Here is a 72089-nt window from a genome sequence, read left to right as displayed (position 1 = left end):
AAACCTTTACCCCCTCCTGGAATGCCCAATCTAGCTCTTCCTCTTGCAGGACCTCATTTGATCTAATTCTTAGCAGGTGGCCTTGCCTTCTGTTTCTCAGAGGTATGAACATTCTCTGTCACTTGAACACGTCATCTTCAAACCCCTGTCTCAGAGATGTCCTGCCCTCCTTTCAGATTGGCCCTACTTCTGTTTGCACCCTTCATTTCTACACTTTTCCTCAAGGTCTGACCAGTATTAATCATTCCTTCTCTGGGTCCATTCTCTCAGCCTAAAAACATGCTCAGTCTTGTCATGGAAATACTAGTGCTATCAAATCCTCGGACCTTCCTGACAAAGGTTACCAGGGGCTCCTGATCGCGGTATCCAATGGTGGAACTAATTTTTAGTCCTTACCTTGCTTGGTTTCTCTGCACAGTTCACCACCCCTTTCCTCTCAAACTTCTTTTTTGGCCGTGCCGCGCAGCTTGCGGAATCCTTAGGGACCAAAAGCAGATCAGTGGTGGCCTGGGGGTGGAGGGAGGGAAGGACTGCAAAGGAGCACGAGGAAATTTGGGGGGTGGGGTGGGAATATTGTGCGGTTTAACTGTGATGGTGGTTTTTCATGAGTGTAAGTATCTGTCAAAACTCATCCCCGTTGTCTGATGGATGCAGTTTACTGTGTGTAAGTTACACCTCGATAAGGTTGACGCCCCCCCCAAATCAGATGGGGGAGCGGGGCCAACAGGCCTAGACACATTGGTCTGTCACTAGTAGACAAAACTGAGTCATGACCCTGCCTGCCCACCAGACTGTCACTCTGAGCTTGAACCCAAGGCCAGCCCGAGCCCTCCCTCCCAAGCCAAGCTCCCTGGGAAAGAGCAAGAGGGGTGTCCCAGTAATAGGAGTGGGTGGGCAAGGGAGAAAGGGGGAGCGTGCGGGGTGCTGGACTCCAGTCAGTGGCCATCCAGGGGCTTTTTCTTGTGCTCTTACGTAACCTTCCTCAGCGGCCTTTGGGTCAGGCATACCAGACCCATTGTCACCGGAGGGTTAGGTGCAGCATGCGGGAACTTAGTTCCCTGAGCAGGGATCAAACCTGTGCCCCCTGCAGTGGAAGCACTGAGTCCTAACCACTGGGCGGCCAGGGAACTCTCTCCTCTCAAACTTTTGCTGGTTTCAGAATCATTTTACGGTTTTTTTTTTTTTCCTTGACTTCTCCCTTCCTCAAATGTTAACATTCCCCTGAAGTCTGTCCTTAGGTCTTTGTCATGCTGTCTGCTTTCCCTCCATGGTGCAATTCGTGGGTGTGTCAATTGCTGTCTAATCTGAAGACCCTCAAGCAGATCTAGCCCAGATCCCTTTCCTCAGCAACAGGCTTATCTATATAGAATTACCCACTAGACATCTTGGCCTGGATGTCCCACAGACAACTCAAACTTACATATCCAAAGTAGGACCTGTCACCTAAGGAAAAGCGCAACCTAAACGACAGACCGATTTCTTAGCCTGCTTCATTTTCCTGTTTCGAGCCTTCAATCTGCAATCCTTGTACTCCTTTTCCTTGCTGTTCACATTCACTTAATCACTAACTTGTACTGATTCCCTCTCCTAAGTATCACTCATCTTGGCTTCATATCGATCCTTATCATCTGGTCAGGATGATGACAAATAGGTAACTGGCTTCCTTTCTCTTCATCTCCTCTACCCTTATTCTGTTATCCACACAGCCACCAAAGACATGCTTCTAATCTCAAATTTGAATAAATCATTGCCCTACTCCTGATCCTTCAATGGCTCCCCATTGTCTAGAAATTAAAGCTCAAACTTGTAGCCTGGCATAGTAAAACACTTTCTGCCGCCCAGCTTCATCCCTCCATTCCCTTCCTTACACCCTACGCTTCAGCCTCATTCCTGCTTTACGTTTTCTTACCTTTGCATTTGATGTTTTGTTCCTGCCTGAAATCCCTCCCTTCCTCTCTCATTAGGCAATTCCTACATACACTCTAATTCTCCACTTAAGTTTCTGTAAGAGATTTTAGAACTTGCTCCCTGAAAACACTTGGCCATGTCTAGAGAAATTCTTCATTGTCACAAGTTGGGCATGATATCAATCAGGGCTGTTACTAAGTGTTCTATAGTATAAAAGACAGCTCCCCACAACAAATAATTCCCTGGCCTAAAATGTCAGTAGTGCTGAGGCTGAGAAACTCTTTTAGGTCAGTTTTCATTGTGCTACTATTCCTTGATATTTCTAAGTTTTTCCTGCCTGCTGTACTGGCTGTTCTTGAAACTCTTATCAGTCATTTACACTTTAGAGTGAATGAGGCTTGGTTGGTTTCTTCAATAGATTGATTGGTAAAGGAAAGTAGCTTAAGAAAGAGACAGTATGCAAAGGAAGCACTACAGTTCTTGCTCGTCTCGCAAGCTTATCCTCTTCCCTTCTCTAGATTTTCAGATTCTCCCTTTTCTTCTTTATAGTCACAAACACTTCTCAGAACATCTCCAGGCAACCTTTATTTGCCTTAGTTTACTAGGACTTCTAACAGTGAAGCTCAAGAGGAGAAGTGCTACTTACTAGCCTCTTGGCTTCAGTCTCAATTTCCACTCTTCCATGCTCTCCTGTGTATCGTGGGAGGCTACAAGGCTACAAGAAAACCGCATTTCTAGAATCCCCCTGCCCAATGGCTTCTAGTTACCTTCTACAAATTGGAGGCACTGGTAGGAGATTAGGAGGCATGAGGAAGGAAACGATATTTTATGTGCTTCTGCGGTGCAGCAGAGATGGCAGTGGTGGTAGACAAGTCTAGACTCTAGGCATCCTGCCTAGGCAGTGGGTATTCCAGCAACAAAGCACCTGTAGACTCTGGTTCCAGTAGCAACCATGACTACTGTGGACAAGTTTATATATATATTTTATTTTTATTTTTTTTGGCTGTGTTGGGTCTTCGTTTCTGTGCGAGGGCTTTCTCTAGTTGCGGCGAGTGGGGGCCACTCTTCATTGCGGTGTGCGGGCCTCTCACTATCGCGGCCTCTCTTGTTGGGGAGCACGGGCTCCAGACGCGCAGGCTCAGTAGCTGTGGAGCACGGGCCTAGTTGCTCCGCGGCATGTGGGATCTTCCCAGACCAGGACTCGAACCCGTGTCCCCTGCATTAGCAGGCAGATTCTCAACCACTGCGCCACCAGGGAAGCCCTGTGGACAAGTTTAGACTCAACTTTCTGCAAAGAAACCCAGGCTGTTCTCCCAACAACACCAACATGGAATGTTCTGGCAATGGGGTACGGATCGTGGACGTTGAGTAACATTTTCCATTTGTTCCTCCAGTCCTAGGATGGGAACAGCTTCTTGCAATTACTGGCCTGTGGCTAAGTTCACCTGGTCACTTTTCTCTCTGCCGGCTCTTTCCAGATATCTGTTTCCTGTATTAGCTTTCCTGTCTGCAATACCTACAGTGGCTTCTGTTTTCCTGATGAGACATGGAATGGTACAGCACTACTATGGCACAATCCCATTCCCAGGAATTTTTCATTTTTCTGGGTTCTTGAGGTTTAGATTAATCACTTTAAAATTTTACTTCCTGGAGATTAGGGTGTGAATCCTGGTAAATGGGGTGTTTGAACTCCAACATAAAGGGAAAGATGGTCTCTTGCAGAGGTAAGATGTTAAAAACTTTTCTGATTGAGAAGGGCTTCAAAGCAAGATTCCCCTACCTCACTTCCATAATCTTTTTTTTTAACATCTTTATTGGAGTATAATTGCTTTACAATGGTGTGTTAGGTTCTGCTGTATAACAAAGTGCATCAGCTATACGTATACATATATCCCCATATCCCCTCCCTCTTGCGTCTCCCTCCCACCCTCCCTATCCCACCCCTCTAGGTGGTCACAATGCACCAAGCTGATCTCCCCGTGCCCATAAATCTTTATAGCCTTCTGACATTGAATGAACTGATAGGTTTGATCTCATTTTCTCTTCTCTGAAGTTAAAAGCAAGTCCTGATTTGATTTTATTTTTCTGAGGAAATACATTCCTTGGATACAACAACTCTGAATACCAACCACAGGGGTACCTGCTTTGACAATCTTGCCTGCTGTATTAGCATGAAATAATTATGCAGGAGCCCGAACAGCCTCATTTGCTTCATCCCATAATCATGTACCAAGCAGGCATCTTTTCTGAGAAAATACTGAAAACTTCTGATGCCTTCCTTCCTACCATAACTAGAAAACAATTCAAACTACCCTTGCTGTCCATAGTGAGGTCCTTGGCCCTGCTGTCCCCCACCCCACACCAAACACTCACATGCTTACCAGGCAGGCTGCTTTTCTGTTGTTCAAATACTAAAAGCTTGTACCTGACTTTGGGTTTTTATATTTGCTTCCCAGAAATCCTCTGCCTCTAGATCTTCTCGTGGTTAGCTCTTTACCGTTCAATTCTCAGAGTTAATACCACTTCTTCAAAGATGATTTCATTAATGTTTCTGTACAGAGTTGTTCCCCACTCCAAGTTATTCGCCACTCCAAGTTATTCGCCACTCCAAGTTATTCTCCACTCCATAATTCTCTTTAATGTTTCATAGTTCATATTGCTCTATCAGCATCGGAAATTACGTAATCTTTTTACTTGTTGAGTATCTGCCTTCTACCACTAGGATGTAAACTCTCCGAAGACAGGGAGTTTACCTGTTTCCCTTTACGGCTTTATCTCCAGAGTTTAAGGTGTTCTGTAGCAGACAGTAAGTGCCTCACAGACAGCTGCTGAATGACTTGATTACTGTCCTCACTGTGCTTTCTGTTCGGTTCAGCAAGTGTTGATGGCGTCTGCACTCTGTGGATGGTACTGTGGTGAGGAGCAGAGGACACGGTGCCTCTCAGCTAGTGTTCAGTGTGGTGAGAATGGGGTCTGTCAATAACCACGACCCCCTCCCCAACAAAAACCAGTTGCTACTCAGCACTCACAATATGCCGGGTACTTGGCTAAGTGTCTCCAGACTTCATCTCATTCAGTCCTCTCAACATTTCCTGACGTAGGTATGAATCACCCCATTTTACAGGTGAGAGAACTGAAATCTAGAGGGGTCGCAATTACCCTAAGTCATGCAGGGAGTACACGTCGAAGCCCCAGACTGAACTTAAGTCGGCCTGAGTCTAAAGCTGTACTTGTTACCACTTTACAACACATGTGTTTTCCAATACCTTACTTTGCTTTTCAGGATACTTGTTATATAACAGGTAGGATTTGATTCGTTAAATCACCTTCTCAATTTGAAAGAAGTGGATGAGGGAAAGAGAACTTTCCTGTTGTGAGGCAAGGATATGTGTTAGCTAAAGAATAAGGATTCCTGCAAATGCTGGGTTCTTGTCCTTGATTTTACTGCTGACTCAGATGTTAACTGCTAATTAACCTCTGTCACCTCACGTAGTTACCTTTTTTTGTGGTGAGAACACATGAGATCTACTCTTTTCGCACATTTCAAGTATATAACACACTGTTAACTATAGTCACCATGCTGTACGTTAGATCCCCGGAAAAAGATGAATTACAGGGAGTTACAGACTTAGATGTAAACAAGGATGGAAAAGAGGTTTTATTTGTCCCCTGCCCCCTGCTTTCTATTTAAATGTAGACTTTGAAAAAAGTGAGAGAGTCCAGCGTTTACTTTCGTACATAAACTTAAAGGGCGTGCATGAATGAATGAAGCAGGCTACATAGCTGCTTGTGTTACTGCAGGTAGGAGCACAAATGAAAACCAAAGAAGTTATTAACAGGACCAGATGCACAGCATATCTCTTTTCATGGCAGCCCAAAGAACCTCGTGCACAAAAACGCGTTTATCTTTGGAATGACCCTTTGAGAGTGGTATCTGGTTAACATATTACCCTCTGATTTATTAGGGCCCACACATAGCTTTTTGTTTCTATTCACAGGAGATCCTAGATAGGTCTGAACAAGCCCATGATGAACGCCAGACCTCATGTACACAAAGATTCTAATAGGAGAGAAGTAAACAAACAACAAAGCAAGCATACTTGTTATTGAAGTAAAACCCGGTTTTTATCTTTTGAATAAAAAAATCACTACCCTAGTTGTCATATGAATGAAGACCTAATTCAGTTACATTGTTTTCGGAGTCCCTGCCCGTGGCATCCCCACCAGACCAAGGTATCTGCCAGGACCCTGCTGTGCAGACCACGTGGTGCCTCATTGTCCAGCTGAGGGACAAAGGTTTTGTTATGAGGTCCTGCGTATCCACACACAGGGTTTTCCTTGCTCATTCATCCTGTGCCATTTCAGGGCTATGGAATCCTCTGGTTTCCAAGTTAAAGCTCACCCTTTAATCCTTGAAACCTTGGAAGTGTCAGCCACCCTGAAAATCATGTGCTATGTTTAGAGAACGTTTCCGAGGTGACTTGGGAGACCACTGACGTCCCAGCTCTAAAAGGGCTTGTGGCTCTGCCCGCAGCAGTCTGACGTGGTGGGATAAGTGCCGACTGTTTTAGGTGCATTAGGTATGGAGGGCTGGCAGTGTTCAGGACAGAAGACTTCCTCCCTGCTCCCACACGCTGTGGGCTGAGAAGTTAGCCAAGCCTTCCTCAGGGCTGCACTCGTTTCTGTTCCTAATGGTGACGGTGGCACGGCTGACAGAGATGAAAAAGGAGTGGCTCCCCATTTGTTTCATGAAACACTCCTGTATTTTCCTCCTCTGTTCTCATCAGAGGCCCGATGGAGTGTGACGTAAAGCTCCGAAGACAGGCAAATGGGGGGGCAAACCCGCACCTCCCAAAGCAAAGGGGCTGAACTGCAGGCGAGGGCACATGTTCTCACCATCTCACCAGGATGGGATTGGGGTGGGTGGCATAGCCAGAGACCCAGTCCCTGACACAATACAGAGTAGAACCTGAAACAGCATGCCGCTTGAAAGGTTAAGGAGTTCTCCTAAATGTCTCTAGATGGAGAGAGACTCTGGAACTGAAAGTGCAGTTGTCCTTGAAAGTCTTTCTATAATCCGGGTAGTTGCTCTTTGCTGATCAATGACAGTAGAGCTGATGCCACTTCTTATGATGAAGCAGATTGTCTCCCTCGGGCACAAGTGTCCAATCATTTCGACTCCTCATTGGAGTGAGCCGTACAGGTTGCTGGTGACAACCAGTGTCTTGTTTTTTCCCAGAGAAGGGGAGGTCAGGAACTCCTTGTCTGAGTTTTCAGGCTTGGCCCACTTAGATGGTTCCAGAAGCCAGGATTTAACATAAGTCAGTAAGGCAGATGGTGGAAGGCCTGGTTTAAGGGCATGGCTGTTATTCAGCCCCAGTGATGGTGGCTTTTTGGGAATGTGAACCCAGCGTTGCCAGATCTTTTGAATTTTTCCAGCAGCAGCTGGAGTTCCAGGTTTTCATGATGGCGGACAACCCAGATTATATATGTACACATACTTTAAGCGCTTTTTTTTTTTCCTTTAAGCGCTTTTGAGGGCACATTGCTGACCAGTCCTAGAGTAGCCCCCTTTCCCTGTTTATTGCTCATGTGAAGGAATCTTGTGAGCTTTTGGATGATTGGAAGTAAGCTGAGGTTGCAGACATGCAGAATGCCCCAAAGGTTCTGTCTGTTCTTCATGTTTATTGTGATGGAATCCAAATGATAGAAGCTTGAGGTTAAAAAGTAGGGCATGACATCTGGTCTAGCTAATCCCTCCAAGGTACCATGTGGGAACTTGGGATCTGAGTGAGATTCAGCAGGACTGCTGCTTATATGGCCTTTCCGTTGTGTAACACAGTATACGGTGCTCCTTGGAGTTATGTGGTGGGAACCACCAACTGCACAACCGTCCATGTTGGTTTAGTATCATAGAGGTTCCTTCTGCCAGTGTTGGGTGTTCTATGATGGACGTACTTCCTCTTTCCCATAGCCTATGGCCCCTAACCTCGGGGCTAGGTCCTTTTAATACTTTCCTTTCTCCTGAAGTTCCCACCTCCCTTCTCTTCCCAAGCTGTGGCTTTCCCCAGATTCCTCCATACTTTGACCTACAAAGCTGGGTAGAAATCAGAGCTGTGCCCCTCCTCCTACCTATTTTCACTTTTGGGTTGGGGTGAGACTTAGAATTCCAAGAATGGTAGAGGAAAGAAAGGAAGTCAAGGTGGCCTTGACACCTGGTGGTGGCTTAAAATGTTTTTTGCCCTCTTTTAGTTTCTATGGAGATCTGAAAAAAAATTAGGTATCTCTACTGTAGTATTTAATACTTGGCCACTAAGTCAACTTATGAGACACATCTCCCACATCTGCATAACTTGTAGGTCTTATTTTGCTAAGAGAGCATGTGTATACTTTGTGATTTCAACTTGTATTACAAATTTGCCTGGGCACTACATATCAGTCAGGGTCCTGGAGAAATCAAATGTCATACCCTAATTGGATAATTTGTAGTGAGTTTGATAAAGGGATTATTTATGTGTGGAGCAGAATCACAGGCAGTTGTGCCATCTGCTGGGGCTAGAAACAGTGGGTTGTTTGTGGGGCTCTGTTAGCACTACCCTCAGTGGAGATACCAACTTGTGGAACCAGGTTGTATGGAAGTGGCTAATGACAGGAGACTGCCAGCCTGTGGTGGTCCTGCAGAAGGAAAGCCAGGGGGATAAGTGTTCCAGCCTCGTTCTCCTGTCTACTGTCTGTTCGCTCTGTTGGTCAAACCCAACTGGAACTTGTCAATATAGATCATACAGGTGACAGCGTGGAAAGGCTGGAGAGGGGGTCTGGAGAGGCGTATGGAAGCTATCGAGCACAGCATTTTAAAATATCAAGGACTTCCAGATAGGGTAATAAGATGCCAGTGTGATGTGGATTCAGGTGAGTGTAATTCTTAGTTTTAGTTTGAACAGACTAGTATGGAAATGCTATCTCAACAGAAGCATTTGAATAAACACTATTAAAGGAATGAAATACATGACAGAGGGTTAACCTCATGGTTGTTTATAAAATTCAACAAATATTTATTGAATCCTTACCATGTCCCTAGTGTTGTGGTCATCTTATTTATGAACCATATTGGTCTCACTGTAATAAACGACAGGATTAAATGATATTTATGTGAGGTTCAGCTGGCACTATCTTTCCTTTGTAAACTTGTTTGGACAAGAGATTTTCCATCTGCCCTTCAGGTATTATGTAGAGTGATTCTTCAGTATGAACCAACTTCTATACTGTTGCTATTCTATAGGAGAATGGTTTCTAGGAGCATATAAAGTAATTTTTTAACAGTTCAATTATTAATTCAAGTTTTAATTCATGGAACAGACATTAAAATTGCACTTAGAGTTACCTCCTTGTAAAATGGGGATTAAATGAGATAATGCATATATCTGACCCTTTGTAAGCTCTTAATGGAGGTGAACTGATTTGGAATAAAAGAGAAACTGCCAACCTCCCTACCCTGCAAATTCAATGTTTTCATGTTTCCTTATTCTCTTTTAAACCTTATTCTTGTGCCTGTGTAATTTGTGCACATTAGGCTTTTATTAGCAAGCAAAAGAAGCCCAAACTTCAGGTGGCATTAGGAGTGAGGTCATCAGGACATTGTTTGCATTTCTTTGTCTCAAGAGGTCTGCCCTTCTTCAGAAGCCTCCATCCTCAGGCTGGCTTTCTTCAGGGGATATAAAAGGCCCCTCCTGTTTCAGGCTTCTCACCTACATACCGGATATCCTGGTCACCTTCGGCTGCTAGAACCAAATACCACAACCATGGGAATTTATCTGTCATCACTCTAGAGACTGCAAGTCCAAGATCAAGGTGCCAGCAGAGTCAATATCTGGTGAGGGCTCTCTCCTTGCGTGCAGACTGCTGCCTCCTCTTTGCCCTTACATGGCCTTTTCTTGCTGCCTGTGGGTGGAGAGAGAGAGGAAGCAAGCTCTTTGGTGTCTGTCCTTGTAATGGCACTAATCCCATTAAGGGCACCCCACCCTCATGACCTCCTATAAACCTAATAACCAACTGAAGGCCATATCTTCCAATGTAATCCCATTGGAGGTTAGGGCTTCATGTGAATTTGGGGGTGAGGGATGCAGTTCAGTCCATAGCACTGGACTTGCCAGACAGGTCTTCTCCCCCAGCTGTCAAACAAAAGTTCTGTCTTCACTTTGAGTGGACTAGACGAAACCAGCCAGTGCAGATAGGGAATGCCACAAACTGATTAGCTGGGTTTTTGCCCACAACTGATAGAATCATTGTATCAAAGGGTGGGAGGATGAGATGATTTGGACTGGCTTGTATTGGGGGTGGGGGAAGTTATGCCGAAGCAGCATGGCTGCCACCCAAGGCGGGAAGAGAGGCGTCAGCAAGATACCCTACGTTTCACTCATCTCTTCCCCTATTGTTGGAGAGTCAGCTTGTTTTCAGTGATTCCTGTTCTATAACATAACTAAATTGAATTTCAAAATTTTGCATGAAAGAGCATTAATGTTGGGTTCTCAGAAGTTTTGTCTGACATGCTCAGCAGTGGTTGCTGCTTAATGGACAAAAGCTAGTACTACTGAAACCAAGTTTTCCAAAAAGTCAGTATTACTACAACTGTGAAGCCCTTGCCTTCCATCTAGTCTCACCATAATGAAATTCAGTCACGGCATGATTTTTGAGCTGCCTTTCTCAGGTCACATTGTTCTACAGAATGTGTTAGTGGATAAACAACACATTGAAACTCAGCCTCTGCTAGTGATCAGTGTCATGCTAGATACTCTGGAAAATAAAAATGTGCGAAGGTTAATGTCTAGGTTGGGGAAGAGGACTAATCACATGGAAATGTTGACCAAAACAAGCCCATCCTGAGTGTGTGATAAAAGAAGATTGGAACAATAGAAATTTAGAAAAGATCCCAGTGGATTGAACTTTCATGGGCGCTTCATGGTGGAAGTGGCACTTGAACTGGGCTCTGAAGAATGGATATGCAGGTTCTGGTAGGAAGAAGGATCTGGGAAGGGCATTTACCAAAGGGTGAGACTAAGTGCTGGCGTGCTGTGCTGGGATCCCTGAGAAGTCAAACTGGAGTGGCAATCGTGTGCGGGGGAGAGGTGGGACAGCGGGGTGATGGGTATTTGTTCTTTCCTGTATCTCCTCCAACTGGCTTTCCTCCCATTCTAAAACATCTTTTGGGGGTACTTTAAATTGCTTAAAAAAGGCAATATGTGAAACGTGAAGGTTGGAATCATTTTAGAGTCCTTGCGCTCAGTGGACACCATCTTAGGAGGTCTCATTAGGTGACAACCTTCTTTCAGTTTTTGTTTATTCCTTGGATATTTTTTATGAGTTTATAGGCACATCTCAATAAAGAATGTAAATGACACCTCCTCTCATTGTGTGTGGGGGGGGTGTCTCTGTCCTCTGCTGATATTTAGTCCAGAGTCTAACTGAAAAAACATGAAGACTACAGGGCAGAAATGATGGAAATTGAAGCCAGGAACTAAATGCAGGAGTGGAGGGCAGGTGGATTCTGACAAGTTAAGAAAATAAAACAGTTCCATAGATTCTAAAGTAAACCTATAGTTACGGGTTAAATTAAAATTGATATTTTTCATTGTCAGTATTTAGGTGGAGTTAAACTTTGGGGATATTAAGACGTGATACATTTATATTGATTCTTCCAATAGGCTTTCCTTAAAGCATAATAAAATGTTATATGCACAAATGTGTATATGTGTAAGTAGATGTTTTCCAACATTGTTAGAAAATGAATTTTAATTTACTGAAGAATCATCTTTTATGCTTATTGCTTGAAATTTTGAATTTAGATTTTTTTTACTAACTTCTGGAGATGTCTATTTATAATCACAGCTTGAAAATTTTCTTAAAAGTGGCAATATATGTGTCTGCATCTAAGGCAAGCCACAATGACTCTGGTTCAATGTTATTGCTTTGGGTTCTTTGATTTACTGTCCAATGGAATGCCAAGTCTGGTTATATTCTAAACAAATGAATGGTCAATAGAATTTATTCTCCTAAAATTTTTGTTGGGTTTATATGAAGACTGGCATCTGAGTAGCCATTGGAAGTAAAGTATTTTGTGAGGAAAAATGGCTCAGTGTTCTACCTGATAGGAAAACAGGCAATTGTTCTCAGCATTTAATATAGGTGAAACTTTGCTATACTCATCTTGATTGTGACATGTTCCATTTACACAAATGTAATTCAGTTAACTGTTTGTTAGCTTATTTATATATTTGTAGTTTTTAAACCTCTAATAATTCTGATGTAGTTAAATTGCCAAACATTATTTTGGGAGTTGATGCCTTAGGTCTTTCTCTAAGGTGCCTACTTTTCTCCTAATCCTCAAATTTTTCTCAATCCTAGCCCTTAAGGCTCTCTTGCTCCCTGCTTCTCTCCTTCTTCTGACTCAGCTCATTATTATGAGCTCACCTTTGGCTTCTTTAGCAATGTGGTGGTTATGAATGTACGTTTAGGAGTCTAATCCAGTTGCATCACTTAGTTGCTGTGTGATCTTGGATAAGTTACTTAACCTTTCTGTTTCTCCATCAGTGAAGTGGAATCATAATAGAATCAATCTTACTTTTGAACAGTAAGTGAGATAATGCCTGTGAAGTGCCCAGCACTGTGGCTGACCCCATAGTAAGCATGTGTATTAGCCAAGGTAGGCTAGTTGTGTTATTGTAACAATCAACACAGGATTTAAGTGTCTTTGAAACATACACATTTATTTTTCATTCACCTAATGTTGGCTGTGGGTCTGGGAGACTCTTCCAAGGGTTGGCTAAATGGTAAAGGCTGCTTCGACCTCATGGCCCCCCCATCTCAACACATACTTCTGTGATCGATGATGTACGTGGAGGCGAGTGGAGGGTCTCACTGTCAAGTGCTTTGGCCCAGAAATGACACATATCACTGCCCCTTAGAACCAGTTGGCCAGAACTAGTCACGGGACCCAAAGGTAAAAGAAGCAAGGATGTAATCTTCCCATGTGTCCAGAAGGGGATGAGCCCCACACTCGACGTCACCATAGATGAAGAAAATGTCACAGTACACAGTGCAGACGTATACCAGGCAAATGTCCTCCGGGAAGTCGGCAGATGTTGGAGCCACAGAAGTTTGAAGTTTTACATTAGGCCTTAGGGAGACCTTATGTTTTTCATTTGTCTTCAGAATTCAGGGTTCCGTATGACCTGGGTAGTCTCAAATAATGGCCTAAATTTAGAATAAGACTGATATTTCATAGAAAATACATGAAGGATAAAATGAGATGATTTGTAGTGGTTCTGAGAGATTTGGTGCTGGTAATGAGGGTGCGGGTGTGACAATTATTTATCCAAATCCCATGTGGCATGGTTCACTAAGGACATGGATCTGGTATTTTGATCTTTCTATTAACGTTATTTTCCCAAGGGAGGGCTTGGCACTGCTATTGATGGAGAGGTTGGAAAGACAGCCCAGTGCATCTTTGGGCCTGTGAACTGGGAGAAGTCCCTGCGCCCCGATGGTTGGATCAATCCTCTGTGACACCAGCACTGACAGTTAACAAAGTACAAACTAACCCATGGACGTAGAGTCAGGTTTCCCATTCCAACAGCACTGGCCCCAGCAGTCAGCAGTTAGCCATGCGCCACTAATGGGGGCTGGCCGGAGAACCCCATTCACTGTGTGTCACTAATAATCCTGTTCATCAGGGCTGGGTCCACTAGACTGCTTTTGGGGTGACACGAAAGGAACTGGCATTTCTTGGAAATGTTGAACCTTTTTGGTGCCGAGTGGAGAAGTCCCTTTGTCAGCGTTGATTTTGTTTGGAACAAAGGTGTCAAGAGTGTGATTATTCCTTATCAGCTCAGGGAAAGGAATCACTGAACATGGAGAACTGGAACAGAATTGCCATAGAAACCGAGATTTCTTGATTTTTAACATCAACTCCTATAATAACTTGCTCTGAGAACTTGGGCATGTCACGTAATTTTGTTGGACCTATTTCTTTTATTAAAAAAAGAATAAATGCTACACTACCTACTTTGGAAGTTTAATGGGAAAAGCAGATGAGAAAAATGCAGCCCCTTGAAAAGCATGAAGGTAGTGGAATGGATATTTTTCTTGTTACAAAGAAACATATTTTATTATAAAATTTTGGAAAATATGAATATGGGTAAGTAAAACTTCAACACGAAAATCTTAAAACCAAACAGAATGCCACCACATAGAGACAATGGCTGTTAATGAATGGGTGTATGTCTTTCCAAGAGTTTTATAACCTACTCTTTCTATATAAAGTATATTTTCAACATCTTTTTGTTTTGTTACGTGTTTTAAATGGATGTGTGGTATTCCACCGAATGAAGATAAATGGTAAAACCAGTGTCCAGTTTACAGATATTTTAGGTTATCTTCAGTTTGCCTGGCTCTAGTGGCTATTCAGAACTTCCCCTTGTCTGCTGCCTGTCAGCTGTGTGGTCAGGGTAGGATTTCCCTTCTCCCTCCCCGCCCCAGATCAGCCCTGCTTGGTGTAAACTAACCCAAGGTGGCCCCATGCCCTCTTGCCACAGGGACTGGCTCGGGAGCAAGCACGGAACCGCAGTTAATTCCGCTGGAATGAAGCTCAGTACTGTGTTCTATGTGTTCTGTGTCTAGGAAAAGGGGAAAAAATTCCTCTCCTCTAACACCTGCAGCCCTTAAAAAAGAAAGGCACGTGGAGGCCAAGTTAAGAACAAAGTCTGCACATGGAGGAAGGCAGAGCTGGGAGAACTGGCAGAGAAGCCCAGGTAGAACCATGGTGGAAACTCGAACTACGACTGAACCTACCAGTGGGTGAACCGGCAGACTCCCTGTTTTACTGAGCCCAGTTTGAGTTGAGGTTCGTCTTTCCTGAAACCAAAAGCATCCTAATTGACACATTCATTTAAAACAGCACTGCAACAAACATACCCAGTTAAATCTTTGTGCCCATTCATGACTTTTTCCTTTGCCTATATTTTAGTAGAATTGTGCAATTAGGGTGTGTGTGTTTGGCCAGATTCCCTTGAATTCCTTTTTACAGTTTTTATGTTCCCACTGGCTTTGATGTGCTTTCACTGCCACAGTAGGTACCTGGGACTCTTTTTGGGAAAACTGCGCTTGGGCTACTGGAGTTTGTCCGAACACCTGGAGAAACGGAAGTGCCTGAAGGTTGACTGTGGTGCCTGGAAATCACTCTGGTGTAGCCCTTAGCCAGTGACGGGTAGATGAGGGGGTAGGAAAGCCCAGCTCCTTGGCCCCAGCTCTGAGGCACCACTTGCACTTCAGAGTGGTGAAACTACCCTCTGCAGGACCTGCTGGGCGTGTGTCTTTGCGTGGCTTCATCTCGTCTCTGTTCTGCTTCCCCCCTCCGTTTGCCAGTCTCCCTGGAAACATGTGCACGAATCCTCATCTCAGGGTCTGCTTCTGGGGAGTGCAATCAAAGCCAGCTTGTGAACGATCTTCAGGTTTCTGATGGCACAAACATTTAATGGAAATGATTAAGGGCTAGCACGACTGCTAGTCAGATGGGACGTTACAATGGTCTGGCCGGTGACATTGGATCTCAGGTACCTTGGGAGGTAGATGAAAAAGGGAAGAGGCTTCACAGCTTCTGACAGTGGTTTGCCGAACACCCTTGAGTGCAATTTTGAAACTGGCTTTGGATCGCTGAATGAATGTGTCAGCTCTTCCTTTGGGAAACTGAATATTATCCTGTCTAACAGAGCTCAATATTACGGTCTTTTTTTTTTTTTTTTTTTGCTGAAGTCTAAATCCCCTTCATTTAATGCCATCCCATTTTCCTTAGTTATAGTCTATTGCACCATCCTAAAAACTCTTTATACTTGGTCCTAACGATTCTTGTTTGATAAAAGACAGGCTGCTCTTACATTGGAAAATGCATGAGTCACCCTGCAGGAGAGAGTGATGGGGAGGAGGGTAATGGCATATAAAGCCCTGCGAGGGGCTCTTCCGGAAGGCGTCTCCAGCCCCCGTGTGCTTGGGTTGGTAACATTAGTGCTGTCTTTGAGTCCTCTCTACCCTTCACAAATAACTTCTCTTTGTCCTTCCAAAGTCCCTCTTGTCCTGCCCTTGCATTTCCATTGTGATCACGTGCTTTGGTCCAAGTTCACACCGTTTATTGGGAACTGAATTGTATCCCCCCCACCCCCGCCAATTCCTGTGTTAAAGCCCTCACCTCTAATGTGACTGTAGGAAATAGAGTCTTTAAGGAGGTAATTAAGGTTAAATAAGGTCATAATCGTGAGGCCCTAATCAGATTGGACTAGTGTCCTTATTAGAAGATAGAGACATCAGCGGCCTCTCTCTGTCCATGCACACACACAGGTAAGACCATGTGAGGACTCAGTGAGAAGGCAGCTGTCTGCAAGCCAGGAAGAGAGGCCTCAGAAGAAAGCAACTCTGCTGGCACCTTGATTTTAGACTGCAGAATTCCAGAACTGCGAGAAATGAAATTTCTGTTGTTTAAGCCTCCAGTCTCTAGTATTCTATTATGGCAGCCCAAACAGACTAATGCACCATTTTATGTTGGCTTTTTTCCCCAGGAGAACAGTACCTATAACAGTAGACTAGCATCCTGGTCCCCAGGTCATTTTGGTTCAGTTAAATTCTTAAAGTAGCACTTACATCTTACCTCACACTGAAATAAATCCTTTTGTAGCACGTGAGTGGCACAGAGTGGAGCTTAAAAGATTTAGTGGGCCATCATGCTCTCTCTAACCCACCTCTCGAACCTGCCTTATAGCATCTTCTTTGCTTTAAAGGCAACATATTACCATGAATAGAAGGGAGAACATAACACAAATAATATACAATGCTAACATTATGTACATACACATATATGCAAGTTGTCTTGAAATATATTCCCAGATATTAATTGGATTAAAGTGTGGGGCAATAAAGCATTTTTTCTCATAGAGAACATTATTCTTTAAGGCACATACAGACACACATATCTGCCCTGCTGACCTCTCACAGTTTCAGTTGATTCTACTCATGCCCCCAGTTCATTTCCCCATATATTTATTCTCGGGTTAGTGATTTTTGAACAGGTGTTCCTCTCTTTAGAAATACCTGTGCCATGACCGCAGAGTACTCAGATTTCTTTTTTTTTTTTTTTTTCTGGTAAATATTATATATTCAATATGAAACAGGAGGAAAGGGGGCAGGGCACAACCTTTAAAAGAATTACATAGCCCGAGGACACAACATAAACTGATTAGAACAAAATAGGTCCAAGATGGCGGACGAGTCTACTTCCACTAGACCTTGAGCCTCAGTATACACTCATTGTAACACATCAGCAAGCTAAGCGACACACCCACAGGTGCCACGACAGTTCCAAGGATGACCATAAAGGTCAAAAAGTGGGCGGTGGCTCAATTCCTAGAAATCCCCACCCCTTCCCCAAAATAGCTGGAATACTCCTCCCACTCATCAGCGTATGAAATTACTCACCCCTATAAAACTAACAACCCCATACCCTGGTGCTGCCCTCGCCTTCTTTTTTTTTTTTTTTATTTTTATTTTTTATTTTTTTTTATAGGTATACCTGGATTTAATTCTCACTTCTACCGCTTGGTAGCTGGATAGCCTTAGGCAAGTTTCATACCTCCCTGAAATTCACTTAATTCAGTCTGTAAAATGGCATAATAACTTATTATAGCATCCTTTTAGGAATTTTAAATCAGTTCTTGAAATAAAAGTACACAATATATAGACAAGTATGGATTCCTCAATAGATGTTTGACCTTTCATTTCTCCAGTATCCCACCCGCATCAAATAAAGAAAAATACTTTTTAAAATTTACGAATATTTCATTGTTGTAAAGTTAAAGCCATAAAAATAATCAAATGGCCTACTATCATACCGTTAGAAGAAAAAAAAAAAAAGGTGTTCATGAGAGTTCCATATTAGAATACAAGTTTTCCTTAGGCACCTGTTTATGTATGCTATTCTGCTCTTTACAATAAATAATTAAATTTAAAAGACTTAATTCCTCACTTTTAAGACCTTATTAGTTTACAAATTACATATTGACCTATGCTAAATTTTATACCGACCCATGCTAATGAATTCAGTACAGAAAACAAAAAACACTGCACTCAAGCAAACTACATATATATATATATATATATATATATATATAACTTATATGAGAATTGCTATTCCAGCTTTCTTTTGGTTTCCATTTGCATGAAATACCTTTTTCCATCCCCTTACTTTCAGTCTGTATGTGTCTCTAGGTCTGAAGTGGGTCTCTTGTAGACAGCAAATATATGGGTCTTGTTTTTGTATCCATTCAGCCAATCTGTGTCTTTTGGTGGGAGCATTTAGTCCATTTACATTTAAGGTAATTATCGATATGTGTGTTCCCATTCCCATTTTCTTAATTGTTTGGGGTTTGTTATTGTAGGTCTTTTCCTTCTTTTGTGTTTCTTGCCTAGAGAAGTTCCTTTAGCAGTTGTTGTAGAGCTGGTTTGGTGGTGCTGAACTCTCTCAGCTTTTGCTTGTCTGTAAAGGTTTTAATTTCTCCATCAAATCTGAATGAGATCCTTGCTGGGTAGAGTAATCTTGGTTGCAGGTTTTTCTCCTTCAACACTTTCAATATGTCCTGCCACTCCCTTCTGGCTTGCAGAGTTTCTGCTGAAAGATCAGCTGTTAACCTTATGGGGATTCCCTTGTGTGTTATTTGTTGTTTTTCCCTTGCTGCTTTTAATATGTTTTCTTTGTATTTAATTTTTGACAGTTTGATTAATATGTGTCTTGGCGTATTTCTCCTTGGATTTATCCTGTATGGGACTCTCTGTGCTTCCTGGACTTGATTAACTATTTCCTTTCCCATATTAGGGAAGTTTTCAACTATAATCTCTTCAAATATTTTCTCAGTCCCTTTCTTTTTCTCTTCTTCTTCTGGAACCCCTATAATTCGAATGTTGGTGCGTTTAATGTTGTCCCAGAGGTCTCTGAGACTGTCCTCAGTTCTTTTCATTCTTTTTTCTTTATTCTGCTCTGCAGTAGTTATTTCCACTATTTTATCTTCCAGGTCACTTATCCGTTCTTCTGCCTCAGTTATTCTGCTATTGATCCCATCTAGAGTACTTTTAATTTCATTTATTGTGTTGTTCATCGTTGCCTGTTTCATCTTTAGTTCTTCTAGGTCCTTGTTAACTGATTCTTGCATTTTGTTCATTCTATTGTCCATTCTATCTCCAAGATTTCGGATCAACCTTACTATCATTATTCTGAATTCTTTTTCAGGTAGACTGCCTATTTCCTCTTCATTTGTTAGGTCTGGTGGGTTTTTATCTTGCTCCTTCATCTGCTGTGTGTTTTTCTGTCTTTTCATTTTGCTTATCTTACTGTGTTTGTGGTCTCCTTTTTTGCAGGCTGAAGGTTCGTAGTTCCTGTTGTTTTTTGTGTCTGTCCCCAGTGGCTAAGGTTGGTTCAGTGGGTTGTGTCGGCTTCCTGGTGGAGGGTACTAGTGCCTGTGTTCTGGTGGATGAGGCTGGATCTTGTCTTTCTGGTGGGCAGGTCCACGTCTGGTGGTGTGTTTTGGGGTGTCTGTAGACTTATGATTTTGGGCAGCCTCTCTGCTAATGGGTGGGGTTGTGTTCCTGTCTTGCTAGTTGTTTGGCATAGGATGTCCAGCACTGTAGCTTGCTGGTCGTTGAGTGAAGCTGGGTGCTGGCGTTGAGATGGAGATCTCTCGGAGATTTTTGCTGTTTGATATTATGTGCAGCTGGGAGGCCTCTTGTGGACCAGTGTCCTGAAGTTGGCTCTCCCACCTCAGAGGCACAGCACTGACTCCTGGCTGCAGCACCAAGAGCCTTTCATCCACAGGGCTCCTTAATTTGGGATGATTCGTTGACTATTCAGGTATTCCACAGATGCAGGGTATATCAAGTTGATTGTGGAGCTTTAATCCGCTGCTTCTGAGGCTGCTGGGAGAGATTTCCCTTTCTCTTCTTTGTTCTCACAGCTCCCAGGGGCTCAGCTTTGGATTTGGCCCCGCCTGTGCGTGTAGGTCGCCGGAGGGCGTCTGTTCTTTGCTCAGACAGGACGGGGTTAAAGGAGCCGCTGATTCGGAGGCTCTGGCTCACTCAGGCCGGGGGGTAGGGAGGGTCACGGAGTGTGGGGTGGGCCTGCAGCGGCAGAGGCCGGCGTGACGTTGCAGCCTGAGGCGCGCCGTGCGATCTCCCGGGCGAGTTGTCCCTGGATCCCGGGACCCTGGCAGTGGCGGGCTGCACAGGCTCCCCGGAAGGGCGTGTGGCTAGTGACCTGTGTTCGCACACAGGCCTCCTGGTGGCGGCAGCAGCGGCCTTAGCGTCTCATGTCTGTCTCTGGGCTCCGCACTTTTAGCCGCGGCTCGCGCCCGTCCCTGGAGCTCTCTCAAGCAGCGTTCTTAATCCCCTCTCCTCGTGCACCAGGAAACAAAGAGGGACGTAAAAGTCTCTTGCCTCTTCGGCAGGTCCAGACTTTTCCCCGGACTCTCTCCCGGCTAGCCGCGGTGCACTAACGCCCTGCAGGCTGTGTTCACGCCGCCAACCTCAGTCCTCTCCCGGCGCTCCGACAAAAGCCGGAGCCTCAGCTCCCAGTCCCGCCCGCCCCGGCGGGCGAGCAGAAAAGCCTCTCGGCTGGCGAGTTCCGGTCGGCCCGATCCTCTGCGCTGGAATCTGTCCGCTTTGCCCTCCGCACCCCTGTTGCTGTGCTCTCCTCCGCGGCTCCCAAGCTCCCCCACTCCGCCTCCCGAGGTCTCCACCCGCGAAGGGGCTTCCTAGTGTGTGGCTCAGATTTCTTTTTGGCATTTGGTGGCAGATGGTGGGGAAAGTGACAAGTTGTATGACAGGAGAGGTACAAGGTGAACCTTAGAGTAACTAAGACTTTATGCGTAGTTCTTAATCCCAAAAGGAAAAGAGAAGGATAGCAGTGAAAGTCATTGGAATAAAGGACCTCTCAGATGAATCAGCATTAGGATAATTCATTGGTTACTGACTGTCCAGTCGGTTTAGGTTATAAAGTATTCCTGAGTGACTGCATCACTTTATGAAAGGATCTACCTAACTATAGCTTTCTTTTGCTGGAATTACTTTAGATGGCAATAATATGCATAGAGAATGGCAATTGTGAATTCATGTCTTCCCCAAATTGAAGACACTCGTTAAGGTACAAGTTTACCCAAGACTGCAAATGATTTATCCATACTATACTAAAACTGAGACTGTGTCTTACCATTCTTGTTTGTCAAAGGAGATAACAAGGCTAACTTTGAGTAATAGCAGGATACTTAGAAAATACTTTCAGGTTAAGTTTTGTAAACAAAGTTCAGTGTTCACCCACCAAAACCAAATCAGTTCATTTAGTGTTGCAGGAAATGCCTTCATACTTTTTCACTGCCACTAAAGGAATTTAAAATACCTGTTGGATATATTCCCTCCTAGAATGCCACTTGTACACTTATTCCTAATAGGACCTGTTATTTTAAATGCAAACTCATAAGGCTCAGAATTGATACTCAGTATTTTTAGTGATCACATGGTTTAGGGTTCTAAGATTTGGGCTCAGACTTGCATTTCAAGCATTGCAATCTGGGCTTGTTAAATGATCTCCTTGCAACCAGGAAAAATTGTTTATCTGAATCTAAAGTCCAATTAAGTAAATGTGATAGTGGTGATAGTGGTTGATGAAGCAGACTAGCATAGCAGCTAGGGCAATTATGGACAAGTTACATTCAACCTCTCTGTGCCTCAGTGTCTTCCTCTGAAACTGAGTTTCTTCATCAATGGTGATAAATACTGGTACCAATCTGACAGAGTTATTGTAAGAAATGAAGGAGTTCACAAATTTCCTAAAGGCTTAATGTTTGGCTTGTCGTTACTAAATGCTGGTAATTATTAGTGAAATAATATCCCTCTATTATTTATTATATCAAAATAATAATGATAAGGGCCAGTTATTTTAGTAGTTCTATTTTTGGGTGATATAGTTTAGACTAACACATATTGTTTAAATGTGAAACCAAGAAGAAAAACAATTTTGTTTTTTTAACCTGGTCAAGGAACCCAAATCACCTAATTCAGAAATGTTTCTAACTTGGCATCTGCTTTGAATCTGTCACAGCCAGAGAAAGTTTATTGTCTCAGAAAGTGACAGCCTTGTATTTGTGTAGCATAGAAAAGAAGATACAAGCTAGATAAGATACATACCCCTTATCATAGTCATGCCACATATAGTGCAAAACTATTTGGGCTGGGTTCAAACATTGTGATCCAGAGCCTGCCATTGCCTATTATCAGGAGGAGCAAAGCGTAAGAACCATATGTGTTTGCCCTTAAGTTAGTCTACAACACAGATACTGTCAATCAGCCTCTGATAGTACCCTACCCGTGGACAACCTTCTGTGCCCTTTTGAGCATGCTCAGATGGAGTCTACCATCAGTGCGGTGGGAGTTCACTTCGCTACAAGTGTGTCCACGTTGAAGGGTGAAATTAACAAATACTAACCAAATTGTGGCTGTCCAAACTAGGAAAATAGTTAAAGAATCAGGACAGGAAGAATCAGGCAAATACTCATTTGGTGTCAACCTAATAAAAAAGCTTCCTGGTGAGAAAAATATTGTCAAAGATGAAAGCCCAGAAGAGTGCCACTTTAGCGTAACCACAGTGTCAAAGCAAATGACACACATACACACAAACGCAAAAGGAAGCCCTCTTCACACTAATGCCTCAAAGTCCTTTATGGGTCTTCAAATTGAGCAGATTAGGTAGGTTGATGGTTGTCCTTTACGGATTGGGTCCACTTAACAAGACTGGTTACTAACAGAATACCTCTGTTTTGTCATTTAATCGACATCCCAAACTTAATATACCTTGCAATCAAATACACACATAGTCACTCATGCTTTTCCTGTAGACTCTCCAAAACAGAAAAGCGCAGCTCCATTCTTCCTGGTGCTCAGTTACAGAATGTGATTCATCTTTGACGTTTTTCTTTCTCTCTCCTTTCACATCCAGTACACAAGCACAATGTGTCAGCCCTATCTTTGAGATAGAACCAGAATTTGACAGTTTCTCGATTTTTCCACTGTTACCACTCAGGATTAAGATTTCGTTGTCTGTCATCTTAATTATTATCCCTCTGAACTGTGTCCTTAACACAGTGGCCGGAGAACCCTTCAAGAATCTAAGTCAGAAGAATTATGTGACTTCAGTGTCTTCCCCTTCATCATGGTTGAAGCTGAAGTTCTTAAAAGGCTGGAAAGTTGCTACATGTTTACCCTCCACATTATATATTTGATCTCATGTCCTCCACCTCTACTCCTTGCTCACTCTTTTCCAAACACCTTATACTCTTTAGTCCTTGATGTTCAACAAGTATAGTAGGCAGACATTTTCACTGGCTGTTCCCTTTACCTGAATTGCTGTTGTCTTTACTACCTACATTACTCATCCACTCACTTTTTTAGGTCTTTTCTCAAATATCACCATCTCCATTATGAGGTCTTGCTTGGATTCCCTGTAATAACCTGCAGCCCCACTAATACACCCCACCTCCTTAGAAGCCTCCCTTCTGCTGTAGAATCTGTTGAATGAATGAATGGAGTGAGTTATGTCTAATTTCCAAAAAAATAAACACCAACTGTAAACACTTGTTGAGAGACGGGTTCAGGGTATAAAGAATAAAAGAAGTGTAAATTCAGGCCTTACCATTCACCATCCATTCCCTCAGGGTTCTGCTATGGTGTATCCTTGAATGAAAAGCACAATTTGATAAGACTAATTAATAGCTTAAATTCATTAGAATTTACCTTGATTATACCTAGATTATACCTTGACTTTGTCACAATCAAAGCTTTTATAGTAGAAATGTGATAAAAATTGTGTCAGAGATTCTCAACAAAATGTTAGCAAATTGAAGCCAAAAAAGTATAAAAACAATTATATACCATGACCAGACAGGATTTGTGTCAGGTATGTAAGGCTGGTTCAACGTTTGAAAATTAATTAATATAATCCAACCAAGACAAAAAAAGGGGAAAAAAACATATAAATACATGCGGAAGAAGAATTTGACAAAATCCAGCGTGCACTCATGAGAAAAACTCTCAGTAAACTAGGAATAGAGAGGGACTTTCTTAACTTGATACATACGATCTACAAGAAAACCAATAGCTATCATCATACTTACTGGAGAGAAACTCAATGCTTTCCCACTAAGATTAAGCACAAGGCAAGGATGTCCTCCTTTATGATAACTTTTCAGTATTGTGCTGCAAGTCCTTGCTAATGCAATAAGGCAAGAAAAGGAAATAAAAGGTTTACAGATTGAGAAGGAAGACATAAAGCTGTCTTTGTTCACAGGTGACATGATCATCTATGTAGAAAATCGTAAAGAGTTGACCCAAAACTCCTGTAACTAATAAGTGATTATAGCAAGGTTGCAGGATCCAAGGTTAATATACAAAAGGCAATTGCTTTCCTATATACCAATAATGAACAAGTGGAATAGGTTAAAAAAATAAAACAAACACTATTGACATTAGCATTGCCAAAAATGTAATACTTCAGTATAAACCTAATAAAATAAGTACAACCTGTATAGGAGGAAAACTACAAAACTGTGATGAATGAAGTCAAAGAATAACTAAATAAATGGAGAGATATTGTATGTTCATGAATAGGAAGACTCAGTATTATCAAAATGTCAGTTCTTTCTGACTTAATCTATAGAAATTCAGTGCGATCCCAATGAAAATCCCAGCAAGTTATTTTATGGGTATTAGCAAACTGATTCTAAAGTCCATATGAAGAGGCAAGAGACCCAGAATAGCTATCACCTCATTGAAGGACACAGTTGAAGGAATGACACTACCCAGCTTGAAGACTTATTATGAAGGTGCAGTAATCAAGACAGGGTGGTACTGGTGAAACAACAAGTAGATCAATGGAACAGAATAAAGAGCCCCAAAATAGACCCACATCAATACAATCAACTGGTCTTTGGCAGAAGAACAAAGGCAATACAATGGAGCAAAGATAGTCTTTACATCAAACAGTGCTGAAACAACTGGATGTCCACAGTAAAAAAAAAAAACAAAAAAACAATCTAGACACAGACTTTATATCCTTCATAAAAATTAACTCAAAATGAACCACAAGTCTAAATGTAAAACACAAAACTGTAAAACTCCCAGAAGATAACATAGGAGAAAACCTAGATGACCTTGGGTATGGCAATGACTTTTAAAATATAACACCAAAGGCACACTCCATGAAAGAAAGAATTGATAAGCTAGACTTCATTAAAATAGAAAATTTCTGCTCTGTGAAAATCACTATCAAGATAATGAAAAGACAAGCCACAGTGTGGGAGAAAGCATTTGTAAAAGATGCATCTTGTTAGGGTAAAGTGGCAACTTGCAAGCTTCTTACATGTGCAACTGGTGTAATTTATTTTGGTATGTAGTGTGAGGTACAGACTTGAGTTTTCAATGGGTGTGTAGTTTTCTAGGCATCAATTTTGAAGATTATACCTTGACTTTGTCACAATCAAACTTCCCAGACATACTTAGAACTATTTGTGGATATTCTTTTCTGTTTAATTTGTATATGTGCTCATTCATGTAGTAATGCTACAATGTTTGAATTGTAGTGGCTTTACAGTTAAGTTATATAGCTGCCTGCTCATTAACAGATACTCAACTTCTAATAAAGTTTATTACTTGTACCTGAATGCCTCCAGATTATGTTCTTCATTCAGACTCTTTACTATTCACTCAATATAAATTCAGAGCTGATATACATTAAAAACTGAACTAAGGTGGCTAACATGTTTTAGTTTTCATCTATATTCCGAGATTTAAAATATGAGAAAGTAATAGAATGCAACATTTTTAAAAATCTCTAATGACTCACATTTTCTATCTCTAATTAAAGCAGAATACCCTGTGGAATATCTTTGCATCATTTACCCGTTTCATTAATTCTGGCTGCTGCAGTTAATTTAAATTCACTCTGGTAAAATGAGAGCTCAGTATAAGCTTTTAGCATACTCAGTGAGACTTACAAATAGTCATCTACTAGGTGGTAAACAGTAAACAGTCTTGTTTATTGCAAATAATCTTAGCTAATAAATGTTACTTATGATGCATTTGAGAATAAAGATGTTCATCTGAGATCACAAAACGATCTTTTTCTTAAAGCTAAAAGCAATTCTGCTTTGATTAGCTGCAAATGCGAATATTACCCAACTTCTTTCTCCTTCTTTGATAGTTGTATAGAAATTAAACTAAATATAAGCCAAACCCACTACAAATGAAACTGCACTACAGGCCCAGTATCTTCAATGATTTCTAGATGATTTCTATGCTCAAACCTTCATTCTGTCCTCTCTTCCTAAACAGAATTGTTTTGTTTTGTTTTTAGTTTTGAGTAACTTTTATTACACAAGAGATTCATATTCTTTATAGAGAAATCATGTAATCAAATAATCCAAAAATAGATTAAAAAGCAGCCATAATTCCACCTCTCAGATATATTATCACTGTATCTATTTTATAGTATATCTTTCTTATATATTTTTTTAACATCTTTATTGGAGTATAATTGCTTTACAATGTTGTGTTAGTCTCTGCTGTATAACAGTGCATCAGCTATACGTATGTATATATCCCCATATCCCCTCCTTTTTGTGTCTCCTTCCCACCCTCCCTATCCCAGCCCTCTAGGTGGTCACAAAGCACCAAGCTGATCTCCCTGTGCTATGCGGCTGCTTCCCACTAGCTATCTATTTTACATTTGGTAGTGTATATATGTCCATGCCACTCTCTCACTTCGTCCCAGCTTACCCTTCCCCCTCCCCATGTCCCTAAACAGAATTTTAAGTAGTTCGCCAAGATAAAATGAGAAACTGATTTAGACTTAGGTCCCAAATTTACAGCTTCAATGATTTAGGAAAATCCCTTGACAGCTATACTGAGCCTCAGTTTTCACATTTGTAAAAGGGTGAGGATGAAGAAAACTGATACTTCTGGAAATGCCTGTCATTCTGATTGGATATTTTAAAAATGTTAACTGAAATTTAAATGTATAAATTATAAAAAGAAGATGACAAAAAGGCCTATTATCACTTTATGACACAGATAAACCCTGGTGGTCCACTGATAGGAGAAGGGTCTTCTCTAAGCAGTTTTCTTCATCCTGATTTCTGGACACTCCCTTCTTTAATCTGCTTCTGGAGGCAGCAGATGACATTTTGGCAAGTTGTATTCAATTTCTTTATGCCTTGATTTTAGGAAAGAAGGATAGTAGCTGTGCTGAGCTCTGCCAGGTCAGATAGAATTTTGGAGTATTCTCTCTCTCTCTTGTAGACAGCCACTGTCATTTGGTAAGCCATAAGCCTTCCTTTGCTTTGACTGTGGTGAGTGTGTTTGCTGGATTTCTAAAATATATTTTTAGTGTTTACTTGTTTAGATTGAAAAGATTGGGCGATATTTTTAAAAGTTTATCTCTTCATTTTGGAAGGCCTTTGAAGTTGCGATATTGCACGTAAGAGAGCTAACGGAATTCTGGACTCCATATTTTCATTTTTACCTTTTCTTTTTTTTTTCTCAGACTTTGAACCAACAATGGCTAAGAATGAGAGGAACTCAGACCCCAATATTTTTTCCCTTGTAAAGCACAGAGAATATGGGAAAAAATGAAACTGGGAAATTGTTTTGCTCCTCTTCCTCCTCCTTTCTGGTCGGTTACCTCAGTCGTCCAGCTCACTCTGTATTTCTAGCCTGGCTTCAGAAAGACCTGAATTTGATGAATTACACACTGTTGGAGTAGTAGATTGCTAGAAGGAACCAAGATCCAGACAACCTTAAATGGCGGCTTCATGGAATCATTTTCAAGATGGATGGTCTAGCCAATTTCCCCACTTCCATTGTGAAAGGAGTTCCCTATTCCTAAGAAAACGGACCTATGTCCGATTGACACAGAAGATGGAGATTTATCCCAGTGCATTTGTATATGTATATATATTAAAACTATGTGTGTATATATATATATATATATAATGCCTAATGGAAATATCTCAGATGTTCTATTTTATTTTTTCTTTAATTTTACTTATAAAATTGTGACCACTTTTTAACTCAAAAGAGGAGAACCTTAAAAATTAATTAAAAGGACGTTCTCAGTAGTCTAAGGTTCAAAGTGACTTGGCAGAGAAAATTGCTGAATGGTTAGATAACAGTGCTGGTATGCTTGGCTATTGTAACACTTTACATTTGAGTTTCTCTTCCTTGAAATTACAAGAACTATATGACTCAAGAGAAAGATTGATAATTAGGAATATTCTGCTTGCTTTTTGTATAGCCTATTCAAGAACATTTTGATTAATTATTTGGAGGTCATCGGAAGGAACCTTCATGATCTAACTGTTGAACAAGTAGTGTTGCAACACAAAGCTATGACTTAAAAAGGAAATTTGAAATGACCTATTTCTTTTGGCCTCTGAAGCCAGATATGTGTCAGTAAAATGAGTCACTTTTCAGTCAAATGGGTGGTCAGCAATATAATTTTTTATTGGGAAGCTGAAAGACACCATTGTCAAACAGAGCATCTGCAGTGTTCACATCTATATTTGAGCATCTTTCGTTTTCCCAAGGGGTGCAGATGAGAAGAAGGCAGGCAGAGAAATGCACTTGAATAAAGCTTTTCAAGATGGATAGAACAGAGAGCATTCCCAGAGGCAGGTCAAGTTCAACCCAAGAACAACTCTCTCAGTGCTTTCACAACTAGTTAAAATACAAGACCAGTAGTAACTCAGCTCTCAAATCAGTGCTGAAATCAAGCAGAAGGTTGTTAATATTGATATGGTTAACATACATCAAATAGGATTACTGAATTTTCTGAATCCAAAAGTTCTCCACAGTGTTGACATTTCCTTACTGAACTCCCAGGATTGTTTGGTTTCAAAGGCTGTTGGGCTCAAGACGCATTTGGTTTTAAATAATCCTTCATAAAAATTTCAGCTTTCAGTCCAATGTGATTGAAACCCAGCTTGAGTGTATTTTATAATGCACTGAACTTGAAAGACTATGGGCATTGAATTATTCAAAACATGGTAGGCAAAGGAGTGATATGTGGGGAGGAGGTGATCAAAGAAATCAGTGAGACTTGAGATGTCTTGTTATCTCATTTTATTTATCTTTTAGAACTTTTCCAAATATTAGAGGAAAGAAATCAATATCAATTTTCACCTGTTACTTCCACATTTCAATTATTAATGAATGTCAAATTTGACCACAGTTTTCTGTACCACCTGCTCTGCAATATTTGAGCCTTTATTAAAAATGTAAAATTGTCATTGAATTTCCAAATATGATTCTCCAGTGCCTAATTCAGCTTGTTTTATTAATAAGCAAGTTCTGATGAGTAATACTAATTTAATACGCCTGCATGTAAGGTTAAACTGTAAATTATTCCTGCCGAAGGTGATGAGATATGACTGCGATGTGGTGGTAGGGCACTCACCTTCCTGAACAAACCCTGCGAGCACACAGTTCTTGGGAGAAACCAGTACTTCATATAGTAACAAATCTGATATTATTTTGCATGTCTCCTGTAGCAGTGGAATGCACACACACACACACAAACATGATCGTGGGTGAAAAAACACACATGCGCACCTTAGATGGTTACATTAATTTCTGAATATAGTTCTCCGGGAAGATAAAGCTGTACTGATGATTTGTATTTTTATAGTTTATTATTTTATCCATACTAAAACACTTCATGAAATCACTTACTGTTTTGTTGTTCATGGAATCCTTTCAATTTTTGAGATGCTAAATATAAATGGAAATAATGATTATAGTCCTTGGCCATGAAAGACTTAAGTTACAGAGAACCCGGTGACTGGAGGTCAGAGCTGCCACGGAATTATTCTCTGCTCCAGAGACCATTAGAATATCACTGTGTACCCACTTAAGGATAGAATGCTTCTATTGAGAAACTAGCTCTCTTTTATGTCTACTAAAAGGAGAGAACAGTAGGGGACCTTGGCTGCTCCAGTGTATGAGAATTTCTCTTGTACAATAAGCCAAAAACAATACATGAAATAGCCTCGGGCCTTTTGTCTTTTGTACCCAGCTCCTTCCTGTATTGCTCCTGATCAATTACACTTAAATCAACAAGAGTTGCTTGAACATTTTGACAGTTATGTTCCCCATACCCTGAAGCATTTTTAAAGGGTTACTGAGCTAAAGCTATTTCAAAAAATACTCCCTCCAAATTTTTTCAGGGTGGCATCAATGAAAGTAACTTAGAGGAAAAAAACTCCACCTTGAGTTCCTGGCCTACCACTCTAAGGCCAGGCAAGCATAAACCTTCATAGCAAAACCTAAGTTTGCTCCCAGTTGAGAATTTGGTTTCCATGGTCTTATATAGAAAGTATATGGAGACTTTAATGCCCTATAAGCCCTTTCCAAAGAGTAAATACAGTTCATCATTCGTAAGAGATGATGAAAATTACAATTTTGTTGAATAGGTGGAATATATATTATATATAATATATATATTTATTTTTAATATATATATAAAATATATAAAGTTACTATTCAGAGTCCTAAAATATGGATTTTTCTTACCAAGAATGAACATTAGCTTGATCTCTAAATACAATAAAGCACCTGGTCATAGCAGAATCATAACAAATATTTGATATCAGAATGAATTCACTGTTATTTGATATCAGAATGAATTCACTGTTCAGGTGTAAAGAGGGAGTAGCTTCAGTTTTCCTCTTTCTTGCACCCCATTATTGCATCCTGGACAGAGGGGATTTTCTTGATTTTAATCTAAAGGAGAAATGTTCACTTTTGTTAAGATGGAAATTGACAACCTCAGTAGGCAGAGGCACTGTTTTTATTTGGCTGAATTCATGTTTCTAGTGATAATTCAAGTTGTAATAGGGTTTTCTCTGCCACTCCAAAATCTGAAAATGATAAGCATCTCAGCAGAGTTTCAGGATGGCCCATTACCTATTCTGTGGAAATGATATTCAAAATACCATGCTTCATCAGCGTCTTCTTTGACTTATTAATGAATGGACAACTACTGAGTTAAGACAGTGTCTTATCCTTGCTTCAAAAAAATAAAAACAAAAAAACCCCACAAACACAAAAAAAACTGTTAACAATGAAAACTTATTATGCCAGGCGTTAGTGTGGCCTGACTTGGAAATTTAGTTTCAGAGGCTTTTGTGAATATTCCAAGGAAAGAGGACCTAGGTGTATCTTGTTCCCACAGGCCGCCAATTAATATTTGCTTCACGGAGAAAAAATTAATATATAGTATAGGAGAGAACCTGACAGATGCTTAACATTATTGAGTGATGGCAATGCCCAAACTCACCTGTGATCAAACACTATGAAAGTATCCTCCTAAGGATAAACTTATTACACATAAGTGAAAATTCAATTATAGAGATACTTTCAGTTCCAGCTCTGATATGCAAAAAGCTTGGAAGTTGTCACTGTATCTTGTCCTTACAAGATAATGCTGTACAAAATGAAAATCAATGACTTTTCTCAGAAGTGATTAATAAAACATGTAACTATGAAAGAATTTTAAAACTAATTATGTATGTGTATATATGTGTCTCTGAAAAATCTGGGTCAAAGGAAACTGAGGCTATCAGTATAAACTCAATTAACTTCTATCTCTTCTTACCTTTATTTCCTCCCAAACTTACCAGTATCCATCCAACTCGAAGGATACAAGTGATTTTTATATACTGTGTAAGGTTTTTTTCTTATTCATATGTCCATGTTTCCCCAATTCTCTAAATTATTAGCTACATCTTCAGGATCTCCTTTATCAGTTCCTTCATTTCAACATATAAAATATAAGTCCTTCTCATTCTAAAAAATTTTTTGCTAATTATTTTCTCTTTTCATCCAAACTCCTTCAGAGCAGCCTATTCCCACTGTCTTCACTAGGCCCGCCTGGCCCCCACAGGCAGCCCTATGCCCTCAATTTATTGCAGTCTGGCTTCTTGTCCACCACTTCACTGAACTGCTCTAAGGTCACTGGGGACCTAACTGCCCAAATCCAATGGACACTCACATTCTCTGAAGGATGACGCTGTCATCTACTTCCTCCTTCTTGAAACTCTATCACCTCTCTCCTTCCCAGAATTGTTTCTCTGCTTATTACTTAAACGTTGTCAGTACTCACAATTCTCTGAAATCTCATCCATGTTCATGATTTTGATGACTGCTGATATCTGCTGATGACATTCAAATTTTTATCTTTCCATGTCTTCACGTGCACGTCCAGTTATCTACCAGTTTTTCTCCTGAATTCTACAGGTGCTTTAAAATTCAACATGTCCAGAAGTAAAGTCTTTTCCCCAATTCAGTTCTTTATCCCCTATTTCCAAACTCAATGATACCACCACCCAAACTTAGTCACACAGATGGGGGTCCAGCCTCCGCCTCCTACTTCTTCCTTACTTCCCAAGATCAAGTCTTGCTTGTAATTTCCTAAATAAAATTAGAACTTATTTCCTCCCTTCATCTATACCTTATTTCAGACCCCTTTCTTCTTGCTATTACATGGTCCAAAAGTTACCAAATTGCTGTTTGGTGGAACCAGTTGTTAGACACTTCTATTAAAGAGGACGCTAGAGTCAAATAGCTTTGAGGATGGCTGTGTACCATGCGCCTGCTGTGACGATCCAGAATGAACACTAGCCTACAGCAGCCCCGAGGAGCTGTACAGTAAAGAAACCTGATTAACTTTACTTAAGCCAGGTTCTCCCTTCTGCCGGCCTATAAAGCTTTCAGTAGGGACAGGAGAGGAGGTGGCAGCGTGAAAGTCCCACTCGAAAATAAAAAAACACTGCTCCTCAGAAGAGTGGGGCATAATTGTCTCCAGGCTTCTTCAGATTCCTCATCCATACTGACGTCAGTGGTCTAAAATGCCACCTGAACTTGTCCTTTCCATTCTTGGCTATTTTCTGAGGAAACAGCTCCACGCACATGGGTGGTAAAGAGCCGCTCTCCTCCTCCTCGCTGCCTCCTTTAGGGGCACTTGCCACTGCCTGGGGACACTGCACTGATCCTGCAGAGCCTGTGCCTGTGGCTCCATAACACACCCCTCGCACACTCACAGCTCTGGACTTCCGCTGTCCACTCTGCCTTGAGTATCCTTGCCTTTCACTGCTGACTCACCAGTTTCTCAGGAGTCCTTTAAGATTTAGCTTAGGGACTGCCTCTTTAGATGACTTTTCTATGCCTCACAGCTCCCCCTCTTCTTCCACAAACACTGACTAAATGCCCTGAATATGCCCGTCATAGCATGTCACGTGCAGGATGAGACATCTGCTGTGCGTCTTCCCCTCTCACTCCACTGCTAAAGGGCCAACGCTACATCTTGCTCATTGTTTCACTCCTCTAACACTCAATCCATGACTAATGAACTAACTAGTACTGTAGTAGCCCTCTTAGTAACAATCAGGCAGGACCTTTTAGAAGAAATCTGACACTCCAGCTTTTCTCTGATCTCACCTTTCAGTCTGATTGAACTAAAGACTTATCTGTGCATGTTTTACCAGGGAGACATAATTGAATCCAGAGATGTCATCACATACTCTTACGTACTCTGCCGTTTAAAAATTCTGCTCAGATGGGGGAAGGAGACAGGTGTGCTTTCTGACAGCCCCACTCTTTTGCATCTCTAGTGCTCACTGGCTTCTCTCTCGGTGCCTTCCTTAAACCCTTCTTCTCTTAACAACAAGGAAACATAGTAACAAAGTAATTAAGAGCCTGGGTTCTGCCTATCTGTGAAACTGAAACATAACCAAGGACATAGAGAATAGACTGGTGGTTGCCAAGGGGGAGGGGGTGGGATAAGGTTGGACTGGGAGTTTGGGAGTAGCAGATGCAAACTGCTGTATATACAGGATGGATAAAAAATAGGTCCTACATGGGACTTCCCTGGTGGCGCAGTGGTTAAGAATACGCCTGCCAATGCAGGGGACACGGGTTCGAGCCCTGGTCCGGGGAGGATCCCACATACCAGAGAGCAACTAAGCCCGATGCCACAACTACTGAAGTCCATGCACCTAGAGCCCGTGCTCTGCAACAAGAGAAGCCACCACAATGAGAAGCCCGTGCACCGCAACTAGAGAAAGCCTGTGTGCAGCAACAAAGGCCCAACGCAGCCAAAAATTAAAAAAAATAATAAATATATTTATTTTTAAAAAAGTGGATGTATTTAAAAAAACCCAGAAAGGTCCTACTGTAGAGCACAAGGAACTATATTCAATATCCTGTGATAAACCATAATGGAAAAGAATATGAAGAAGAATGTCTATAAATGTATAATTAAGTCACTTTCCTGTACAGCAGTAATTAACACAACACTGTAATTCAACTGTACGTCAATAAAAAATAAAATTAAAAAACAATTGCCAGAAAAATAATCACATAAAGGGGACTTCCCTGGTGGTCCAGTGGTTAAGACTTCGCCTTCCAATGGAGGTGGTGAGGGTTCGATCCCTGGTGGGGGAGCTAAGATCCCACATGCCTCGTGGCCAAAAATCCAAAACATAAAACAGAAGCAATACTGTAACAAATGCAATAAACACTTTAAAAATGGTCGACATCAGAAAAAACTTTAAAGAAAAAATTCACATAAATCAGAAACAAAGGAAACATAATAAAGTCCATACATTAAAAAAAAAAAGAGCATGGGTTCGGGTTAAATCGCAGCTTCCCATTTACTTACAGCTGTGTAATTCTGGCCAACTCACATAATGTCTCCTCAGACTCCTCATCTATAAATGGGGATGGTAACAGTTCCCTACCTCAGAGCGTTGCTGTAATCCATAAACACGGTTAAGTGCCTTGGTAAATGTTTGAGGCTCTCTGGTTACTGTGAATTAAAATATGTCAATGGCTTCTGGCCATGTGATTTATAATAGTTTGACATTTAACCAAATGGTAAAAGTATTCCATTTATTATTCCCATCTCTTTTTACCCCTTACGCTGTTTTGTTGTTTATGTTTTCTCCCACCACAGAGTGTTAGTTCCAGGAGAGTAAAGGCTTTATTTTGTTCACTGCTGAAAGCAATAGCACCCAGAAAAGTACTGTACATATGAAGCCCTCAGTAAACACTAGCTGAATGAATGGTGCAAACTGTCACAAGGAAAAATACACCAAAACTTTCATTATAATAAAAAAGAATAGATAAATCTTTCTCTAGTGGCTTCCAGTCAAGTAATTGAAAACACCATATGCTATAATAAAAACATAAGTAATTTATTAAAATTTGAAGGCAAAAACATAATTTTAAAAGATTTAGACCTATGTTAGGCGTGATAGAGTATGGATGCTTTCTGGAAATTCACAATCAGATCCAAGAGTATCACTTTCAGAATGTTCTAGTAGACTGAGTTTACTTTTAGTTGTCTTTGATGAAACAGTCACTATTCTACTGTCTTTCTTAACAGAAATGTGCTTTTTCGAAGACTCACTTCTAATTGGCTTATTAACCAAAGAATTATTTTACCCAATTCCTTTGCTTTTCTGCTTTACAGGTGAGTCAGAGCAGGAATGCAGGTCCTTCCCAGGTTGTTTCTTAGGAGAGTAGTTTTGGGTATATTCACCTGCTTTGGTCATTTTCTCTGAAGAAGACCTGCTATTTCTAGGTAATTCCTCTTCTTTTCTTTCACTTCCAGTTCCAGAAATGACGTCTGCTGAAGGAGAACATGTTCTAGCAATGAAATCTTCAAAAGACTCCTGCCGCTGCTCTGTGACTGCGACCCCCAGGTTGTCTTTGGAAGTTTCTAAGGCCTCCTGAGTAGAGACTGGGACATGGAAGGAGTCGAGAGGCAAAGGAATCCTAGCATTGCCTGCAATTTTCTGAAACCAGGGGGAAAAACAAAAGACAAGACAAAAATTCAGTGATGAACAAAGCCAACCATTAAAAAATAGAGTTCAAAATTTCAATGTTACTCTGTGATCTTATTATTAACACAGTCAATTGATTCTTCAGAAGATTTCAGAGCCAGTTTTTCTCTAATTATATCCTGCCAAGTGATTCTCAGCTTAACCTAGCTATATCCAAGGGTATGTCCACTACATTTTCAGACTTTGGTGACTGGGGTAGTTATTACCCATTTCCTTTCCCTCACTAAAAATAAAACCCTATTCTGTAAGATAATTAATTTCTTTTCTATCCTCCAGGCACATGTAAACAGTATATAATATAGTTTGTGACCAGACTGTGTTCTCAAGCTGTCAGTTCCCAAGACCAGTCTGAGATTGGTTGAAGGGGGCTCCAAGCAAGGCTAGAGGAAAAGCTGACAGGTTTTCCCCTCCCATTCCCATAACCAGGTGATTCACTGTAATATGTTACCTATTAGCTATGTCTGGATTACTTATTTTAAAAATTGTATCAGTATGTGTACCTTCATTAGTGTTCCTTCATTGTAAGCTGACTGCATACAAATAGAAACCTAGATAAAATATGAATAGAATAGACATTTATACAATTTAAAATCTGGAATATTTTCTCTAATGTTTTCTTTCTTCATTAAAGATAGTTTGCTTTAACTCATAAATTTTCTAAAGAACTTCCAGTCTCCTTATTTACAACAATACAGTATCATGAAATGGGCACACATTTACTAATCTCAGATTTGGAAAGGATTCCAGAATCTTCTAGCTCCTGAGCATGTGAACTACTAGAGACTGATCATTATTGTTTTCTCCCTGACTTGGTCATTTCTTTTTTGCTAATCACTCTTAGAATCCTTAAGTGCTGTCCTCTCCACTTACTTGGAGATTTTGCGTTAGTCCTGGGGCACTCTGCTTTGATTCTGATTTTTCTTCTTCAAGTGGCTTCTTTTCTTCTTTAGGTGGACTACTAACAGTAGAATTCATCTGGGGACGACCTAGTAAATGAAAATCTGACTGCTCTATACCAGCCATTGTGGCCAGCTGCCCAAGCCTGGACCAGAGGAGGAAAGGAGAAAAGACAAAGGTTATTATAATCACAGAAGAGCAGTTTAGATTTCCCCAGACCTACAATCATGAAATACTTCTAAAATCTTAAAAGCTAACATCCTACTCCAGACTACAAGCCTCTCTCTCCCCCAAATTCTCAGCCCTTTCCAGATTCATCCTCTAGGACACATCCCATCTCCTTACCTATTACCGTTCCATTTTAAACACTGTCTCACTAGCAATTTCAACATCTACCACGCACCTCGTCCACTACCTCTCACACCTCTATTCCCACACTTCTTTCCCACCTTTCCTCCAGTTTCCAAGAATGTGTTTGTTCCTTCCTTCCCAACACCAACACCAACTCATTCACTGACAAAACACTACTCCATCAACTATCAATCTCCACTTCCCTCTTTCAGCAAAATCGCTCATGGTTGAGAACCACTGACCTATATCTCCCATGCAGATTAATAATAATAATCTTTTAATTTTTAAAAATAACTTTAATTCAAACTTATCAAACAAGCAAAATAAGTGAAAGATAAGACAATTCTTATGCATTCCCGAATATTTTCAATGAAAACTGCCTTCAATTTAGTCCTTACAAAAAACTATACCTACTAATTACTCTGTCTACAGGTTACTCTTTTATACTGGGCTCCCCACTCTACCAAAGCAGGCTTCCCTATTTGCATTTCTTAAAAAATTTAATTCCTCAATTTAAAAAGTCAACTATATTACCTATAATTACACTAAATATGGCCACAGAAGTGATGAAAATTGCTCCAGTTCCTCAGCAAACTACCATTATAGTCGCAAAGAGAAGAACGCCATGAAGAGAAATGAACTAACCCAGCATCTTTAAGGAGATCCAAGAAAGCATGGAACTTGTGAAAAGAATTCTCAATGCTGCCCAAAACACCTTCATCATCCAGGATCATGCTTGTCAATGAGTGGGCATGAAGGGCTTCAGACAAACAGAAATTTATATTTTTTAACTGGGCATTTTCATGTTCCAGCTATAAAAGAAGACGGAAAATATCTGACATGATTTTTTCTCATTGTCATCAAAAGTAGTCTTGCCTAGTTTCAAGGAACAAAACTAAAACACTCAAAATGTAATTAATCTGTAATTAACCTAACTCTCCACCAGTAAATACAGAGACCATATCACATAGTAACCAAAACCCACAGGCACCCAACAAAGTTTCCTATATAATGCTTAGGTGGTATATAAATAAACCAAAGTTACCGTTTTATTAATGATCTTTCACAAAAGATCACATTTCTAACTAGTTCAATTCATAACGGAGCCTCATTCCACATTAGAAAATTACCTGCTTTAAGTTTCCCTTAAATTGGAAAGTGAATTATAGAATCTGATCTGAACAAAACATATTACAACTCTGCTGAATGTTAAGAATTAACTTTAGTGAGCAAAATATCTAATGCTTACGTTTAAAAGTCCTAAATCATACCCAACCCAATTTATTAAATGTACGATCACCAATATTTTCTTTGGCTTCTTGAAAATATTCACCCCCGTGAACTCTTCCCCTTCCGCTCATCATCTATGCACTTAAAAGCCCCTATAAGCTCAACTCTAGTATTTCTCAGAAAGGCCGTTAATGTTCATGATGCCCCTTTTGCCTTACATGAGCAGGTGCTCAACGTTTATTGAATGAGTGTCCGCCAATCCAACGGATGTACTTTCAAAACTTCCTCCCTACACTCACCCTGTGATAAATTATATTTAGATAGAACTTTTTAGATTATGCCCTGCTTTCATACACATTACCTAATGTAATTCTCATGGTGTGTGTGTGTATATATATATATATATATATATATATATATATGGTTTTTTTTTTTTTTTTTCCTTCCTGTACGCGGGCCTCTCACTGCTGTGGCCTCTCCCGCTGCGGAGCACAGGCTCCGGACGCGCGGGCCCAGCTGCTGCACGGCACGCGGGATCCTCCCGACCGGGGCATGAACCCGTGTCCCCTGCATCGGCAGGCTGACTCCCAACTACTGCGCCACCAGGGAAGCCCCCTCATGGTATATATTTTTATCTTTCATTGCATTCTTAGAAGTTTTCCAATATCTTAAATTTATTTAAATGATTCACTTTGCTAATTCACTGCCAGGACAGTCTCATCATGTCTTTTATGTTACTGTATATACAATATATGCACAAAAAGTGCCTTCTTGAATCAAAGAATCATGAACAGGAAATATGCTAATGTCATATAAAAGCACACACACACACACACACAAAACCAGATTTTCACATTTTTAAAAACATGCTTTCTGGAATATAGATCATATGATCACTAAATACCAGTAAATGCAAAAGTCCATATGATACAACCAATTTGCAACATATTACAGTTTTAAAGCTTACAAATTATGTGTATATGGCTTAAAATCAAATCAAAATAAAACCAAAACACTCTCAAAAGCAGAAGAAGAAACTTGTTTACCTCACTGACTCATTTATCAGCCTTCAGTCTTATTACTCTTTCCTCCTTTAACTGCTTTAGGCACTCCTCCAGGTTTTCCTAAACAAACAGAGTAAATGTTATAACTAATTCGTAGTATAATAGCCAAAAGCCTTTCCAGCTATAGGACTCATCAGGATTTAGGGGCAGAGCCAGAAGTGAACTCAGATTTTAGTCTGCTACTGGTAATATCATACCATGCTAGTGAAATGAATTATCAAAATCTATCAAATTAGCATAGTAAAAATTTATTTAAATTCCACTCTTTCCAACATAAGTTTGTGGCAGCCCACCATAAAAGGCATATGCGTATAACATAGTAAGTCAGAAATAAGAAGACCAAGAAAGAAAAATTCTATTTTTATTTGTGGGTCTCTTTATAGCAGGAAGTCCTATTAATGAACATGCTTAACATACCTGAATTGCATAATTGCAGATTCAAAAGCATGTTTTTAAAAAGTAATCACTTTTAAAGCAATTTACAGTCAAGCACTGTTCCTGGAGTTCCCTGGGTATCAAATAATCTAATCATCAAAACACTAAGAGGGGGCTTCCCTGCTGGCACAGTGGTTAAGAATCCGCCTGCCAGCGCAGGGGACACAGGTTCGAGCCCTAGGCCAGGAAGAACCCACATGCTGCGGAGCAACTAAGCCCGTGCGCCACGACTACTGAGCCTATGCTCTAGAACCCACGTGCCACAACTACTGAAGCCTGCGCGCTAGAGCCTGTGCTCCGCAATAAGGGAAGCCATCGCGCCACAACGAAGAGGAGCCCCCGGCCCGACGCAACTGGAGAAAGCCCCCGAGCAGCAACGAAGACCCAACGCGGCCCAAAGTAAATAAATAAAATAAATTTATAAAACAAAAAACCCTACGAGGAAAGAACGATCACTAACTCCATGTTATTTTACAGATGAGGGAAACAGAGGCAGAGAAGTAGAGTAAGTAGAGCAGCACAGCCAAGGTCACACCACTAAGTAGCAGAGCCACACCGTGGACTCAGGAAGCTGGGTGCCATTCCTGCTCACAGAGGTGGTAGTCTTCCCATTCACCAAGGTCACTGAAATAAAATGAACACTGATAAACTCTCTTAGGAGTTTTAGGAACTAAGACACTTCGGTCCTTGAAGTGGGGACACTGCTAGCAATAGGCAGAATTCTAACAGAGCCCCTAAGACTCCTACTTACTGAAGTACACAAACCTTCCACTTACCCAATCAAACTCTAAATCTAGGTGCTGTAGTGAAGGGATTTTGCAGATGGAATTAAGGTTCAAAATCAGTTGATTTTTTTAAGATAGGGAGATTATTCTAGGTGGATATGGCCTACTCAGGCACCCCATGAAAAGGACCTGAACTCTTCCTGAATTGAAGTACAAAAGAGACAAGAGGGAGACTCTCCATTGCTGGCTCTGAAGAAGTCAAATGCTGCAGCAGGGAAGGCAAGCGAGAGGCCTCTAGGAGCTGAGACTGTCCCCCGACTGACAGCCAGCAAGGAGATGGGGACCTCTGACCTGCAACTGCAGAATCTGAATTATGCCAACAAGCCGAAGACTGGAGGCATTCTTTCCCAGAGCCTCTGGATGCTAACACAGCCTGACTGACATCTTGATTTCAGCTCTGTGACCCACACAAACTATGGTGAACATACAACGTTTGGGGCTCAATGTCTTACACTTACATTTCACGTGCTTTAACACTCTCAGGAGGGAACTCACATGTTCCCGTGTGTATCTGAGCAGGAAACCCAGTCACGCTGTGCCTGGACTTCTGACCTGCAGAACTGTGAGCTAGTCAAATAGGTACTGTTTTCAGTCAGTAAGAGTGTACTAAAAGAATTAATATTCTACTCAACCTCCAGGTTCGTGAACAAAATAAGTGACTGTCATTGTTTTAGGCCACTGTTTCGGGGTGGTTTCTTATGCAGCGATAAACAATCAGAATACCCATACTTATGAAAACAGTACGGTATATTTATACCTTTTAACTGCTCTGAACAATCACTTAAAGAATGAGGAACTCTATTATATGCCATCATTGGGAGAGGAACTGGTATCACTTTCTGGAGAGTAGCTCTTGGTACCTAACAACAATCCTACATCAGGAGTTTACCCTAAGGAAATCAAAGATGTGGGCAAAGATTTATCTACCAACATGATGTCATAAGATTGTTTATAACCAAACCCTAGAAGAAAGCTAAGAGCCTCCAAATTGGGACTGGTTTAAACAAAAACAGCTCACCGTCTGAAGGAATGCGCTATGAAGCCACTAAGAAAAGAATGACAACAGGTGTCAACCAGAGTTAATGAATGGGCTTCAGGAGTTCTACATTCATAATGTATCTGTGCGTTTTTCCTGGGAGACGGTGCATAAGCTTAATCAAATTCTCTGATGTAGAAGAGTATTTAGGGACATGGCAAAATATTTTTGATACTTCTTTAAGACAAAAGAGCAGATTAGGTGTGTGTACATGCAGAGGTGGCTTTTATTTCCTTCAATGAGTTGTTCATTGTTTTCAAAAATTTGCTCAACGAACATATATTTTTATATTCAGATCATGTTTAAAAAACTGACAGTCTAAGAACTTCAAATTCTTTAATGTTTCATTACTAAAGCCAGCCAAGTTTTCAATGAGGAAAAAGGGGAAAAAATTGCAAAATTCCTCTACTTTCAATATAATGGTTCAATAAATCTTCTAAAACCGATTTTAAAGAAATTCTAAACAAATAATCAAACAAACAAAAAACCCTCACCACAGTCAGAGGAAAGTAGAGTAAAACATCCTGACTGGTTCCAAATAGCACATCAAAGTGCAGTTACATGGAATAGTTTCTCCCTCTAATGGAGGGAATTAGTACACGGTATTAAATTTTTGTGAAAAACTGTGTCCTCTTACTACAAAGTATTCATAATTCATGTCTCTTACATGGAAATATGGAACCAAAAAAGTTAGAAAGTAAAATTGCTTGATACTATTACTATTACTATTACTTAAGTAAGACTAATGATAAGGCTTTGGAATAATTTTCCTTCCTGTCATCTGCTCTCCTTCCTCCCTTCTGTACACCGGCTAGGGTGATTTTTCTGGGACAAAGCTCCCATCGTATTGGATATCAAATTTTATGTTCACCTTTTCTCCATTTAACATTGAAATCAATCATTTCTCATATAATCAGGGGATTCATAACCTTGATTTTTTTGTGTGGGCTACAAAATATTCCACTGAGTGGTTTTACTGGTTAACCATTTTACACATTTAAATTCTTTCCAACTTTTCAATATTATCAGACAAAATAACCGTTTTTATGCATGAAGGCTTTTTTCCATATTGAGAATAACGTTCTTGCAATAAATCCATAAAAATGAGTTTCACGTCAAAGCAAATGAACATTTTTAAGGCTCTGAGATACCTATCTCCAAACTTCTTTCCAAAAGATGTCTGAGATTTTATACTGCCATCCATCAGCGATGTATCACTTGGTATATAACCTCTACTATAACTGTTGGCTTATTTCCTCACTTAGAGTGCAAGTTATCTGAAGATAGGGGGTGTATTTTATTAAGTGTTTATTCCCAGCACCTGTGCCTAGCACAACGTAGACGGTCAATAAATAATTGCTTAATAAGGAAAATCCCTGCCAATACAAGATGTACGTGTGTGAAAGACAGACTGTGTGCTTTTCTCTAACTGGATAGATGAAAACTTGTCATCTTCTTTAATGTGCAATTTTTTTGCTTATAATTAGTAATTAAATTTCTCTTTTAGATTGTATTGTAAAAATTCAGACTCTGAGGCAAATGGGCCTGGCACTACCCATTAGCTATATAACCTTGGACAAGTTCTATAACTCTAGGCCTCAACTTCCTCATCTATAAAATGGAGATAAGCTCCCACATCACAGAGCTCTTGTGAGGATTACATGCGTTAAAACACATATAAAATTAGAAGAGTGCTTGGTACACAGCATATGTTCAGTTAAGGCTGAATGAATGAACATGTGAACGCAAGCAGCAGTGAAGGGCTTAAAATGAAATAGTCTCATCCCACTCCCACATCCAGCAGTCAAGAAGCGACCGATTCTTTACTCAGGCTTTTAATTGTAAAATACGATAATGTGTACTGAGAAGTGCTCAGGACAAAATTGTCAATGTGACAAATAAAAAAAGAATACTTACATAACCACTACTCGAATCTGAAAGTATTGATACTTGTCAGCATCTCAAAACCGCCCCCCCATATCCTTTTCTCATCACAATCTCCTTTCCTCTTTCAGGTTAAACACCATCCTCACTTCTTGACAATCATTTCCTTTAACCTGCATGCATCCCTAACAAAAGAGTTTAGTTTTGTCAACATCTACCTTTATGTAGAGGATCATAGTATATGAAGTCTTTTCTATCTTATTTCTTTCTCTCAACATTGGTTTAAAAAATTCATCCACATTGCAGCCTGTAGCTCTAGTTCATTCAATTTTATTGCTGGATAGTTTTCCCACTGTACGAATACACAAAATTTATTTAATTTTTGACTCTTAATAGACATTTGGTTTGTTTTCAGTTTGTGCTAATGCAAATCATGGACAGGAATCCTGCTGTACCGGTTATTCCGGTGCATTTACACAGGGCGGGGGTGAGGGCTGCTGGCTCACAGGCTATTTATATACCTTCAGTTGATGGAGAGTGCTAAATGCTTTCCAAAGTAGTTGTGTCGATTTATACTCCAGTATAAACAGGGTAGAAGATTCCCATAGTACTCCAGGTCTACAATACCTGATACTACCACACTTTATTTATGTATTTGTCAAACTGATTGGCATGTAGTTTCATTGGTTTTGACTCACTTTTCTCTTATTACTTAATGAAGTCGTACACTTTTCTCTGTTTACTGGCTGTTTGGATTTCCTTTTGTATGACGTTTACGTCAACTATTGTTATTTTTTATTATTTTTAAATTATTACTTATTTATTCTTGGCTGTGTTGGGTCTTTGTTGCTGCGTGCAGGTTTTCTCTAGTTGCGGCGAGCAGAGGCTACTCTTCATTGCAGTGGCTTCTCTTGTCGTGGAGCACAGGATCTAGGCACGCAGGCTTCAGTAGTTGTGGCACATGGGCTCGGTAGTTGTGGCTTGCAGGCACTAGAGCACAGGCTCTGTAGTTGTGGCGCACTGGCTTCGTTGCTCCGCGGCACGTGGCATCTTCCCGGACCAGGGCTCGAACCCGTGTCCCCTGCCTTGGCAGGCAGATTCTTAACCACTGCGCCACCAGCGAGGTCCAACTATTGTTATTTTGAATTCTTCTCCATTTCCAAGTAACACTCTTACATGACTATTTTCTCACTAAATTGGAGGCATTATCTGTTCATTTTCTATTTTACTAAGTAAGGGTTTAGTTCCTTTACACTGTTTCCACACTGCTTGGTAAAGTTATGTCATCATTAGTTTTCTGCTCAGGATCTCTTTGACTTGTAGTGATATACTTAAAAACCTAAATTGTTGATCAACTATAAATTCTCTCAACGTCACGCTTTGTAAAATGAGGACATTCATACCATCTTTCCTTCTTTCTACCTCCTGTCTACCTTCCAGACCTAGCTTTTACATTGTCAAAGTTGAAATTTATATTCTGTTCTATGTGCAGTTAAGTCTTCTGTTATTTGAGAGTCAGTAGGGAGTAAGGTTTAAGAGAACAGGCAGAGAGCCTAAACTCAAAGCCTCGATCCAACCCTAAATTAGGTACAGCCTGGGCAAGTTCCTTCCCTGTTTTAGCTTCCTTTTCACAAAAGGGAATGCAGCTTCCCTGGTGGCGCGGTGGTTGAGAGTCCGCCTGCCGATGCAGGGGACACGGGTTCGTGCCCCGGTCCGGGAAGATGCTACCTCCCGTGGAGCGGCTGGGCCCGTGAGCCATGGCCGCTGAGCCTGCGCGTCCGGAGCCTGTGCTCCACAACGGGAGAGGCCACAACAGTGAGAGGCCCGCGTACAAAAAAAAAAAAAAAAAAAGTGGGAATGATATTAGCACCAACCTCATAAGGCTATTCAGAGGATTAAATGAGTTAATATATGCAAAAACACTTAGAGCCTAATATATACTAAGTACATACTAGTACACAATACATTTCAGTACATACCAAGTTAATACAAATACATACTAAGTATAGGTTAGTTATTTGTTATTACATGCAAGTTGACAATAAAACCGGCAAACCGAGACAGTATTGCCATTATTACAATTACATTAATATTGCCCACTGCAGATGTACTGTCTCTGTGTATAGACTACACCTCGTTCCATACTGTGTCAGTGTCACTGCCCTTGTGCAGGGTGACCACATACCCCAAGCCGCCTTGGGCTGTTCCAGTTTATACCTGTTGTCCTGATGTTACAGCATTAGAGCACCTCCTTACACTATTGAAGTGTTCTGGTGTGGACAACAAATTAGATAGGTGGTCATTACCCCTGTGTGTCACTGAAAAGGGGGACATCTATAGTGTCAAGTTTAAGTGGATTCATCTATAGTGTCAAGTTTAAGTGGTTAAAAATCAACCATAGCTTAGTTTGCTTCAGGTTTATGTCCGTATAGCCTTTTCTCCTCTGGAGTTCAAGTTCCTTCTCCTCTTCCTCTCCCTCCTCCCTTCCAACAGTGCCTAATAGCTAGTAAGTACAATATGCCTCAAGGTGTTTCTAAGCTCTCAATCACACAATCAACAGAAGCCTCTCCAATCTAGACTAGCTGCTCTCTGCACTGAATCCCCTATTACCCTACTTCTTGGTTTATTGCCTCATATTGCTGGATTATTTCTATAAATAGCTTAAGGTGTAGCACAGGAGGTCAATTTTTCAAATATCTTTGTGTACAAAATATCTTCTTCAGCCTCCACTTATGACTGATAGTTTGGCTGGATACAAACCCCTAGGGTGAAAATTATGTGCCTGAAAAACTTTGGAGGTATCTTTCTAATGCCTTCCAGGATCCATGGTGCTGATGACAAGTATGATAAAGTCAGATTTTAACATTTTTTTTTAGGTGACCAGTACTTTTCTCTGTGGAATGGATGTATCCTCTCAGTATTTTATTGTATGTTAATTTATTTTTTCAGTATTTTAATGTTTCACAGTGAAGGATGCCTAGGTATGAGTCTGTTCCTGTTTATCTTGCTCAAAAATTGAGTAATTCTTTTCAATCTGAGGCCTGATGTCTACTTTCAGCTGTGGGGAATTTTGTTGCCCTTTGATACCTTCCCTCCATTTTTTTTCTGGGTCTGGAGTTTCCAATAGTAACATGTGGGATCTCCCAGATGCAGCCTCTCTAACATATTGCTATCACATTTTCCACTGTGTCTTTCTTTTTCATATACTGAGAAATTTTTAAAATTCCTCCTGAATTTATTTCAGCAACCATATTTTCATTTTCAAGAGACCTCTCTTGCTTTCTGACCATTCTCTTTTTAATTAACACCCTAGTCTTATTTTATAGTTGCTAGCTCTTTTTAAACCTCTCTCAGGATACTAATTAGGGATTTTTCTTAAATTATTTTGTTCCCTAAATTGTCCCTGGTCCTACCAGGATATGTTTTCACTCTTTTTTCCCCCTCTCTCATGTTGTAAGCTTTACTCAACTATCAGGCAAATGACAGTTATTTTCTATTTAAGAATGAGTGCAGAAAGCTCCCTGAAGTCAATGACTGATTGGTTTCTTATGCAGGAAAAAGCGGGGAGTAACTGTAATAGGATCTCCCCCAAACACAATTTTCTAGGGTGTAAAAACTCACACCAGCTGCCCTAGTTCTCGCCAGTTTCACTGTTTTCAAAATGAAATCATCTCATTTCAGGAGTGTGAGGGTGGGGCTGGGAGTCCACTCCTCCAAACACAACCCTTCAATGAGCTCCCCTATTTCAGTCACACTTTTAACTAACTCCACCCTCTCTCCTACATGCCCATCTGAGCATGGGGCTACTTCTGCAGGTGGGGTCAGAATCCTCCTCAGTTGCAGGTGGTCGCTGTGCATATTCCAGGTGATGCTTTTCCTCTGTTCTACTGCTTCAGTTTCACACTCTTCCACTTGTCTTCCGTCTTTCAAAACTATGTTGAAATCTCTTGATTGTTGTGGGCTTATATACTTAAACACTTTGATACCATCATTGTAGTGTCTCGTCAAAATGGAGAAGAGCTAAAAGGGTTCTCAGTGCCTTCTGAATCTGCTATTCTGTGGTCCCAGTGTTTAAACTTCTTGGTCTTCCCCAGTGTCTATCATTGCTTTTAGAAATACAATCTCCTGGTCTACTCGTGGAGGAAATGAATACAACACATCTAAAATGACAAGCAATGCGGGTAGATGCTCTTGGGTCTTCTCATACTCTGCCATTTACTAATAAACCACTACGTGCTACAAATTGTAGGTGCTCATTTATAAAACGAAAGGGGGTAACTCTACATGAACTATAGATTTCTCCTACTCTAACATTTCATAATTTTCTAAGTTCTTTTCTTAAAATTTCTCTACATTATCATTAATTTTAATTAAAAAAATAAAAATCTAACTTTCTCTTTTGAAAATCAAAGAGTTAATTCCCATAGTCCTACAATAATGGGATAATTAGTTCTGAAACCGGTCAAGTTTCATACGAAAAGAAAATCATATTAAATAATTTAAAAAAATTAAACATGGACTTTGTAGCACAAAGTCCCCCCCAAATGGTGTTCCTTTATTTACTAGAAATGTTCAGCTCTGCATTAAAGTTGAAATAAAATAAATATATTATTTTTGAGGTGCAAACATTTCTTATGAAAATCAATTTTTCTTTTCTGTCCATACAAACAAAAGTATGGAATGACATTAGAGGTCAGGTTTGTTTGGTAATATAATGTAGCTTCTTGATATTTTTTATTTTAGGAAAGGAGAATATCAAAATCAAAACTTTTTTCAACTTTACTTTTATTTAAAATGAGGCCATATTTTCCTCTTATTAAAACAGAGTTCAACTAGAACTGTCAATTTTCTCATCTGTAAAACAAGAACCCTGAATCAGCTGACTAGATTCATTAAGAACTCAATTTCTTTATCTTATGATTACTATGGTTCTCCCTAAATCTAATATACTAAGGTTCTAAGGAAAGGAAAATATATTACTAACGACATGTTTTGATTTTTATTTCTTAGAGTTCAAATGTCCACCATTCACCTTGGTCTAAGCTTAAGGAACCATTCAAGGGGATACAATGAAGATGGGAGGAGAAAACAGAACCCTCACACAAGCTGTGGCGTGTTGCAATCAGGCTGCTGTTTGAAAAATAATCTTCTCTATAGCTTTAAAGTGATAACTTTGTACCTGCAATGCTTCTTGTTTCAAACTGATTTTCTCTGGCTCTTCCTGAACACTTTCTGAGGAATCATCAACCTCTTCGATTTCTGAGGAGGAAGGACTCTCTACTGTCACAGTCACAGGAAATTCTGATGGACCTGAGTGTCACAAGAAGAAGACAGGAAACCACAGAGTTGTTAAACTAAAGTGCAAAGAAAGAAGACAAGATTGTATAAAAGACAACACAAGCCAGATACCAAATATCCAGATATTAGAGGACATTTAACAAAAGTGATCTGAGGTATCATTATTTATAAACGTCTCTCACTGCTCCATGGTCTAAAAGAGGCAATGACTAAGTAAAATTACAGGAACTTATCTTTGCTATGTTACTGTACAGACCTCTGTGGTACATGGTTAGGATTAGTAATGGGAATTGCCCATATTATTTTATTAAGCTTCTTTCACAGAAGCCAAGGGAAGATCCAAGGTAAACATTTTTTCTCAGATCAACTTTATACTGCAAATGAAAAATTTATTCTTCACCATCAGACACAAACAGTCTGGAAGAAAATGTAGTTTTACAGAGGAAAATACATCAGTAAAGGGACTGATAAAGAATCAGAAGAATAATCAGAAAGTCAACATATCTAAGCTGGGAATAATAGATGTTAGAATTTATAAAAGTAAATCACATACACATACATAACTAAAACTGACCCATCAGAAATTTCATCTTCTCATCACCCTTAAGCCAAAACTAGGGTAACAGTAATACAATTCTCCCATCAAGATTCACTGCCACTGCAATGCTGTTCAACTGGACATTTCCAAACATTTAAAACCTGACCTGGCCACAACCCCATAAAAGTCTACAGATCATAAAGAAGTGTGCTGGGATTATATAACCACGCAGAAGACAAGTCACTAGGACATCATTTTGACAACAAGCAGCAAACCCTGCAGCATAGGAAAACCCTAACAGGAGAACGCGGTACACACCCCTCTCTCTGGGCATGCAAGGGCAGGACTGACACCCAAGATGCTCTTCTCTCAACCTCAGCAGTGGTGCCTTTCACAGAGCAACTATGCAGTCTCCCAGAACCACTGGGAAGGAGAATCTGATACTGACAGTATTAGCTTGCCATGAGGCCATAAGCTAGGGAATGTGTGTGGCCTTGGTGAGAGAGCAGAGGTTTGGGAGATGTTGCTTTATATTGGCTTTCAGATCAGGAGTTTGTACACATAGCCTGCAAACAACGTTTCTTGCAAACATATGAACGTTCTTGAGTATGAGAGCTCCATGTGAGGGGTCAGACATGGCAGTCAAGTTCGTTTCACGGGTAACAGCTGATTTGCCGACTGGACAACAGGCTTCCTTGTTTACAGACAACCACAAGGCTGCCAGTTGTGTGCCAAATCCACACAACTACACCGTTGCATTGGGAGAGCGACCAAACATGTTTTCCATGATTTATTTCAGAAAGGGAAATGCTTCTTGTAAGACTCTGTCCGTTTAAAAAGCAAGAATGACCATCTACCTTTCCCAGTTCAAGCCCTATATATCATAAATATGATAGCTAAACACCAGCAACTGATTACATACATCACGAGCTTTGATGAATGGAAAGCCCCTAAAAAGATATCAACAAAATGAAGTTAGATCTTGATGTAAATACATCACCAGTTAAACCCAGTTAATACAACTATTTAGTATTATATACAGTATCCATATAGAATTGTGTATAAAAATAAAGAAGCTCAAAACAAGGACCTGGAGGGCTCTGCTATGGAGAAAACTGAACAGAATTCAGCCGACTGGCTTGGTAATAACTCTCTGAACTGCTGAGAGGCCCCTTCAGTTCCTATGTTCAGGATGCTTGAGATTTCAGTCTCACTTCTTTAAATGGTGATATTAATCATTCTCTAATTTACCACCCTGTATGAGGAGGATGGACCTCAGATTAAGTGTCTCAGGAAGAAAGGAAACCACAGAGTTGTTAAAATGCAAAGACTGGGGATTCAACACTATAGTTTATGCAACAGCAATTCACATCCCCATTTGGTCATATTCTTTCTACAAAACAAAAGATGCACTCACATGTATTAAAAGACAAAAATTAACTGCCATCTGTATCAATATGTTAATGTGCTTCAATCACATATGTTTTCATGAAAGTTTAAACATAAAATCACCTTTAAGATCTTGGCCATGTAATCTGCTCCCTGCCATGTCAAATTATACCCCGTGAAGTTTACTGTCTTCAGAGTGATAGAGTTCTTTATACCTTGACAAGTAACTAAAAGGAAAAAAAAAACCACACACACAATAAGATGAAGAGCCTATACATTTGTCAATCTTGACTTTTCTTTTCTTGAGTAAAAGTTTCTTCTGTAAACTTGCTTTTCTTGAGTCAATTGGAGGTTTACAGCCACATTCTTAAAATCATTAACTACAATCTTCCCAAACAGGTAACTGATGAACTGATGCATTCTAAAACTTGTCAGTAACAAAGTGTTATTCCAGTTTACAGCTACAGTTTAATTCTATTCAGTACTAAAACTGAATACACTGGATACTGCAAACTTTCTTCCCAACCACTCAGTAAAGTACTACATACTTTTGAGACAAAGGAAAAAAAAGAAAAACCTAAAGAGCGTAAGACTTCCGATTTTCATTTCCAATAATACATGCCAATCTTGATGATCAATCAGCGATGTAAATGTCAACTATAAACCCAGTATTTTATTAGCTGCTATGCAGTATACTAGAGCAATAGAAGAGGGAGGACCTCAAACCCTCTGTTCCCTCAAATTGAAAGGCAGGCTTCCTTACCCCTTCAGACCACTACTGGACACAGGGAAGGCACACTAATGTTTCAGGACCCTAATCAAGAGTCACCTGCTTTGTGATTACTTCCATGACACACCCTCACCGACACCACTAAATTTGCTGCTCCTATGGGACGTTACATGTATTTCCTATTTAAACACATACCACAGTGCATTATAATTATGATTGCAGATAGATGACTTTTTTGCTTTTTTTTTTTTTTGCAGTACGCGGGCCTCTCACCGTTGTGTCCCCTCCCGTTGCGGAGCACAGGCTCCGGACGCACAGGCCCAGCAGCCACGGCTCACAGGCCCAGCCACCCTGCGGCATGCGGGATCCTCCCGGACCAGGGCACGAACCCCTGTCCCCTGCATCGGAAGGCAGACTCCCAACCACTGCGCCACCAGGGAAGCTCAACTTTTTTGCTCTTTACATCTTGCTATTTCCCTTCCCATAATATTTCTTGAAGAGAAACCATAAAAATATAAACAAACACAAAAAACAGAAAATATACAAAACATGTGGTTTGTGGCTTAACACAAACTTAAATAAGATTAATTCTGACAGTATCCAGCATGACAAACTTCCATGGTACAAATGAGAATGGACCAAGGTTTGAGCAGGTACAGGAGACAATCCAGGCATGAACAACACCAAGAAAAGGTAGACGGAAAAAGGTAGACAGACATGGTGTGTAGGAAATCACGAGACCAGTCTGATGGGAAGAGACTTAAACAAGACTGAAACTCACTTTCTAAACCTCCATCTCCAACTGGAGAATTCACAGGACACAGGTGCACCAAAGAAGCCAATTATTCAATCCCTTTAATGGGGAGGAACAGTTTAAACTTTTTTTGGTTTCGTTTGCCCCAAAAGCACCCTAAAAGCAACTATCAAATGTTGGGAGGACACAATGAAGGCTTACCTTTGTTAACATAGTTAAGTCTCTCTCTCTCACAACTAGCCCACTTAGCTCCACGTTCCTTAGCACACCCGACGCACTTACACAGCATTTATGAGCTTTACACAACTGGAAGGTCACATCTTTATTCCATATCGCAGGAACACGACTTCTGTAAACCTAAAGCAAAATTATTGTAAAATGAGTGATTTAAACCATACATTTTATCATCATTAAAAAGCATCTAAATAAAAACAAAAGCATCTGCTCTGTGCTAAGGATTAGAAACGACTCCTGCCCTTAAAGCCTTCATTAAGGAGGGACATGTATAAACTCAAAATTTCAATCACATGAGATAAATAAACGTAACCTTTATACGCAGAGGTTCCTATGGAGGCAAAAAGTTATGTCTAAGTGATGGCTTCATGGTAACCCTGAAGTACAATCTAGAAAGATGAGGCTATGCAGAGTTGGAGTAAGAGGTGCATTAACTGCAGAGGGAACATCTGTGAAAACATACTCAAGCCTGACTCCTGCTGGGCACTGTAAATGCTGCAGGTGGGGATGACTACGGGCCAGGGGTCCAAGTACAAGTAGAGACAGAAATGAAAATAGAGATGTTGGCCGAAGCAAGCCTGGGAGAGAGCATGGCTTGTATCCCACAGGTGATGAGGCCTGGGGCTACCACTGGCTGAGTAAGGGTGCCTCCGCTGATTAGAAAAAGGCACCCCGCTGCTGAAGGACCAATTAGATTAAGGGAGTGATCACAAAAAGCTCCCCTTCTTCAGGGCAAAGAGCCCTATGAGGCTTGGCCAAACACAGTTCAGACTACACGCCTCTGTGCAGAGCACACGCTGGGCGGCTAGTATGCACTAACTCTGTGTGGGCAAGCCATTAGCAGCATTATTTTAAGCACATCTTTTTATGGTAGAAGATCACTCAACACGAGTAGGCAGATGAACTTAGAGGAACTGAACCAGGGGCCGCAAAACCACCCAGGAGTTTCTGCCACAGTCTGGGCAAAATGCAATATGGATGAAGAAGCAAATTTAGGAGAAGGCCAAAATCTACAAGCTGGACCCATTGGATGGAAGACATAAAGCAAGTTCAGTGAAGGAACTCTGAAGAGAATGGGCTCTGCAATAAATTTTTCTTACATTCAATGTAAAATATTAGGCAAAATTAAGTACCGTGGCCTTTCAGGTCCCTTCCAGCTCTAATTTCTTTTGATTTCTAACTTACTACTCTGGTTAAGTAAAGTCCCTTCAGAGGTACAGAACACTTCTTATACCTGAATGGGATGCAAAGAATAATCTGACTTCTCTTCACCAGGGGATGAGCTGAACTGTCGTTGCAGAAGAGATAACAGATGGTGTGAACCTCAGATCCTAGAAAAGGGCCAGGCACACGATAAGTGTTCAGCTTTTCAAAAACAAATGAACAATCACTTCCTCTCCTAGATCTTTACACCCTTCCTCTGTTGGCTACTTTCTCTCAGCTTATAAACATCCTCAAATATACCCACTTAAAAAAACTCTCAGACCGATGATTCTTTGGATATTCTTGTGGATAACCTAAGTCTCTACCATGCCTTCAAACACCTGTCCTCCCAAAAGCCCACATCTGTACCTTGGGCCCAGACCTGTCTACCAGGCCCCTCTAAAGCACTGAAGATGAAGGAAGATCCTCTCGCCACCCCCAATCCCTTTCTACTGTGCTCTGTATCTCTCAAAAAGATGCAGCTGTAAACTGTCACCCACGCTTGCTGCCCTCCCTTTTCTAACTGGTCACCAGGCCTCACCCATTCTCTCTCAGATCTGCAAAACCCGGTCCCACCTTTTATAACTTAAGTGGGACCCTTAGATTACAATTCACCCTGCACCCAATCAACTGCCTTCCACATGGAGGTCCAAGTGAGCCTCTAAACCAGAATTCCATTTCACTGTTCTTTGGTGTTTCCCGCAGCCTTCAGGATAAACATCCAAACTTCTGACAGGACAAACAAGGCGCCTTTCTGTTGGGCCCCACTAAGTTTTCAGTATCGACTCTCATTTCTTTCCCAAACCCTGAGTTCCAGCCCTGTACATTAGTTTTGCCATATTTTCCTACATTTCTCAAACTTCAACACACACTGCTTTCTCCTGCCACCCCAGGAGCTTCTACACATCCTTAGAAAGGACGGCACTTCCTCCAAGAATCCTACCCTGAACTTTCCCTTCCAAGTTTCTGTGCTCTGAAAAGGGGAAAGATGGCGGGGAGGGATACATTAGGAGTTTGGCATTAACATATACACACGACTATATATAAAATAATCAACAAGGACCTACTGCATAGCACAGGGACCTCTACTCCACACCCCGTTACAAACTGTACGGGAAAAGAATCTGAAAAGGAATGGATATATGTATAACTGAATCACTTTACTGTACACCTGAAACCAATACAGTATTGTAAATCAACTATCCTCCAATATAGAATAAAAATTAAATTAAAGAAAAAGAGAGATTCTGTGCTCTGTAGCAGCAGAACTCACTTCTTCCAGAGCACTGACTCCTGTGCTTGTGTTTACTTGCTGCCCAGCAGAAGGGAAGATTACCTAGGGCAGAAGCATCGTCTCCAGCAGCCCTTGGTTCTGACAACTCATTCATGTGCCAGGATACTTTACACACATAACCTGCTTAATTAATTCTAAGAACCCACAGAAAGAGTGCTTTTTAATGTCATTTTACAAGTGTGGGGATTATAGTGCAAAAGAAACCTGTCCAGGCCACAGAGAGCATCAGCCCTGGAATTCAAACCCTAAGCTGCCTTGACACCGGTGCTCTTTCCACTATATATGATACACCTATTGAAAAAAAATTTTTTTTCATGAGCCCTGTTTGAATGGAAAGGAAATGAAGCTGGGATATATCCATTTCCTAATCGCTTTGGTGTGTACCAGGCAGTCATTCAACAGACCAGGTAACATCTGTGCAACAATTAACGATGCTCCAAACTGTGCTAAGTGTTCTACTTTGTAGAGTCTAGAAGCATTAACACAGTGCATCCTTGTAACCGCCACAGAGGCTGGGTCCTGTGAAGCCCATGCTACAGATGAGAACACTGAGACCTTGAAGCCTTAAGGCACTCGGCCGGGGTCACCGAGCTGGCAGGAGTCCTAGGCCGCACGCCCCGTCTAGTGCACGTACACCCGGTCACTGGGCACCGGTTCTAGTGCCCACCCTCCACCGTTAACCATTTAAAACCCCGCTTCTCAGCGCCCACACGAGGGCCCCTGGAAGCGGGAAGTACAAACCTGTCTCGACAAGCCGTGGCTGGAAGAAGCTCTGGATACAGATCAGGGGCAGAGGGTGCTCAGGAGCGGCGCCCAGTCTACCCGCGGAGGCAGAAGGCGTTAAGACCAGCAGGCCCTCCCTCAGGGAAGTCCGCACGGAGGGCAGAGGCACCGAGTCCTGCAGCGCGCACAGGTCCTCAGAGCGCGAGAAGGAGTCGGCCGCGCTGTCCGGGCGCAGCTTCACCGAGTGTTCATGGCCTGAGCGCGGCCTCGGGGACGCTGGCTGCAGACAGGATGCCCACACCCTCCTGAGGGTCCCGGCTCGCCTCCCGGCCCCTCGGGCGCCCACCGCCCGGCGGCTGCGGCCCCGCATCGTGTGCAGGACCGGCGTCGCAGCCAGAAGACATAGGTCCACAGGCCCCAGCTAGGCCGGGCCCTCCATGCCGCGCTCCGGAGCCCACGCGCGGCCTGGTGTTGGCGCGGGCATCAACGCCCTCCCCAACCGCGGGGCTGCGGTTTAAGCCTCCGGGCGGGCCCGTGGGGGCGGGGCTCGAGGACTTCTGCGCGCTCGCCGTGCGTCCGCACGCAGACCCGCCTCCCATGACGACGCGGCCTGAGGAGCGTGGCGGCAGCTTCGAGACTAGGGCAGCTCGAAAGGTAGGAGGTGTGGAGAATTTGGGGTTTCCAAAAAGCGTTTGCTGACTGATCCAAACAAAAGTGAGACTGGTTGTATCAGCGCATTTTAAAAGTCGTTAAACTCCCGCAAAGTGTCTGTGCTCGCCCCGCCCAGGAGAGAGCGTGAACTCCTTGAGGAACGCAGGAAAGGCTGAGTGAACGTCTGCCTGTGGTCCCTTACCTGGTGCACGGGTGTGTGAATTTCTGCGGAGAGCTCTTAATTTCTGTCGTTTCTGCTGGCTTGACACGGTGGTTGGCAAACGGTGACGTGTTCCGTGCATTCAGGACATGATCGTGGTTCCTAATAATCACTTTGTTTTGTACTGACACCTCCACAGAGAATTTACTACTGAATATCCACTTTAGAGAAGAGAAAGTGAGGCGTAGGAAGTGAAGTGACTGAGTAAGAGGAAGGACTCAGACAATTGGTGTTAGTAAATTAACCCTGCAAGGAGGCCGTTAGCCTGCGGTGGCTCTAGCGATGCGGCCGCCCACTTAAACCAACCCAAATCTAAGCCTGTCAGCGCCTCAGGGTGACGAACACCGCTGAGGACACCCAGTCACAAACCACCAACTAGGCGTTAAAGCCATAGCAAATCACTCGTTTCCTTGCTTTGCTTCTGCCCTTTTAAAATAAACATCTCTGCAGCTCCTGTGGCTGGAGTGCTCCTCACCTCTTCCGCTTTGTGCTGCGTGAATTGAATCTATTTTTGCGCACATAAAGTGTTAAAATTTTAAATATGCCTCAGTTTGTCTTCTAGGATTGGCCGTAGAAGTTGGATTTGTGTCCAGTTTCTAGAGCAGTGGTCGTCCTCTGGTCAGGCCTTAGGCGTTACGTGTACAACGTTCCTCTTCTACCACCACCTTCTGGATGCCTCCACCCACTACCAGCTCCCGCGCATCAGTTCCCCTAGATGTGGTCAGCAATGGCTTTTACATGCAGCGTGCTAACATTATAACATCGCAGACACTCCTCCGTCCTCCAGCCAGCGTGTGAAGTGAAACATTACCATTCCTGTTGAAGAGTCTCTGGTGTGACCACTTTCCCAGACACAGCCACTCCCCAGCTGACCCTGGGTAACCACTCTTCTGAACTTGGTCTCCATCACTGGCATGGATGTCTTTCTATGTAGGCTACATTTTTAAGTATTTTTAAGCTGCATATCATATTCTATTTTGTTTTCTCTTGTTACTTGCTTTATTTAGTGTTATCTTTGCTAGGTTCATCCATGCTGACACGTAAAGTTCTGTCTAGTTCATGTACTTTCCTCGCTACGTAGGATTCCCATGTAGGGAAATCCAATAATTTATATGTGCATTTTCCTGTTGATGGACATTTAAATTGTTTCGAATTTTAAGTATGATTTCTTTTTAAAAAAATTTTTATATACTTTTTAAAGGTTACTTTACATTTACAGTTATTACCAAATATTGGCTATATTCCCTGTGTTGTACAATACATCCTTGAGCCTGTTGTACACCCAGTAGTTTACATCTCTCACTTCCCCACCCCTGTATTGCTCCCTCCTCCCCCTCCGCACTGGCAACCATTAGTTTGTTCTCTATATCGGCGACTCTCCTTCTTTTTTGTTATATTCGGTTGAATGTTGTATGTTTTAGATTCCATATATAGGTGATATTCTACAGTGTTTCAGAGTTCAAAAGACTCTCACAACAGAAGCCAAAAGACAAGAGCCATTTTACATTGATAAAAAGCATTTTAACTATGTAGAAGCAGAAAATGAAAAGAAAGAACTTTGCATTAAATTTAATTAAAGCTTAGGGAGATCTTTGTGGTATATTAGTGAACTTATTTGTGGAAATTTAGCCATGTACATTGTGTTGGAGAGGCACCAAGAGTTCAAGAATTCTCACAATTTGAGTACACAATTGCCTTACTTGTAGGCATGGTGGCAGCCATTTACATAACAATGATTTGGAGGATGTTGTGTTAGTCAGCTCTTGCTGTGATAATGCTTTGGAACAAATCGACCCAAAACTCAGTTCCATAAACAAGAATTTATTTTTCTTGGACCTATTGGCTAGCTGCAGTGGCTCTCTTTTAGACCTCTAGATGGCTGGTTTTGCTCCGTGTTTTGGGTCAGTTTGAGGTCTGTAACACACATCTTCCTCTGGAGCCCAACTGTGAGGCCGCAGCTCCCAGGCCCTGTCTTCTCACAAAGTTCACTGAAACATAAGAGGTGAGCCCAAGTGCACAAGCCCATTTAAGGCCTCTGCTGCTCATTGAAGGCCATCATGTCTGCTCACACTTCATTGGCCAAAACATGTCACAGATCTAAGCTGTATTTAGAATATGTGTATTTGTTTAAAGTTGGGTGCCCTCACAGAAGAATATTGCCTTTTGGACAGTGTTACCTTAGCATTTTCATTGGCATTTGCAAACGTGATAAACGCCGTGTGCACTTTTACACCTTTGAGAACTTTCTGAAATTGTGGGACCATTTCTATTGGAAAAGAGGAAGGTACACTTTAGAACTCAACTCTAGTTATGGCATTGTTGGGAGAAGAATTACTGAGATAAGGTCAATACAAGTGAAAGATTTGGGATCACATATTCATCATTAACATTAGCATTCTACAGAACATTCCTAGAGAATTGTGATGCTTGCTTTATGTGATTTCTATCATAAATCATTAGAATTTGACCAAGACACTTCAGTGAAGCATACATCATACAGCACATCGCATTTTAGTTTTTCCTACCACTCCACAACTTATCATCAATACTTCACCATAACTCAGAAACAGAAACAGAAACTGAGTGAGTTCATTGTTAGCAGACGGGCTTCACAAGTAATACTAGTGGAAGTTCTTCAAATGATAGCAGACAGTAACTCAAGCCATAAAAACAAAACAAAGAATGCTGACTAGAGCAGTTGTGTAGGGAATTATAAAAGATACTGTAATTTCAAATTTTTTCTCCTTTTTTCTCTTAACTAATTTGAAAAGTAAGTGCCTAAACAATATGACTATATTTGGATTGTTCTCTATATAACATAAAGAAATATCATATATTTGATGATATGGCACAACGAAGGCAGTGAGAACAAAGCTGTGTTAGAATAAAAATGACCGTAGATCATAAGCTGATTCCGCAGGAAGAAAGGAAGAGAACCAGAAATGGTAAATAGATTAACCCGTCAAACTCAAAAATATTTATTTGCTCAACTTTCTTCTCTAAGCTCCTTGAAAAAATAAGCTTGTGAGAAGTAATAATTATAATAATATGTTGTTAAGTATGTAACATATATAAATGTAATAAAAACAAAAAAGAGGGGAAGGCATACAGCTCTATAAAAGTACAGTTTCTGTTTCTATCTGGAATGAACCTAGTAAAAATTTGAAGAGATTCTGAGATGTATTACATAAGCACTAGTGCAGCCATTACTCAATGTGGTTAAAAATCATTAAAGGAATTACATGTTACAGTAGAAAATATCTACTTACTATAAAAGGAAAATGGAGGAACAACAACAATAACAAAAAAACAAAAACATGAGACATGTAGAAAACCAAAGTTAAAATGATAGACATAAATAAATCCTACCATATCAATAATAAAAACTAAATGTAAATGAATTAAACAATACAATCAAAAGGCAGATATTGTCGAACTGGGTATTAAAAAATGTTTTCTATAGGAGACACTCCTTGGATTCAAAAGTCTAATGTGTACAAAGTAAAAGGATGAAAAGCTATACATCATGCAAATAGCGACCGTAAGCATTGCTGAAGTGGCTATACTAATACCAGAAATAATAGACTTTAAAACAAACAAAAAAGTTACTAGATATGAAAAGGGACATTTTATGATAAAGAGAGGGAAGATACAAAAATTTTTAACATATTTGCCCTGAATAAGGTAAAACCAAAATACATGAAGAAGAAAATACCAAAATCCATGAAGAACTGAAGGAAGAAATAGGTAATTACACAACATTAGGTAGAGGCTTCAGTACTCCACAGTCAATAATGGATAGAACAGTTAGGCAGAAGATCAACAACGATATAGAAGACTTGGACAAGACTATGAATTAACAAGACCTAATAAATGTTTACAGAACACTCAACCAAACAGTAAAATACTCATCCTGCTCAACTACATGTGAAACGTTTTCCAGCATAGATGACATGTTAGGCTGTAAGAGAAGAGATTGAAACGCACATACATTGCTGGTGGGAATGTAAAATGGTGCGGCCATTTTACAAAACAGCTTGAGAGTTCCTGCAAGTGTTAAACATAGAGTTACCCTATGACCCAGCAGTTCCACTACTAAATATATACCTAAGAGAAATAAAAACTTATGTCTGCACAAAAGCTTGTACGTGAATGTTCATAGAAGCATATTTCTAAAAACAAAAGGTGGAAATAATTCAAATGACAACCGGATAAATGAATAAACAAAATGTGGAATATCCATACAATAGAATAGCATTCAGCTATAGAAAGGAATGATCTACTGATCCATGTTACAACATGGATGAACCATGAAAGCATTATGTAAAGTAAAAGCAGCCACTCACAAAAGATCACATATTGTACGGTCCCATTTATATGAAATGCCCAGAATAGCAAATCTGTAGAGACAGGAAGTAGATGAGTGGTTGCCTAGGGCTGAGTGGTTTGAGGAGATTGAAAAAAAGCTTGTTAATGTGTAATGGGTTTTTTGTGGGGGGACAGAAATCTAAAATTGGATTGTTGTGATGCTTACACAAGTCTTTTAGTGGTTACACTGAGAACCACTGAATTGTATACATTAAAGTGTTGAAATTATGGTATGTAAATTCCATCCCAATAAAGCTGTTAAACTTATGATAATTTTATATTTATAAATTTGAAAATTCATCGAAAATGACAAATTCTTTAAAAATGCAAGCTAACAAGACTAACCCAAGAAAGAAAAAATATCTCAAAAACCTATATCTACTGCAAAAGTTGTTTGTATAATTAAGTACCTTTACAGAAAATGATTTCCAGGGATAAATGGCTTTCCAAGTAAATTCTTCCAAATATTTAGGGAAGAAATATTGGTAATCTTACATAAAAATCTTCCAGGAGACAGAAAAGTATATATTGCTCAAAATATTTATAAGGCCAACATAAGCTTCAGGTCAAAACTAAAAAGAATATTACAAGAGTAGAATCACAGGCCAGTTTCTCTTTTGAACATGCATGCAAAATGTGTAAACGGAAGCACAAACTGTATCCATGGTATGTAAAACAATCATATATCACAATCAAAGTAGCTTTATTCTAGTAATGCAAGGTTGGTTTAATGTTCAAACATGAAACTGATCCCAGGAATGAATTAGAGTGGGAAAAAAGTCATTTAAAACAGAAGTCTTGGGACTTCCCTGGTGGTCCAGTGGTTAGAACTTGGCACTTTCACTGCTGGGGCCCTGGGGACCAATTCCTGGTCAGGGAACTAAGATCCTACAAGCCATGAGGCAGCCCCCCCCCCCCAAAAAAAGGAAAAAAAGAAGACAACCAGGAGAAGCATAAGATCGAATAAACATAACAGATAACAGCTTATGAAAAGTAGGTGAAGATTATGGAATATTCTAAAATTTTAAAACAAAAAGAAACATTTAAAGGTTCAAGAGGATGTGGCAAATATTGTACATAGGCAAAAAATAAAATAAAATAAAATATACGGATGATGGGAGCCCAAATATCCAGATGCCCATGTCCTGTCTCTGAAGATTCTCATTCAATGGGTTATGGATTCCTCTATGTTTAAAAACCTACAGGTGTTATAAAGCAGAAACTAACACACCATTGTAAAGCAATTATACTCCAATAAAGATGTTAAAACACAACCAAACAAACCTACAGGTGATTCTGATATGATTCACAGACAATGTAAAGCTTCTGCTTTACAGGAAATAATACCAGATTATTTTGTTATTTTATAGTTATAGTAACAGGTTGTACTATTGACCGGTAAGTCTGATGTCAAAATGCACTCCCCACTAGGGATATAAAAGGAACTAATAGTCTCTACGGCTACTTGGTGGCAGCATGCATGTATTGCCAGGGCAATTATTGTAGGAATCCAAATGAGTGGAACATTTTAGAATTGGAAGACTACATACAGATCATCTAGTCAAGCTTCCAACTGTTACAGTTGTGAAAACTAAGGCCCATATAAAAGAAATGATTTATCTCCAAAGAGCGTTAGTGAAAGAATATGAAATTAAAAATATCTCTGAACTTTTAATTTAGTGCTGTTTTTATTAATCTCATGTATTAGCTTAAACTTCAGTGTGACAGATTTGGGATTGAATTCTTGTTCAGATTTACTGATTGCGTGCCTTTTAGTAAGTTACTAAAACACTTTTTTAAAAAAATAGATTTATTTATTTATTTTTGGCTGCGTTGGCTCTTCCTTGCCATGCGCGGGCTTTCTCTAGTTGCGGTGAGCGGGGGCTACTCTTTGTTACGGTGCGCGGGCTTCTCATTGTGGTGGCTTCTCTTTGTTGCTGAGCACGGGGTCTAGGTGTGTGGGCTTCAGTAGTTGTGGTTCACGGGCTCTAGAGTGCAGGCTCAGTAGTTGTGGCGCATGCTCTTAGTGCTCTGTGGCATGTGGGAGCTTCCCGGACCAGGGCTCAAACCCGCGTCCCCTGCACTGGCAGGCAGATTCTTAACCCCTGCGCCACCAGGGAAGCCCTACTAAAACACTTTTAACTTCGCTTTTCACATATGTAAAATGGTGAGCCTTAACTGATGTAGAATATGAGATAACCTAGCACTGTTCTTAACACATACACGTAGTTAACATTTTTTGGCTCTCATCCCTCTTAAACAGCCTCTATCCTCTTAACAATGAAAGTGTGTTTCAGCTAGCAAAGCACCCCAGAGCTGACCACATTCTGGCAAGAGATATAGGATTCTTTTTCTTGCTGGTGGTTCTTTATACCTGATATTTGAACTGCACTGAAACATGAACATCTCTTGTTTATACTGTATTAATGGATTTGATAGATGAATTTTAAAAAGTAATATGCAGGAAAAAAAGTAATATGCAGGAATTGAGCTGCCTTACTCTCAAGAAATATAATTCGATAGTGGTGGCTAAAACGATAAACAGTGTTTGCACAGGGAGTCCATATTGGATGTGAACTACCTGTACTCCCATTCGTCTATTAAGAATAAATAGAATCCTTTCAAAATCTGTTTTAAAGCGCAGTTATTTCCTTCTGACTCATTTAAGTTACCTGCAAGAAAAAGACAATCTCCTGAATCCTTGCTTAAAAGGCTTTTAATATAAAGCAGATAATTTTTTGCAACATTTCCCAAACTTTTCATTATCAAATTGGCTGAGGCTTCTCAACGATTATCATTTCACAACAATATCTCCCTTTTCACCTTTTTTAAAAGAATTGGCCTCGTAGATGTGCCCTTAAAACAGAGCTTCACTCTCAACTTATTTTAAATTTTGTATTCAAACAGTATGAAGAAAACAGGATCAGGGAATTCAGCCCTAGAAGTGAATGGATTACTGATACATGCTACATCATGGATGCAACTAAGTGAAAGGAGTCAGGCGCAAAAGGCTCTATATTGTATGGTTCCATTTATAGGAAATGTCCAGCAGTGGCAAATCCATACACACGGACAATATTATACATTAGTGGTTGCCAGGGGTTTGGAAGAGAGGGAAATAGGGAATGACTCCTCAAAATGGGTGTATGTTTCCTCTTGGGGTGATGAAAATGTTTTGTAGTTGGACAGAGGTGATAGTTGCACAACATTGTGACAGTAGTAAATTCCACTGAATGGTACAGTGAATTGTAAAATGATCAAAATGGTGAATTTTGTGTTATGTTCATTTTACTACAATAAAAAGGAGAAAGAATTAGGGAAAGACTTAGAGTTTGGGAAACTAAGGTGAACTGGTCAAGAAAAAGACAGCTCTACTGTTGAGTGTTCTCTCAGCTCTCCCAGTGCATTGATCCTCAGCAAAATGTAGCCTGAACTTGTCGATGATAGTCATTCAACACAGTCCAGGGAAAAGTAAATAAAATAAAACCCAACTCTTCTTCTTTAGCACATCTGTGAAAGGTTAACTTGCTGCTCAGCCACGTGGACATTCATGAAGACGTTTTACTTTAGGTGTCCTCTACTTCAGTACTTTACTCACAGCTCATTCACACATGTAGGCAACAGCATTCCTTAATTCGATGGAATCTGCAGTGCTGGTTGGGATCAGTCTCATGAAAAGAAAAGGAAGGAGGAAAAAGCCTCCACATTGACTTGGTGGCCTTGACGAAATGGATGCAGAAGACAGCTTGAGTGTCAAACTGGAAACTGTTATTTTCCTTTTCCTTTTCTTTTAATCTTTCCTATCAGGTCTCCTGCCCACTTCCCACCCCCTTCTTTCAAACAGGAAAGACACTAATTAGCTGCTTTTTTGTGTTTTTGGTAAAACAACTATTGTTTTGCGTTTCTTGTTGTTCGGTGAACATTATTGTTTTTACTGCCAAATGAGCTTCAGTGGTTGATGTAGGGGGTCTCTTGGGAACTTAACTTTTTCCAGTTTAAGTGGAAAAGCTTTTTTGTTTGAATTGGCTTTTACTGGGTGCTTCAAGGTTTGCTCTTGGCTCTTTGAAGGGGGACTGAATAGCACTGTGTTTCCTTTGAGGTTCCGTTCCAATGAAGAAAGGATCCTATGTCCTGGGCACTTTTTGTTGATTTTGCTGTGTGTCCTCTCTAATAGCCAGAGGCAGATTCCAGGAAAATGACATATAAATGAATATAAGTAATCTAATATTTTTACAATTTGCTTTGGCCATACTCCTGGTCTTATCCTACTTGTAGCAGATGGCTTTAAAGAGCATTAGCTATGTATATATTAAAAATAATATAAATATACCAATATTAAATATTATATTGACGTATAAATGTAATATACTATTATATTAATGTATAACAATTATGTATTATATTAATATATATTTTTGCCTAGCATATATACAACATACATGAGTAATTAAATGTATTTATATGGTTAATATGTTCGTAATATTAATATGATATATCCTGTAATATTGATTATAAAACAACTATATCATAATATATAAATATATAATTATTATTATCTGATATAATACACTATAGTTAATATATTCTGTAGAACACAATGTATAATGTATTAGTATAAGATAATTGTATTATATAATATAAATATAATACATATATAAAACTATGTATCTTTTAGTTATACATTACAGATACGAGTATGTATAGCTATTTATAATTTTATTTACATAGGAGTCTGGTCATCATAACAATTGATGTAAAAATATGCAATATTTTCAATCCAATGGGCCTTAACCTCACTACCTACACATGACTACTTTTAAAATCTTGAACCCTGTCTAACTCATGCTTCCATATCTCTCAACCTGCTTTTCTACACATGCACGTAGACACACATTTATACACGATATATATGTATAGTACCACTTTTCAGTTCAATGTCTATAAAATATATAATGATATTCCTGTGTATGTATACAAATATAAATCAAAGATATGTGTATAGGTATGTATTTCATATGTTTATATAAATATATCATACAAATAATGTATGTGTATATAAATACATGACTGTATACATACATACACAGAAATATACTTATTTAAACAAAAGGGACCTAAATAAACATAGTTCTCTAAGAATAAAAATGTGTGTCTCACTGTTTCAGTAACAGTTTATAGTTTTCTACTATATGTGCTTCTACAATTGTTATGAACAATTCCCATTTTTGTTGAATGTTTTAATTTTTTGCCTTTTTTTTTTTTAATGGTACGCGGGCCCCTCACTGTTGTGGCCTTTCCCATTGCGGAGCGCAGGCTCAGCGGCCATGGCTTACGGGCCCAACCGCTCCGCAGCATGTGGGATCTTCCTGGACCGGGGCACAAACCCGTGTCCCCTGCATCGGCAGGTGGACTCTCAACCACTGCGCCACCAGGTAAGCCCAATTTTTTGCCATTATTAATGAAGTTCTGAAGAATACGGTGGGCAAGATTACTTGAAAAACTCTCCTAAAAGAAAAGGGTTAGGTATGCTAGGTTAAATGTACACAACTTATTTTCAAGTGCGTGCTTGATTTTGGAAGTGTGCAGTCGAAATGTCCAGGACCCATGAAGGAAGGGTGGTACATGTGTGAGAGTTATAGCTCTATTAAGAGTGGATTGAAGATCTTGATAGCTTAGAACAGAAGCTGGAAATCCTGTTTTTATGGAGCCAAATGGCAAATATTTTAGGCTTTGTAGACCAAAGAGGCAAAATTGAGGATATTATTTAGGTACTTAGGTAACCATTTAAAATGTTACCAGTTAAAACGTGAAAATTATTCATAGCTCATAGGCCATAAAAAATAGGCAGCTGTCTGGATTTGGAATACAGGCCGTAGTTGAATGACACACCTGGTATAGAGACTTGTTTTTAAATGGCCATGACCACATGGGAGGCAGGAGGTAAGACTCCATCCCTACTAGATGGGAAGTTAGAACTAAAGCTATCTATCCCTGGCTTCACCTTTAATGAAAGGGTGTGCCAGGAGAAAAACATATCTGCTGGCAAAGGGAGACTAAGAGCAAATTCTCTTGGCCTCTGCTCTGGGTAGGAAACAGGTAGGAAATCTTGAGAATTCTGAACCGCAGATCTGTGTTCACAGTGTTTGGGTTGCAAATTTATTTGCAGTCTTGCAAACAGAAGCTAAGAAATGAACTTAAAATGCTCCCAAATCGGTGGTATTCCAAACACCAAACTAAACCCTTTCTGGAGAGGTAGACCTTCAACACAGGCCTATAGCGTTCCCACAGATAAAGTTTAGCTAAAGGTGAGCTCATGATCTAAATTTACACAATAATGAAGAAATCAGCTACAAGTGGAGAGAATCAGCAAAAACAATCAATACCAGAATTAGATTCCCAAGGCCAATCATCAGGTGTTGGAATAATCAGGTGCCAGGCAGAAAATATACATAAAACTAGAACTGAAACAAGGAGCAAGGATGTTTTAAAAGACTGGGTAGGATCTTTCAAACATTTTTAAAGTACATGTCATTGATAAAGCTAAAAACTCGAAGGTCGTGTAATACAGCAGATTAATCGTGGAGAAGAGTGAAATTATGCTGTTTTTTAAAATATGGCAGATCAGATTTCCTGCCTAATTACATAAGTTGATTTATCTTAAGAAAATACACAGTATTTTAAAGACTTACTGGCTGTAAAATAAGTTAAGGGTATTTCAAAGGGCTTCTCTGCAAAGAGAAGTGAGAAGTAGCAAAACACAGAAAGTTGAGGGGAAAAAATGTCAATATATACATTGCTATAGGGTGAACTAAACCTTAGGCCAGCAACTATGAGGAGGAGCTGACCCTTAGATAAGTACAACTAAGCTGGAATCTTCAAAAAGTTCAACTATTTATAACTAAAAAGATTATTATTTATTATTTATTAATTATTTATTAATTATTTATTTATTATTATTTTTATTATTCTATTATTTATTTATTAAAATTAATAACCAAGTGTTTTAATTGACATCAGAAGAGTAAAACAATAAACCCTGAGAACATAGAAAAAATAGACAATAAAGATTTGAGCAGAACTTAATAAAACAGAAAAAAGTATAAAATTGAGGTGATTTAGTAAGTCAAAAGAATATTCTTTGAAAAGATTTAGAAAAACACAATTTGATTAAGCAAAACAAAAACGTAAGTAAATACTATACAGAAAGAATCAGGACAATGTTATAGCATAGAGTACAAACAGAGAATATATGAAATGCCAGTAAATTTGAACATTTCTGTAAAGTGGACAATTTCCTAGCTCCTAAAGTTTACCAAAACTGACACAAGAGGAAATTTGTAGGTGGAGTTCTTGCACCAGTAAAGGAATTAAGTCAATAGTTTACAATCGTTCACCAAGAAAATACCAGACCCGGCCAGATCATTTGGGAGGTGAATTCTATCCAACTTCTATTAAACAGATAACATCAATATTAACAAAGAAAAACTTCTAGAGAGTAGCAAAGGAAGAATGCTCCTTTATTCATCTTATGAAGTCTATATAATCCTAATACTGAAAATAGATTAAGACTGTAAGGAAAAAGAAATTTACAGGTCAAATTTACTTGTAAATATAAAAGCAAAAATTTTAAACTATGCTATTAGCTACCCAAGTTCACTAGAGTAAGAAAAAGCATGAGCAAGTTAGGTCATCCAATGAATGAAAAGGTAGTTTAATGTCAAGAATATATATCAATAGATTGAAATCACCACATTTTATTTCTTTCATGTGTCTCTTTAAAAAATTGGTAAGTACTTATATTGATCTCTCTTGTACTAGGCACTGTGCTAAGTCACTTACATATTTACTCCTTTAAACCTTCTATCATCCCTGGGGGAAAGTTCTATTTTGCTTCCATTTCTTAGCTAAGACTCTAACCCCCAGGAAAGTAAAGCAACATTTGTAAGTTTTTGTGGATGGTCAGTGACGGGACCAGTACAGGAACATCCAAAGTCTGTGCTTGGAAACAGTGCCCCATGTTGACACTCACATTACAGATGAAAGGAAAGGAACCATGCACTTACCATATAGATTAAATCTCACATTACAGGTTAAAGGAAAGGAACCATGCACTTACATTATAGATTAATACCCACATAACAGGTTAGAGGAAAAAGAAACATGTGCTTCTCTCAAAAGTTGTAAAGAAGCATATCCATTTCTAAATATATTTCCCAATTTCTTTTGCTTGTTTTCTGACCTTTGTAGTGCATTTTGCCATGAGGAAAATTTTAATTCTTACATAATTAAATGTATCCTTTTTTTTTGTATCTTAGAAAGGTATTCCTCATGAATAATTTATTTCAAGTCTCCCAGGTTTCTGATACTTTTACATTTTCATTATTTTTTAACTTTTAACTAGTTGCTGTATCTAGAATTTAGTAATGATAGCCATATTTTCCCACTTTTGTTGAATAATTTTTGCTACTGATCCAAAACATGAATTTTATTTTAATCTCAATTCCCTTATGCTCTCGCATCTAATTTTAAGATGCTTCCTATTCCGTTGTTTTGTCCATCTAAAATGAAATGCTACCTTAAAAATAATGTAATTATAATATAATAAATATAATTAGTAAACATAATACAATATATAATAAATAACAATATAAAATAACAAAATATAATTTACCATATAACAAGGTCAAAGGAGAGCAAAAGTATACAATCACTTGAAATATCCTCCAAAAGATATTTTACAAAATTCAATATTCATTTGTAATTTAAAAGAAAGGGTAAAATAGGGATTGATGAATGCTTCCAAAATAAGAAGAAATTATATGTCTAAAAGAGAAAAAGGTAAGTGATAGACTTTAGTTACACTGGCAATAAATGCAGGACAAGATGAGGATGCCTGATGTAATGTTAAAGAAAAAGTATTATGTAACATTGTTTTTGCAACACTGATGAATTCAGTGAAAAGAGAATCTCATAGAAAAGAGTATCTCGTTCTTCTTAATGTATGTACACTCGTCCATTGCATGAACATAACAGCTTATTTAACCAATATGTTACTGATCTGCATCTGGATTTCTAGGTTTTCATGGAATTTTATTATGCACAGTTGTTTCAAACACTAGGACTTCCTCTTATGTTTATATCTTTTGAAAGAAACACTATCTCCACCGATGATTTATCTGTGCTGGCTGCTAGCTGACTTTGGGTACTTCTCAGTTCTTCCCTTTACCTTCCTAGTCAATACGAAAACGGAAGGCAAGAAGGTCTCCCGTTTAGAGACTGTAAAGATAGATCTTGGTGATAAAGTCTTGGTGGTAAAGGCTAAAAGTATTAACCCAGAACAAATGTTTTTCCAGCTGTAACTGTGTGTGATTCCCTTGGCTTGATTCCGTAGAGGATGTAAGACAAGACTGTAGAATCTGCCCTCAAAGTGCTTCCAGTAGGATGAGCTAAGTCAAGTATGGTGGCATATCTAATTCAAGACAAAATATCACGTCTCCTTTTCTCTCCTGGCAAAACTTGGTGGAGTGAATGTAGAAGTCACTGTATGCTTTAAATTAAAGCAACACAATAAATCTTGTATTGGAAGGTGATTATTCTGGTCTCTTTGTGGAGATGAATTGGAAATTGTCTAGAAGAAGGAAAATTAGGTTAACCAAAGTTAAACTCATAAATAATTGAGCATTAATTAAATATCTGTGGTCTGTGTTTCTCTTTGATCATAATTTCTCCCAATTTATAGACCTCTTTGATACCTGATTAATCCTTGTCAAAGATGCAGTTAACAATGACTATTACTGTGTATTAGGTTTTGCCTGGGCCCTGAAGAAACTATCCTAAGTTACCTGCTATGATTGTCACTTGATTTCCTCACAGAGAACAATCAGAACTCCTTGTCTTAAGTGGCTTGGGATGTGAAACTAGTTAGTCTCTTAGATATTGTTAGAGGACCCTACAGAGCCCATTGGTGAAAGTTTGGAAAACATTGGGCTTCTTAAAATTGATTCTTGTAGTGCTTCTGGAAAGATCACTGAACCAAAAGAATAACAGTGTTTCTGGTTCTGTTGTTAGTGTTCTCCATGGAAAGATTGCTGAAGCTTCTGCACTCAATTTCCTTCCCCATGTGTGAATGTCACTGAAAAGATCCAACTCCATTCTATCCCCATATAACTTCAGAAACTAAGCAAAATGAAGACTCAAAATTCATTTCAAATAATGAAATGAATATATAATGTAGAATGGAACTGGGAAAATACCTGGTTTAAATTCTGGAAAGTACCAACTATACAATTCTGGATAAGTTGCTTCATCTTGCTTAGTCTAATTTAATGCCCATCTCACAGGATGTTATGGTGATTAATTTAATATCTTTGTATAACATACAGTGTTATGTAATTTCTTCTTGTTTTTCTTGAGTAAATTCATATCCTTAAGCAACTCACTGTAAACAATAGTTGCTTGCTTAAATTAGTCTTATCTTCTATTATCAGCTGAATTGTGTCCTGCTCACGTTAATATGTAGAAGTCTTAACCCCCAATACCTCGTAATATGACTGTATTTGGAGATAAGGCCCGTAAATAGGTAACTGAGGTCAAATGAGGTCAAATGGGTGGGCTCTAATCCAATATGACTGGTGTCCTTATAAAAAGAAAATATTAGGACACAGACATGCACAGAGAGAAGACCATGTGAAGACAGAAGGAAAACATGGCATCTACAAACCAAGAAGAGATACTTGAGAAGAAATCAATCCTGCTGACACCTTATGTCAGATTTCTAGCCTCTAGACCTGTGAGTGAGTAAATTTCTGTTGTTTAACCTCCTCAGTCTCTGGTACTTTGTCATGGCAGCTCTAGGAAACTAATACAACTTTTTATGGCCTCCTTGTCTCAAGTTGAAAGTTCAATATTTGGCATCATAGCTAGGAAACAAAAATATCATCTACATTCCTTGTTGTAGTCTTTCTTCCCCATTCTCATTGCTAGTAATTTCCATATTTGGGTCTGTTTGCTGTGCCTTGTAAACAGAGCGTTACGCTCATTTCTGGTCTTACTGCTAATATACAGTAAAT

The 72089-nt window shown here is 40.0% G+C and overlaps 1 protein-coding gene across 1 annotated transcript; it reads right to left on the bottom strand.

Moving 5' to 3' along the window:
• Window positions 1-35052: 35052 nt before the first annotated feature.
• On the bottom strand, window positions 35053-52642 carry LOC101286201 (centrosomal protein of 78 kDa-like). Its single transcript, XM_049707429.1, is given in 6 exon segments — window positions 35053-35888; window positions 36807-36978; window positions 37830-37996; window positions 39461-39538; window positions 48798-48928; window positions 52529-52642. Coding segments are annotated over 6 exon segments (993 nt in total). The 5' UTR covers window positions 52617-52642; the 3' UTR covers window positions 35053-35531.
• Between the last annotated feature and the right edge of the window lie 19447 nt (window positions 52643-72089).

Source organism: Orcinus orca, chromosome 3 (genome assembly GCF_937001465.1).
Source record: "Orcinus orca chromosome 3, mOrcOrc1.1, whole genome shotgun sequence".
NCBI lineage: Eukaryota > Metazoa > Chordata > Mammalia > Artiodactyla > Delphinidae > Orcinus > Orcinus orca.
The sequence above is the reverse complement of the archived record's forward strand: the minus strand, read 5'-3'. Positions and strand labels throughout refer to the sequence as shown.